At 32.1% G+C, this 72,089-nt stretch overlaps 6 protein-coding genes, 1 long non-coding RNA gene and 1 pseudogene across 7 annotated transcripts; 5 read left to right on the top strand and 3 right to left on the bottom strand.

The window, feature by feature from the left end:
- Positions 1–11,775: 11,775 nt before the first annotated feature.
- LOC124830343 (dof zinc finger protein DOF3.6-like) lies at positions 11,776–13,561 on the bottom strand. Its single transcript, XM_047304020.2, has 2 exons — positions 13,418–13,561; positions 11,776–12,988 (listed from the first exon to the last, which is right to left on the bottom strand). Exons 1-2 carry the CDS (start codon positions 13,472–13,474, stop codon positions 12,038–12,040), a joined length of 1,008 nt encoding a protein of 335 aa, XP_047159976.2. The 5' UTR covers positions 13,475–13,561; the 3' UTR covers positions 11,776–12,037.
- A 7,943-nt stretch (positions 13,562–21,504) lies between these two features.
- LOC148190738 (NADPH-dependent aldo-keto reductase, chloroplastic-like) lies at positions 21,505–24,672 on the top strand. The gene is made up of 7 exons (XM_088101427.1): positions 21,505–21,691; positions 22,090–22,140; positions 22,289–22,365; positions 22,467–22,554; positions 23,157–23,432; positions 23,650–23,892; positions 24,293–24,672. The coding sequence occupies exons 1-7, from the start codon at positions 21,572–21,574 to the stop codon at positions 24,374–24,376; spliced, it is 939 nt and encodes a 312-aa protein (XP_087957553.1). The 5' UTR covers positions 21,505–21,571; the 3' UTR covers positions 24,377–24,672.
- A 1,750-nt stretch (positions 24,673–26,422) lies between these two features.
- Positions 26,423–27,333, top strand: LOC148190737 (uncharacterized). Its single transcript, XR_015782800.1, has 2 exons — positions 26,423–26,895; positions 27,189–27,333. It is a non-coding gene; the product is annotated as an uncharacterized LOC148190737 (long non-coding RNA).
- A 3,173-nt stretch (positions 27,334–30,506) lies between these two features.
- On the top strand, positions 30,507–34,049 carry LOC148190736 (NADPH-dependent aldo-keto reductase, chloroplastic-like). The gene is made up of 7 exons (XM_088101426.1): positions 30,507–30,708; positions 31,090–31,140; positions 31,401–31,477; positions 31,580–31,667; positions 32,425–32,700; positions 32,918–33,160; positions 33,696–34,049. The coding sequence occupies exons 1-7, from the start codon at positions 30,589–30,591 to the stop codon at positions 33,780–33,782; spliced, it is 942 nt and encodes a 313-aa protein (XP_087957552.1). The 5' UTR covers positions 30,507–30,588; the 3' UTR covers positions 33,783–34,049.
- A 709-nt stretch (positions 34,050–34,758) lies between these two features.
- Positions 34,759–44,290, bottom strand: LOC148190735 (jasmonate-induced oxygenase 2-like). Its single transcript, XM_088102142.1, has 3 exons — positions 43,791–44,290; positions 36,343–36,667; positions 34,759–35,236 (listed from the first exon to the last, which is right to left on the bottom strand). The coding sequence occupies exons 1-3, from the start codon at positions 44,258–44,260 to the stop codon at positions 34,979–34,981; spliced, it is 1,053 nt and encodes a 350-aa protein (XP_087958268.1). The 5' UTR covers positions 44,261–44,290; the 3' UTR covers positions 34,759–34,978.
- LOC124833437 (putative aspartic proteinase GIP2 pseudogene) lies at positions 38,403–39,731 on the top strand (annotated as a pseudogene).
- Positions 44,291–45,782: 1,492 nt separating the features above from the next.
- Positions 45,783–51,391, bottom strand: LOC148190734 (ribulose bisphosphate carboxylase/oxygenase activase 2, chloroplastic-like). The gene is made up of 6 exons (XM_088102580.1): positions 51,295–51,391; positions 50,594–50,910; positions 50,295–50,486; positions 49,264–49,736; positions 46,236–46,517; positions 45,783–46,106 (listed from the first exon to the last, which is right to left on the bottom strand). Exons 1-6 carry the CDS (start codon positions 51,337–51,339, stop codon positions 45,991–45,993), a joined length of 1,425 nt encoding a protein of 474 aa, XP_087958706.1. The 5' UTR covers positions 51,340–51,391; the 3' UTR covers positions 45,783–45,990.
- A 17,263-nt stretch (positions 51,392–68,654) lies between these two features.
- On the top strand, positions 68,655–70,833 carry LOC148190733 (protein PSK SIMULATOR 1-like). The gene has a single exon (XM_088102527.1). It carries the CDS (start codon positions 68,744–68,746, stop codon positions 70,118–70,120), a length of 1,377 nt encoding a protein of 458 aa, XP_087958653.1. The 5' UTR covers positions 68,655–68,743; the 3' UTR covers positions 70,121–70,833.
- The last annotated feature ends 1,256 nt before the right edge of the window (positions 70,834–72,089 follow it).

Below are 72,089 nucleotides of genomic sequence, written 5' to 3'. Positions count from 1 at the left end.
AGACATGTTTATTGTGTCACATATCCAACATTTCGTAGTAATGACAAACGTGGTTGGTCTATTGCAATACAAACGAAGCCTAGAGGTCGCATTGATTCAAATGAGGCTGAATATGATGTCGCCTACCAACTTGACGAAATGTCACAAGCCCAAGAAATTATTGAAGTTGAATGTGTATCTGCATTGCACGACCTTGATGGTGATGAAGATGAATTAGAAGGAGAAATACAAGGACAAGAAGAAGAAGATGATGATGATGAAGAAGAAGAAGAAGAAGAAGAAGAAGGTGCGGAAAAACACTAAAAGGAGGGGTTGAATAGTGTTTTCAAGCTTTTTCGCAGCTTATGATTTGATTATGATGTATGTTATGCTTGTAGAATACTTTCATTCAAATAATAAACACTCTCTTGGTTGGACCGTTTACTTAACCAACTTAATGCATCCAGGCTGAAGAGTAGCCAATAATGAATTGTAAAGCAAGTTAAGAGAGATTGAGCTTTAAAGAACATAACAACTACATCGTTTATCAATAGATGAAAACACACAAGATGTTTTATATTGGTTCACCTGTTAGGACTACATCTAATTCTCCTTTAAATAAACTTAAAGGGTTCCATTAGATATTCAATGAAGTACAGTCGAGTTTAACTCACTCCTGATTACATAGTATTATTCACCACCCTTAGTATCACTAAACACTCTCAATCCCTTTGAGACTCGTTTAGTTAAATTTCCCCTACTTCTGGTTGTGTAGTATTCTTCACCACTCTTGGTATCCTTGATCACGGAATAACCTCCAGTTACTCTAGACCAGTTGAGTATTCGCCACACTCTTGGTACTCAGCAACCCGCTGAGATTTCTTTGAGTATTTGCACGACTCCTAGTACTCAACAAGCTGCCAAGATTTCCTTGAGTATTTGTACCACTCTTGGTACTCAACAAGCTACCAAGATTTTCTTGAGTATTCGCAGCACTCCTGTGCACAGTAACCCACTGAGATTTCCTTGAGTATTCGCACCACTCCTAGTACTTAAAAACCCGTTGAGATTTCCTTCAGTTTCACCTATTCCTGGTTGTGCAGTATTATTCACCACTCTTGGTATCCTTGATCAGCGAATAACCTTTAGTTACCCTATATCAGTTAAGTATTCGCACCATCCCTAGTACTAGACAGTCTCACATATATTTCCTTAACTTTAAAGAGTTATGTTATAAGTGTTTGAATTATCTTCAGAATTGCAATCATAGTTTGCTTACAAGTAGTTTAAACTATATCTCTCTACGAGAGGATTTGATTACAATACAAAGCAGTCTAAACACTCGTAGGTGTTTCTTTCATCTCTCTTTTTCTCTCCTTACAAAAGTAAGAATATAATACAATAAAGTATAAGGGAGATGCTTTATTTTTCTTTTTCTCTCATTCTCTCTTTTTCTCTTATATATGTCATGCACAAGTAGATATTACAATGAAACCTAAGAGACTCTCATGTTTTTCACTCTATTAACTCTTTCTTCAAGTGGATATTCTGATGAAGCTAGAGAGTGATCTTTTTTTCTTGAGCTCTTCTCTTTCTCCTTTTCCTTGATAGGAGTAATTTAGCATTAAAAGCTTAAAGAGATTTCCTCGCTCAATGGATGAGGAGACATCTTCATATCTTCATATTTACTCTATTCTTCATCATCATCTCTTCTTTCTTCTATCCTTCTATTTATACACCTTATGATTATAGTTGTTGTGACGATGTTGTCTTTTGAGTTTGGGCTTTATACACCTTAGGATCAAATATCACTTTTGTTGTTTTTGAACGTTGAGCATTTAAGATCATTCAATGCTTGTTCAGAACAAGGTGTCTTTTGATTTCTTACCATTAGGAAGCATTTTACAATTGAGCTCTTTTAATTTAAAGATACCAAACGTATAAATACTTCATCATAAGATAACGTGTCTATTTTTCTCATGGTATCGCCTTTGTGTGTGTATCTTGTAGGCAAATAGCATTTAACTTTCTTAGGTTTTGTTATGTCTTTTAGTTAGATCTTTTAGTCGTTTTAGACGAAGGCATTATCTCGACTTATTTTTGTTTTTTAGTGTACGTCAGTAAACTAGTTTTTTTTTCTTAGAGAAGAGAAATTGACTTCTATAGTTACTTAGTGAAATATGATCTTTGGCGGATATGTAAAATATTAGAAATTAACCCTAAGTAGGAAAGCTTTAGTTTCTTGAAAATTAAAACTTATACTTTAACAGTCACGTAAAACATTTTAGAAAACGGTGGCATTTTGAAAGTGTGAGTACTTGTGAAATAATTAAAACCTATACTCTTACTTACTGCTTGAATATATAAATGTCACTACATTTTCTTTAAGGTTTTATTTTTCTTAAAACTTAGGGTGTGTTTAGTTGGAGGTAATTGGGGGAGAGTGATTGGGAGAGAGTGATTGAGTGGATTTGAGGGGATTTGAGGGTGATTTTTTTGTGTGTTTATTTGAGGAGATTTGAAGGTAATTGAGAGTGAATTTTGGGTTGAAGTTTGTGAGAATTAGTGTAGAATTTGATTGATGTGACGATTTTAAAAAATTAATTTAATTAGTAAAAATTGAAGATTACCAAAATGTCCCTAGGTATTAAAGTAATATAAAATTATATTTATTAATGTTATATTTAATTGTAAAAATGTTTATTAAAAGTTAAAAATTTGGAATAATTATTAAAAATAATTTAAAAAATATAATTAAAACACTTCTGCTACCACCTTCCTTTCACAAACCTTCTCACTCAGATCTCTCCTTCACACACCAAATAGCTACCTGCTTTCGCTTTTTCAATTTTTCTTGTTTCTATATGCTTGGAAGGTTGAGTAAAAAAATGGTGAGTATATGGAATGTTGATGAAGATTGAGATTGGTGTGAGAGTTGTGAGAGAGAGAAGGGTGGTGGGGCCAGAGAGAGAGAGTGAAGGATTTTGGGGAGTTAGGAAATGTTTGAGGGGTACACGAGATATTTTGTCTAAATCCCCTCCAAATCGTCGCTTTCCCCCGGGTGACGAAAAAGGTGCCCGTCTCGCAATTGCCTCCTATTCCTTCCGCGCAGTTCTTATCAAACGAACACGACATTCATTTCGTTTCTTCGCTCCCCAATCATCGTTAACAGTAAATTAACCCCATGTGAACACAGCCTTAATCATATTAGAGGACGTTATCAAAGTTTGGGAAAAAAATAAATTATAATTTTACATAAAAGACATATTTAACTCTTATAAATATCATATCTTCTATTAAATTAATTAAATTACACAAGTTTTTTGAATTAATTTTAATATTTCTCACAAATTTCTATTATTTTTTCCAATTACTTTTTTCTCTCTATTTAAACAGAATCTTAATTCTCTTACTAACCCACCCTAAATTCCAATCCTCGTAATCTTCATTCAAGCACCACACATGACTCGGAGAAAAAGAAAAGGAAAACAGTAATGTCTGTAGACGAATGAAGTGCATTGAGATCCGTTAATCCAATGTTGGACGCAAACCATTGAAAAAGAAACAGTACCACAGACCATGCGAGTTAAAGACATGGAAATCAATCAGAAATTCAGAATTTAGAATGTTCAAAGCTTCAAATTCCCATGCAGCATGGAAGAACGTGAAGAAGGATCAAATCACTGCGACCGAGGTTCGGTTTCTGTGGTCCAACATACTGACAAAGCAATGGCTTGTCCTCTTTGTGACTACTGAAAGACACGCGCTCACTCGCGTGAACATATGCGAAATGGTCAGAAAATAGACATTCCATGTGTTTGTGCTACTAACACTGTTATCTTAGTGATTGCTAAAATCTCTCTGCTTTTGACTATGCTTCCGATGACAGACATTCCTTGACAACTTTACAAAACCAATCACTATTCGTTTGTTCTCGTACCACACATCTGAATTCTCAATTTTGATGCAAACAGGTGGATTATTATTGATGAAACTTTTTTAATAATTGTATTTCAAATATTTAAATTTGAGATTTCTGACTCTCAAACAACCTTAGTTTATTCATGTAATCATTGTATATGGTTCTAATGCAAATTCGGAACATTGCATCTATCAGTTTTGTATTTGTTTCGTTAATTATATTTCATTTTACAAGAGGAGATTATAAATCCGACCTTTGTATTATAATTTTAGGATAATCTTCCTTTCATGAAAGAGTGAGACCGTTTTATACAAAATATTTTGTTTTTAAATGTATAATATTTTTTACTTACATTGTTATTATTGTAGTTATAATTGTGTTTTGTTATTGTTATAACAAATATCTTAGCTGATTATAAAAGAACTATTAACTCTAATATCTTTACTATATTTTTTTCCAAAAAAATTATTATCAAAATATTATATATATATATATATATATATATATATATATATATAATTTGAGTTCAACCCAATATTAACAACATTTTTAATCTAAAAATTGAAATATTAGATTTTTAAATTCCTTTTTATATGATTTGTAACACTTTTCATTTTTACACAATAATGTGAGACGTAGATTCACATTTAGATTATTTCTAACACTCTTTTCTATTCAATTATTTATTTGTTTCGTTTTATTCTTCTGTTCTTTATATCTTGTTTTAAAAAGGAATGAATATTTAATATTTTCTCATTTGCATCTATCAATTTTGTATTTTTTATAATATTTCATTTTACACGAGGAGATTGTGTAAATGTGACTTGTGTATTATAATTTTGGAATACTCTTTCCATTAGTTTTGATATCACTTCTAATGTTTTTTCTTTCAAAAACATTCATTAGGAAGAGATTATATATATATATATATATATATATATATATATATATATATATATATATATATATAACTGTTTATTGTGTTTTTTCGAAATTAATCAACTTTTTTTGTTTTTTTAATTAAATTTTATCTATTTTTATAACTCTACGAGACCTGAAAAGCAGAAGAAAAACAACAAATGTAATCCATTTTTTGGTATTTTATACACACATGAACTATGAACTAAGCACAAAAGCACAAAAGATATGACAATAGTAGTATCACTAGTGCAAAAATTGCTTTTTAACTCGCATAATAGGCTTCGGTTTAGAAGAAACCGAAGCTTTTTAAAACGCGGTGACATTTTTGTAATTTCGACCAACTTATACGTCTCAGTTCAAAGGAAACCGAGGCAGAAAACCCATATTACCTCAGTTAAATTAGCAACCGAGGCCTAAAACCCTGCAAAATTTTATCTGTCCCTCTACAAAACAAATTTTTGCCAGACACCTTTTTGAAAAGGACCTACTGCCTCAATTCTACACATAACTGAGGTAGTATGTCCTGTCCAGTATTGAGAGTTTTGATGTGAAAATGATTTTAGTCATTAGTTGCATTAATAACCGAGGCGGTAAGTGGTCTATTGTCTCGGTTACAAAAAGAACCGAGGCAGTATCTCTTTCGATATTTAACTTCTCAAAAACATAAAATATTTTAACCTAATGTTCATTCTTCTTCCTCGTCGTTTCCCCTTTCTTCCTTGCGATTTTTTTCTTCTTCCTTGTTGTTTCCTCTTCTTCTCTCAAGCGAAGCTCTTGGTTCATGGCCTTCATTTCTTTCACGCGAAGTGTCCGGTGTGGTCTCCATCTTTGTTGCCTCAAATTCTCTCGCGCGAATTGCGTTATTTGTTGCCGCCACCGATCGTTCATCGCCGACATTAACCGTTCAATGCCGCCACCAACCGCTCAATGCTGCCACCCACTATTCGTCGCCACCTTTGGCCATTCGTCGCCACCTTCGGTCTTTCGTCGCCGCCTTCGGTCGCTCGTTGCCGCCACCAGCCGTTTCTCCTTATTGTTTAATATAAAATATGAAAACATTAGACTAACATTCTAATTTCATTACATTATATTAACCTAATGTTCATTGGTGAAGTAGGTTCTATGGCGTTGAAGTGGGAAACAATGCATCATAAACTTAAATTTTGTCCATTGCAGATAAAAAAAGTGATTTTGAATAGGGAAAATACCTCATTTTCTGAAAAAAAAAACAAAAAGAGGACATATACCGCCTCGGTTCAAAACCAACTGAGGCAAAAGACCCCCACATAGTGCCTCGGTTCTGAACCGAGGCAAAAAGCTTACCCCTTTTTACCTCGCCTGTATATACCTTGGTTCATGAACTGCTGCGTAAAGGCAAAAATAACCGATGTTGTTTCCCTTTACTGCACTAGTGTATTAACTTGTGATTTTTGGTTTTGATAACTATGGTTATTGGTTTTGTGACAATAGTAGTGAACAACGATAGATCTTTATACCCAATGAGAGAGAAAGTCGAACGTACCTATGAAGGAGAAGAACACGAAAACAATCAGTCAAAACAAACGAAAATCATACTTAAAGTAGTTAATAAACATGAATTTGTATAAAACGAAAGAAAGATTACATGTGCTGGTGGCCAAGCTTCGTTCGAGAAAAGTTTGAGCACAGAAAAGTGTCTCGCGCTAAGATAGAGTTAATGAATTTTCAACCTCTCGCCAAGTTTTTATAACCTTTTGATGTCTAATTCTAGAGCATTCAACATCATACCTAAGTGCATTTTCACCTTCGTGCCAAGTATTTTGGTAAAATTTACCTAATAGGACGTCTGACTTCAAAATATCTGATGTCTTATAACCAATTTATGTCGGACATGTCTAAGTCCGACTTCTTAATGAAACTTTTATTTACAAAAATATCACCGGTCATTTTTAACAGTAATTATTCAGTAGTTGAACGTTGAATGTGTGACGTTATACGCTACTTTTATATTAATGTCAATTCTCTCTTCCCGTGCCTCAACACCTTTAACTTTGTGTTATGATTAATTCAACTATGCATTTTAATTAGGACAAATCAACTCTTAATTGATCAAACTCAACCCCATTGACAAGGAAAAAATCTACAAATTGGGAGAAATTAAAGAAGGCTTAAAGAACAATTAAGAAAAAGGAGGGCCTATTCTCCCAAAAAGAGATTTTTATTTTTTTCTAAATGAAAAAAAAAACGCAATTCTTTGAAAATCCAATTTTATTTACCTAAAAAAAGGAAATTAATCATAGTTTTATTTTTATCCTTTTACATTAATCTAGACTCTTTCTAAAAATATTACAAGCTTAAAGCAACTAAGTGTTAATAAAGAAAAAGAAGAAAATATAAGGAGTTATCAATATATGTAATATAATTTTGTCATAGATTGATATGATGTTTTATGTTTTTTTTTTAATAAAATATTCATGATACTGATATCTAGCGTAATGATACTGATATTTAGCATAATGATACAAATGTCTAGCATAAGCCTATCTAAATAGATAAATATTTATTTTTAATTATATTATTATTATTATTTTATTTTTATTTTTATTTTACAATTATTTGACATTTGTTACTGTATACGCAAAAAGTTGAGAAACTAAGGGTGTGTTTTTGTTAAGACGGAATTACGAGATAAAATGCGTTTGTTTCTATTGATTTAAAATGCGTTTGTTTCTATTGATTTAGAAGAGATGCTCTGTGCGGATTTGCGGGATTAATGAAAATTTCAATTTTCACACTTTGCGCGGATTTAAAACAACTTTTGGTGAAATGTCTAGTTTGTTCAATTATCATTTTTAATTGAAGTAATCGAGTACAAGAAAAGAAAGAACCGATTACATAATCTACATAGAAGCGTAATTGAATCCAAGTAGCTTGGGAATCCAGCACCAGTAAATCATTCATCACATATTCTTCACTACTTCACACATATTCCATTACCGGTAAATCACATATTTATACAACTCTTCTACTACCCATAAAATTGTTCCATCATCCAATTAATCTTTTTTTTTGATTAATTTAGGAGTGAAGAAAACAAATCCCAAATAATACTTCAACTTATTTTTTGTTTACTATTATAAATTATAAATTTTTATAATACAGAAATTTATATTTGAGTCTAATAAAATTATTATAATAGTGGTCTATGTAAGTGAAGTTTATTTGTAATTATTTTTTTTCGGCGAAGTTTAAAAAAAATAATTTCACTTTACTTAAGCTTTTTGTTTTTTCATATATTTAAAATTTGTTATATAATAAATATAATATTATATTATTTTTACTACTAAAATATTTTAATATTCTTTAATTTCTATCAATTAATATTTTTTTATATATTATATTGGTCAAACTTTTACAAATTTTCCTTCCAAATTCACTCTCAATTACTTCCAAATCTGTTAAAAAAAAAATAACATGCAATTTATTCTCAAATCCACTCAAGTTCATTCAATTCATCTCTCTCAAACCATAAGTGAATACATCCTAAAGACAAATGAAAGGTTATTTTAGGATTATTTGCTTGATTCTCTTCGAATATATAGAATTCTATCTTTTATGTATTCTTTTATTTAGTGAGAAAACTAATCCTTCCATTACTTATACATTCTTTCCTCTGGAAACTAAATGATCCAACCAATATTTAGTACCTTTTTTTTTGCCTAGTATAAAAATATTCTCTAGTCAGATTAAATAGATGACCTCTACGTTGGGTTTAGAATAAATGTTAGAAAATTTTGGAATGCACATCGCTAATCTCGAAGAAAGTCTAGATCTTTCGGCTTTTTGTCTATGGATTAGAGTGGACATTGTGTCATTTTTTGTTGCTTTATCTACGCCAAAAAATTAGGCAATGTAATTTATAGTCTCTAGCACTCTTACATAATGATAATGAAATCATTATCTCTTCTCTCTAACACACATCTATCTGCATCTGATTCATTAAAACTGCATGAATAATTACTTTTATATTTTTAGGTCATAATTCATGAGATAAAAATATTACAGTAAGCCATATTGCTCAATCAGAAAGCCTAATTATTATTTATTTAATAAAAATTAATTCAATTCATTTTTAGTTTGTATAAATGGATACAAGATCGATCTACGATAGTATCTTATTTTAAAGGATTAAAATAAATAAAAAATAATACTTCTAAATAGACCAAATGGATGATAAATAAATGAATTATTTTATTAGCGAAAGACTTTCTTTTTTTTTTCTTTTTTTCTAAACGAATAAATGAATTACACAATTTTTACATGTTTTGCTTCACATTCAAGAAAAGAAAATGTTTGAGAAGGTATGGCAATTAGAAACACTAACTGGAAAAGGGACCACTGAACATTGTTTTTCTTAGCCTTTAAAAGAAATGTTTTCTTGTAAAAGAAATGACACAAAAACTTCCAAAGATTCCAAAAGGTTTTTAAAATATCAAAGGAGGAGAGAAAAGGATTCCAAGAAATAATATCAATTTACATATGCAAAACTTCATATTTATAAGTCATTTTTTATAACAACGAGTCAGACTTACTCTCCCATTTTTACCTTTCTTGAAATGTAGTATGAAAACAAAAAGGGTGACAAACATCTATCACCATCTGAAAGGCACATATTTCTCTACTGGACTAGCTAGAGTAAGATGTAGCCTCTGTTGAAAGACAACCTATATTACACCATATTCAAAGGATAACAAAGGGGGTCAAACAACATGATCTACATAAAAGCATTACTTCCATACACTTCAGATAACTCACTTTATTGAAACAAACAATAATACAAATTGAATGATAAACCTTTAATATATTCTCCATGGATTGTTGGAAGTTTCTAAATCCAAGGCAGATACGTTGTAGGTTGTACTAGTAAAACAAACCCTATATCATCGTTTATTGGTGCATATGTGAATAATATAAGAGCAAAACTTTCTCGAAACACGACAATCTGCGCAGCGAAACTACCTCTAATATGTTTGGCTGCGCATGATGTAACGTCACAATATTTTTTTTTACGGGAACAATGTACGGTCTTGGATGTATAGGAATTGCAGTCCAATACCTTATTCAATCCATAGATAACTAAAATGTTCCGGTCTTCATCACATTCGTAACAGTATGACAATCAGTCTTTTCAAGTGATTGTTAGACTCTGTCTTTTCCGGGGCTTGCTGTGTTGTCACTCCTTGTTAAAAAAATCAATAGTAACCTAAGTACTTTTTTATTATTGTTGGATTAGTGATGAAAACAAAGAAAATAAAAAACAGTTATATAAAAGAATATAAATTGAAAATAAAAAATGAATAATTGACATGTTACTTTAACTATTAATATTTATTATCAATATTACAAAAAAATAATAACATTTTTCAAATTTACACAAACATATATACATAACCATATACATACGTGTACATACACAAATATATACACAAACATATATGAATACACAAACACACATATACAAAAATACACATAGAGAAACAAACATAACAACAAACATACACATAGATTGGCACAAACAAATGCAACCTACAGAGATAGATAGACATACATATACATACTCAGATAAACACACATATAAAAAAACACAAATAAATGCACAAACTCTATCAAAGGTAGATAGACAAACACATTTACACACAAACATACATACACATATGTCAGACACACACATAAGGAGACACGAATACACACCGACACACCAACACACACCGACACACCAACACACACGCACACCACAAAAGTATCTAATATATTTCTTAGAGGAACGGACTACCTCTAATGCCATCAACTATTGACATCATATATCATCACAAATACTTGCCTCTACTTTGAATTAGACTCACAGATTTTGTCTCTTCATACTACCTTCACTCATACATAGCTAAATGCTAAGAACTAAGTCCTCCTTATTTGACAGGATAAAATTATTATGGCCTAGCAAATAGGTCTATTTTGCATCATGATGGGGTCATAGAACCTTCATAAATTCTTACCACCTAATATCTTCTTCTATGTGAATTTGATATCAATAGAGCTAAGATAATCTCTTTTCAAATTTCATTCAATACACAACCACTACCAAAAAAGCTGGTATTACCGACGACCATAATTCGTCGATAACAGCCAAAATCCGTCCATAATACATGAAGCGGAATATGTCTTATATGTCTCGGTTTCACAGACAACCGAGGCAGTAGCACCCTGACAAATAATGTTTGATATAAAAGGTGAGAATTAAGTCAAATCTGGAGAGTTATACGCTTCGGGTGGTTATTTAACTGAGGTAATAAAGTTGTTATGCCTCAGTACCCCTTGAACCGAGGTTTATAAGTTCGCTAAAATTGCAAAAGCGCCACCAAATTTTTATATGCTTCTGTTTTCTACAAACCGAGACGTATTAGCCGCATCAGTATCCCAATTCTGCACTAGTGACATTTCATTGTAGCTTTTTTTATTGGTTGCATACTTTTTTATGTTAGACCTTGTCGGATGTAAAACTATTAGGTCTAAAATAAATTTATGTCGAATGTTTTTCATACTACATAGATTTATGTGGTACAATTTTTATACGACGTAAATTTACATGTCATGTAATGATGTGGGACATATATCTAACATAAAATTCCTAAAATTACTAACGTAAAAGAAACATGTTTCTCTTGCAATGAATTTTTTTAACATTCATATATTTACCTATCTTTCTTTCAGCTCTTTCATTTAAACATGTTTTAAAAATATAAATCTCTAACAACTATAATTTTCCTCACAGTTTAACGAGTACCCAAAATGTGAGATATCTTCTTAATTTGAGTTTATATTGATAATATTCATATATTTCGAAAACATAATCAAGTAGTTGGCTAAGCCTATGTTAACATGAGGTCCTAGATTCAAACTTCATACCGCAATTCAACTTCAAGAAAAGAAAACGACGTTCAACGTTGTAATACAATGAAACATAACAGTATATGGAAAACAAAGAAAATACAAGGAAAAATATATTACGATTCAAAGAAAAGCAGCCAACATCCCTAGTTTTTAACTATGCTCCAAGGCCCAAATCTCTTCGTATTGGGATTTGGAAAATTATGGAGTTTCGATTAAAACTTGTCTCCAATAAGATAAGTGAAACTGAAGCCATGAACATAAACCAAAACCAGAAGCTTCTCACAGCCTTTATAGATGGTTGCTCGCAGTGAAAGAGGAGCTAATCCCAGAAATATGTGTCCAAGATGCAGAACTAGCACTGGTCCAATAATGTTCATTCACTGGATTATCGTTTCCCAAGAAAAGTGTTGACAAGTCAGGTTCCTTACGTTCTTCCATTTTCACCGAAGCTATCTGAGCCATGATCCCAGAAGTTGAAACCTTTGGCCTTATATATCCACTCACCTCAGCACTACCTTCAAAAGGGTATAAATTAGAAGCTGGTGAAGAACCTTCCAAGGAGGCCAAGAGGGGAAACTGCTGTGGCATTCTCCATTGGTCCAAACCAGGTGCAGAGAAGATTGAGGTGGCACCACCACCTAAAGCACTTGTTCCAATTTGATAACCCATGTCTCCTACTCCTCCCACTGGGCCATAACTGAGGCCATAGTTTAGGCTTATGTCTCCATCTCCAAAGTCACCAAGTTGATGCAATGGAGGCATGAATCTGAAGGCTGGAATTTGGGGTGCAAGCCCTATTCTCTCACTCTTCGAAGATCCCGAGTTGGTAGAATTGACACTTCCTGTCTGGCGCTCAGAGGTTGCCGGAGAGTTGGAGCCGCCGCCACTGCCGCCGGTACCTTTGCTCCGCTTGTTCCTCCTGCAGCCTCCTCCCACGGGGACACTCCTTAAGGCGCCGCCTCTGGTCCAGTACCTCCTGCAGGTCTTGCAGAAATGGCGGGGCTGGGAGAGACTGTAGTTGTTGAAGTAGCAAAATTTGGTGTTGGTGGATTCGCAGCGTGGACACTTGAGTGCAACCTCTGGCATTGGCATGTTGGCCATCCTTGCCCTATCCGCCATGGATCCTGGCCTGATTGAACCCTCTCCATGAGACTGCATTGCAACCGGAAGTGGTGGCGGTGGTGGTTGAAGCAGCTGCTGAGAGTTGGAGTCACTGCCTCCGGGTTGGTTATTTGGTTGCTACAACGTATAAGCACAATACAAATGAATAGAGGTTAAAAATAAGAGAAATATTATTAACATTCTCTAGAGTACTTTTTAAACATCCTTTTTCTCATTTACTGAATTTCTTTTTTTTATTTCATATACTCACATAAAGTTTTATACAAAAAGTTTAACTTATTAAAATTTGTAATACATAATATTTAATGAATTACGTAATTAAAAAAATTATAAGTAGAGTGTTGAAAGAAATAATACGTAGCATTTTCTTTTTTCAAAATTAATTATGATGAAGAAGAGGAAAGGAAGGACATGAAATGCCAGGTATATTCAATACATAAGTAAAAAGTAAGAAGAATATTTTGTTTAATGTTTTGAAATCTTTTGCCTTTGAACAAAGAAGCCATAGGAGGGGACAAACTGAAGAAACTCGTGTCTTTTATTTACCTGTTGCTGCCAATTGGATGCATCAAAGTAAGAAGCTGGAATGGAAGTAAAAACCATGATTCACTCTCGGAGCTTAGTTTTTCTACTGTAAAGCTTTATGAGAGAAAATCACATGAATGTGTGTATTGAGAAGGAAAGAGAGAAGAGAAGACTGTGTAATGACGAGCTAAAGATAAGGAAGGGCCTTTAAGTATTTATATATAATGCTGATGTTCATTCTGTTTAGTAACCCTTGTAACACCTTTTATTTTTAACTTTCTAGGGTTTTGAGGTGGTGGTTTCTTAAACAGATAAGCTCCTCTTTCTATGCTTTGCAAGACTGTGACTACTGTGCTAAGACAGTGAGATCAGTGCTAGCGGCTGATCGACCAGCCTATATGTGTCAGGAATTAATTTGGTTTAGAATAGGTCAAAAACCTTAACTATGATGCGGTTGTGTTGTAAAAACTATAGATTAAGGTGAGGAATGTAATGAATGAAGGTGTTAATGTTTTTTATATCAAAGAAAAAGGTGGCTGTTGGTGCTTTAGTGCTGGACATTTGTCGAAACCTTTTCTTGCTCCGGTCTGTTCCCTTCCATACTAAACTTGATTTCTGAAATTTATCCTCACCACTCTCACGCGTCACCACATGGCGAGTGGGCACACTAATCAAAATAATAGGAGAACCAACATCATAATTGAGTCAACAACACCTGTAAATCGAACTTTTATGGAACCTATTAAATGGTCAAATTTTTTCTACATGTGAATGAGGTATATCATCTATATAATTTTCACTCATCATCCTTATGTTTAGACTTAAAAATAGATTTGAAAGAATGAGACTGAGTGTAAGAGAAAAAGAAAACACAAAAATTAAGTTGTTTAAATTAAAAGGTGTTTCGGTTGAAAGAGTCGTGAGACGATCGTCCTTTCTTTCTCTAATCAACTCTGATTGTCTAATTTTTTAGCCTGTTTTATTTTGATTATCAAACTCTCTTTGCGAACGTAATCCACTTCAACGGATTGTTAACTTGTAAAAGACACTATGACGTTCAAGTCAGATATGTTTCTCAATAAGGTCTCAACTTAATTAGCTTAGAAAAGAGTATCATTAGTTGAACATTAATAACCTATTTATAGGGCTTGTGGCAGACAAGCTCATTCATTAACCATTAATACAGTATATTTTTAGACAATCAAATCCAATAATAAACAATTAATATCGTATATTTGTAGAGCATAAGGCAATCTAATCCATTAATTGGCCATTAATACATGTTTGCATACCTAATAACTTCCATAAATAACCATTGCCTTGATCGGCTGGTCTAACCAATCGGCTACTCAATTTGGTAAGTTGATTCTTGTTATGCATTGCCTCGACGAACTGGTCTGACTGATTGGCTACTCAATTAGGTAAGTTGATTCTTGCTATGGTGTCGACCGGTGTATTCCATATAGTACACAGGTCCCCCAAGCCCTAAGCAATTGTCAACAATAGTGAAGGGGTTTATTTCATGCTGATCGGTTGAAAAGTGGCACGAAAATGTTTACTTGTGCAGTTATCTAACCGTTGATCATAGGACACGTGGAAACATGAGATCCATGACCGTTGAATTTGAAAGATTGAACTCCCTTAGCCATCCGATTCAAGTGTGATGGACGATTGATATTGAATTCTGGGAACCGCTTTTTTCAGCTATAAATAGGAGGTGGGGTCACTGTCACTATCACGCTACCTTTCTTCTTCGACTGATCTTTCTTCTCTAACCAATCTTTGCATCCTTTTCTTCCAAGTAACCATGTCTTCTACCTCAGGGTCGTCCGATGAGCTCGCTGGTGAAGGTCGGCGGTATGCTGACGTTGCAAGGGAGTCGTCTTCATCAATAAGGTCTTTTATCTCGGGTTCCAGCGATGGAAGGGATCAATCATTGACACACGATGCTGCTGGAGATGCTTCTCCATCCCGAAACCCTTATTTCGTCCGAGGATGCTGCGGACGAAGGAGTAGAAATACAAATTGACACCACCAGAGAGTGGGATGGGGTTACTAGGACTCCTCCGCCAGCCATTGCTGGGTACGAGTAGGCCCGCCATGAGGTAGGACTATATACACCCTTTTTTTGCTACTTGTGCCTTATTGATAGATTTTGCCAGTCGAGTTAGCATACTAGCCAATGCGAAAGATTTTGATAGTATCAAGCTGGCCATATGTAAAAGGAATGAGTGGGCCTGTCACGGTCGGGAAGTTATGACATCGACTTCTTCTATGTAATTCCACCTTATTCCGCGACCTGGCATTCGTCTACCCTTTACAGAATTCCAAACAAGCGTTCTCTATTACTTGAATGTGGCCCCAACTCATCTTCACCCGAACGGGTGGGCGTACATGCAAGCATTTTCAGTGGTTTGCATTGCCCTTGCCCTTATGCCTACACCTACTTCGTTTCTTTATTATTTTTGTGCCTTGCCCCATCCTAGCAAGTCCTGGTTGTCTTTTTCACCTAAAGGATAGACACTTGTTTAAATTATTTAATACTTCCTACAAAGAATTTAAGACAAATTTCTTCAAGGTGCTATAAAGGAGGTTGGTCGGTCTAACTTTTATTTGGACAATAACCGACCCAAAATTCATTTCTACTAGACCAAACATCCTAAGAGGGTGATCTCATGGGCAAAGTCTGTAACACCCCGACAACTTACAGGGAATATTGATTGTCCCCACACATCAACACGAGGCTTTCCAATGTGCTTTGTCCTCACTCGCACACTTTATGGGAAAACTTCCCAAAAAGTCACCATCCCTAAATTACTCCAGGCTAAGCACACTTAACCATGGAGTTCTTATGGGTTAGGCTACCGAAAAGCAAATGCATTTTGGTGATATGAGTAGCCAAATCAATCCCTTTAAGCTATCCTTCAATTGTATAGTCTTATACCTATACAGTCTCTAGATCCCTCTCATTCCGATGTATGTTCGATTCATCCATGTGTCCCTTCCACTGGAAGCCTGCTAGGAGCCGCTCTTTGTTTGTGCCCCTTGCACTTCATGCCTCTTGCACCGGCGATCACTCCCCGCCCTCGTCAGTGCCCGGGTGTCACAAAGTCCGCATTGACTCCGGATGAACTTGACGCGGTAAGTTAGCTTGATCATCTACCTCAAAAGACCTCTTCCCGGACGCTCATCGGCTTCTTGGGTTCCCACACTCTATGTACTAAAGTGTTTGGTAAGCTTCCTTAAGTTTGTTTATCTAAATTTGCTTTTGTGCCGCATATCTTTTTCATGCTTTGGAAAAAGGTAAAGCTTTTATGTTAATGATGGCTCATTGTAAAGAAGAGCTCTAGAAGACCGGAGAAGCTACTTCTGTTGTCGCTCGTCCTCCAATCTCTAAGTCCACCATTCCTTCCCGTACGGTCAACACTGCTTCTAAGGTTTCTCCTCGTAAGAGTGGAGGTAAGCGGAAATCCTCTTGCGAGAAGTCTGTATCATCCTGTACAAAAAGAGCAAGAGGAAATTCCCGAGGGACCTCTGATTGCCGATCTGTATTGGCATGGGTTGCCTTTAGTGGAAATGTTGTGTAGAACTAATAGGTTGATCATTGTTCCTTATACAAGGATGTATGGTTTGTCAATGTATTGATTGTCATAGCCTTACTATGTGGTTATACTATTTGATGTGATAGGATTGTGAAAAGGTTTAATATCTGACATATAAGTGTTTTGTTGGTGTTTAAAGATTGATTATGAGAGCTCACTGATGAATGCATATTTATGTTCACATTTATGTTTTAAAATTCAAATTTTTTATAAGATTCTTGTGCTTAAATGATTGATTTAAAGATAATTTGTGACGATTGGATTTATTGGGTTTGAGAATTAAAGATGCTTAAAATGTGATTCTTATTTGCATAAATTATTTTGGATGTTCTAAAGTTTATTTGTGCAACCAAAATTAGAATTTTATTCATTTAAAAGCATGAAATTGAATGGTCAAAGCTTGTCCAATCTGGTCAACTGAGGGCTCCTATGCAATTTTAAAAAGAAAGAGATGACTAAAGTGCAATTAGAGGAAGATTTCTGAACTTCTGTGCAATTTTTGAATAAAATAAAAAGGGTTGAAATGTAATTTTGGGCAAGTTTAAATCTGTTAGATATTTTAAAAGATAATTTGGAGAAAATATATCTTAAGATATTTTATTTGATATTGTTAAATAATTACCTTATTTAACTATATCAATGAATATCAAAAGATAATATTTGTCGAATCTTTTTGAATCTAGGAAAGATATTATCAAAAGGTATTAATTTCAACTATAATTAATTGAGAATTTACTTTGATTAATTAACTTTTAATTTGGTTAGGAGATTTAAGAATAGACATGATTAAATACAATAGAATTTGACTGAGGATATACTTTGATTGAATTAATTGTGAATAATCTAGAAAGGTCTTGCATTTGATTGAGAATCTACTTTGGTTAACTGCATGATCGCCATCAAATTAATTAAGAATGTACTTTAATTAATTTTAAACTTGAACAATAATCAATTGAACAATGATCTATAGATAATCGATGATGAATCTATCTTGAAAAAATAGTGGAATTAGCCTATTTCATCATAATTGTTTCTAAGTTTCCTCTTTGTTCTTCAAACATTTCTCAAACATTAACTTCATTAGCATAGTTTCTCACTTTTATTCTTGAGCATTGCATAATGTTCATAAAACACTAGTGCAAAATTGGGATACTAACACGGCTAATACGTCTTAGTTTATAGAAAACCAAAGCATATAAAAATGCGGTGGCAGTTTTGCAATTTTAGCGAACTTATAGGCTGCGGTTTCAAGAGAACCGAGGCATAATAGCTTTATTACCTCGGTTAAATAACCACCCGAGACATATAACCCTTCAGATTTGACTTTATTCTGACTTTTCATATCACACCTTTTTGGAAATAGAGCTACTAACTCAGTTATGAGAAAAAAGCAAAACACATAACGCTAAAAAAAAGCATAAAGTAAAACGTAGCCTCTGACACCTTTTTGGTCAAGGTGCTACTGCCTAGGTGGCCTAGGGAACCGAGACATATAATCTTAATTATTTTGGGTGCTGAAACCTTTAGGGTGCTACTGCCCGCGTAAACTCGAAGAGTTTTCTTCTTTCTCTGCACTTTGCTCTCCACCACTACTACTCAATCTCCACCACTGCTCGCGTCTCCACCGCCACGTTCGTCACGCCTCCCTCGCCGTGGTCGCCCCTCCTCCGTTGCACCCCGTCACCACTGCTCACGTTCTCCACCACTGCTCGCCTCCCTTGCTGCTCGCATTCCCCCTCTTCACTGCAGATTCGTTTATTTAAATGAAAGTTTCTGAATTTAGCAGTTGCGTGGTGGTAAGGCGCTGCCAGACGACATTTGTCATGGAGATCTCGTCCACCCACCAACCGTCGTTGTCAAAGACGTCGACTTACTGGCAAGGTGTGAAGGAGGAAGCGACAATGAAACACGGCGCGGCGGCTCCAAGTAGAGGAGATCGAGGAGCTGTGATTCTCTTCGGCGAGATTGGGCGGCGAGTCAGAAGCTATGACGCTGATGGCAATACTCGCTGACGACGTAGGTGGTAGGGCGTGAAGGTGGAAGCGGCGATGAAACGCAGCGCGACGGCTCTGAGTAGAGGAGATTGATGAGCTGTGATTCTCTCCAGCGAGATTGGGCGGCGAGTCAGGAGATGTGACGCTGATGGAAATACTTGCCGGGGACGTAGGTAAGGTAATAGGTTTGGGGGTTTTTTGGGTTTCTCTGTTCTATAGGTTTCGATTCACGCACAATCATCCTCTTCTTCTATTCTACAGGTTTCTCTGTTCTACAGGAATATCAATCCTCCTCTAGTAGTGGTGCAGGTCTTGGGCTTGCAATTTGTAAAAGGTAGGGGGAAACATCATCGAATAGTATTTTGAATTTGTTGCAGTCTCTCAATTCTCAATATGCTAAATGGATTTTATTACAATAAGCGTAAATAATGATTGTCTTTCATCTATTAAGTCTGACTCCTCCACAAAATTGATTCAAATTTGTAAACCTCATGGGAGGTCACATATGGATTGAGAGCGAGGGCCTTGGAAAAGGAAGCACAATTACATTTATTGTCAAAGTTGGGAGTGGAAGTGGTGGCCTCGCCAGATTTAAAACCTTCATCAAAGATGAAGATGACAGTGATTTTTCTACTCGGCGCAATCAAAGAAGTTTCTAATATCCAATATAGCAAAATTGCATATCGTCCATTTGCGGTCTGGACAAATGGATGTGCCATTTGGAACTAAAAATAAAAAATAAAATAAAAACACTCAGCCTCGGTTGTCTGTGAACCGAGCTAGAATCTGAACCCTTATGCTTCGGTCCCGAACCTAGGGAAAAAACCTACTCTTTTTACTTCGCCTATATATGCCTCGGTTGCAGAACCGGTGCCTATAAGCTAAAATAGCCGATGTCATTTCCCTTGATTGCACTAGTGAAAGTCAAATATTGAAAAGAAATTCCATATTCATTGGGAGACGACTCAATTTTACTTTAACCCTATCTACTTTCTTGAATACTACTTAACAATATTGGAGTTGCCTTAAAAAGTAGTATTAATTTGATAGCTTCAACGACAGCGTATCACTCACCCATATATTTGTTTGTGTTGTTTGTGCCTATGGCGATGATCGTATAATGTGTGTTATATGGGAGCTCAAATAGGTATGCAGATGATATTGAAGCAATGTAATTTACGAGAGAGAGAGAGAGGGGTTTGCAGTACGAGTTTGATTAAAGTCTTTATGTATATGTGAAAGGGATTAAAGATTTGTATTAAGCTATTTATTTTCATGTTGGATTTGGATAGTTAATATTGAAAATTGTAATATCTATATTGAAAGGAAAATTTTAATTACGTTATGGTTTTAGCGAAATTCTTTAATATTTGTTACAAAAGAACAATAATTTTCAAATAAAAATTCAAAATCTCAAAACTACTTTATTTTTTAGACCTTTATTTATCCGAGATTTTATATGAAACATTAAATAAACTTAACAAAATTTGATTAAAAAAACTAAATTCATACGTATTTTTAAAAATGAAAACTTAAATTAGTCTAAAATATTAATGAGTAACTAATTCCAATTTTTAAAACTAAAATGACCAACAACATATTTATTCATTTTATTTATAATAACTAGTAGAAAGATATGTGCTAATTGTATGCACACATGTATTCACATTTTTTTTAACATAAAACATAATAATAATATTATTATTAGTATAATCAACAAAATAAAATTAAATAATTTTTATAATTTTATTGTAGGTAATTTTTAGTTTCTTTTAGATAACTTTTTATCATAAATAATTATTTTATTTTAAAAGAATAATTAAAATTTAGAAAATAAAAAATCAAATAAAAATTATTAAATTTAAAAGAAATCATTTGAAGAGTGAAATTGATAAAATAATTATTCTAATTTACAAATAAAATAAAAAACAAAATCTGTACGAAAAAAAGAAATCCTCTTTTTATAATAATATAAGTAATATCTATTCATATTGAGAAACTTTTAGTTTTAATTTTTAATAAATTAACTATTTATTCTTTAATTTTATATAAAATATATTTATTTTATTCACAGATTTATCCATCGACGTCTTAAAAATACAAGTCATTTTGAACTTGAATAACAAGTACGAAACTGGTGACCGTTTTGTGCATATTAAAGGCGTGCCTTTTTCACTATTAACACTGATTTTTCTCACTTCCTATATGACGTGTGTGCATATATCAGCTTTACGCTATCCAGAGTCTTCACTCCCTACAGTTACGTCTTTCTCCTATTCCCACACTCACTTCATTCAAACCATTAATAACCATCCCACGGTTCACATACACTACACAACACAAAACCTGAACCGTAGATTCTCATCCAACGACTCTTCTTGTCTGATTGCACGGGATAATAATAAAACTTACGACAGCAAATCTAATTCACCCAACTGCAGACTGTCTGCCCTTCACTGCTTCATGTTCATGTTTTTGCCTATAAATACATAAATTGCATCAAACTCAGAACATAGTGAAACTACCCATAACTAGTGTTAGGATATTTTTCAGCGTGATCATCATTATTGAGAAAAAAAATGGCCAAGTTAATTCAATTCTTTGAGTTGAACACAGGGGCCAAGATTCCTTCTGTTGGGTTAGGCACATGGCAAGCCGAACCAGGAATTGTAGCAAAAACTCTCACCACAGCCATTGAGGTAAGTAAAACTTTATTCCAATTAATTTTTTTCCCCTTGTTCAATAGTACAATCTACCCAATTTGTGTTACTCAATGGATAGATTTGTGTATACTTATTTAACTGGTCTAGTGTTAACAACATATCCACGTCTCTTGTTAATGGAATAACTTGTCAACATTTTGTGTCTTCATTTTGTCCTATGGTGTTAGTTGTTTTTACCACGGATTACATTTGAAGTGAAAGAAATGAGGCTCTGTGAAATGATAATTTTTATAGTGGTGTTATTTTATATTACTAGAGAAATAAAATTTAGCATGGGGTTTTTAGATTTATCTGATTTGGGAACCTTTTTGTTCTTTCAATTTTTCCTATGTGAGAGTGATAACTGATTTTAGTGTCGGGTCACCGTTGTTCAGGTTGGATACAGGCACATTGACTGTGCTCAAGTTTATGACAATCAAGCAGAGGTAATAATAATTCAAATCGATAACTTCTATAATTCAGGGTTCATTTATTTTATCTTTTGAATTATTGATTTTGTAACATTTCCTTTGCTCTCTCTCGGTCAATTTGGGAAGCTAATTGACCTTTTATTCTGAATATCGGTTTTTACAGATAGGTTCTGCACTTAAGAAGATTTTTGATGATGGTGTGGTGAAGCGTGAGGACTTATGGATAACTTCCAAACTCTGGTCTGCTGTCTTTTGATTGCGTTCTATTTTGAGAATGTTGGAAAAGATTGTGTGTTTGGTTGCTGAGAGGAGATCGTTTGCTTTGTTGGCTATATTTTCAGGTGTAACGATCATGCTCCAGAAGATGTACCAAAAGCTTTGGATAGAACATTACACGATTTGCAACTTGACTACGTTGATCTCTATCTGGTAAGCTTGCATTATGTTTACTGATATTTGAATTTGGGTTGGCGATTTGGGTGAAAATTAACTGCTACATTCAAATTAAAGAAGTGTAGCAAACTAGCAATACACCTATTGATATCTTTTATTAGAAAGTGAGTTTGGACTTAAATCATTCTCTCAAATCTGCTCACTTAGAGATTGTAAGTTTGGTTTTATTTTTAATTGATGTAGAATTTTCAACACATCCTTTTATTCAGAGGTATATACATCTTATATATGAGGCTAGATACTATAAGTGATCTGACAGTGAATGATACAATAAGTTTAACTAATTTTATTGTTATAAACTCTAATACCGTATTAAAAAGTGAGTTTACTTATAGAGCTTACTTAATAATACCATAACAAAATTGATTTCAACCGTTAGGATATTGTCTCTTGGAAAGAGAGGGTCCAAAAGCACAATGTGAGCATTATTTTATAAATAAGGCTTTCTCAATTGAACAAAGTTCCATGGTTTCATTAATGCAATGCTGCTGACTCTGGTTATCTGGGGTTCATTCCTGTTCATTCAGTATTCTCTTGAGTCTATTCCTTCATACAAACTAAATTGATTTATGCTGTAGATCCACTGGCCAGTCCGCACGAAAAGTGGAGCAGTTGGATTCAAGAGAGAATATCTAGAACAAACAGACATTCCTGGCACATGGAGAGCAATGGAGGCATTCTATGACTCTGGCAAGGCTAAAGCCATAGGAGTGAGCAATTTCTCTTCAAAGAAGCTTCAAGATTTGTTGGATGTAGCAAGAGTGCCTCCTTCTGTTAACCAAGTGGAATTGCACCCAGGATGGCAGCAGCCACAGTTGCATGCATTTTGTGAATCCAAAGGAATACATATATCAGTAAGTATGGAATGTGTGATACATATTTCTTGGTATTTTCACCTAAATAAAAGCATGTTATTCCTATAAACTATCACTTGAAAAGAAAATGATCACTTTTGGCGAAATTGTCTACAGGGCTAGTTGAAAATGAATCTGGTTTATACTCAACAACCATTCTTTATTCTTCTGATATTTGCATTCTAACTGTTTGTATATATGACAAATTTATTTTCAGGGATACTCTCCACTAGGCTCACCAGGGAATCTGAAAAGTGAGATTCTTAAGAATCCTGTTGTCGTAGAGACTGCAGAGAAACTGGGGAAGACACCAGCTCAAGTGGCCCTTCGGTGGGGATTGCAATCAGGTCATAGTGTGCTGCCAAAGAGTAATACTGAGTCCAGGATCAAGGAAAACTTTGATGTCTTTGACTGGTCTATTCCCGAAGAATTAATGGCCAAGTTCTCTCAAATTAAGCAGGCAAGTTTTCAAATACTTTTTCTAGCTTTAAAGACGAATGGCTAATTTGTCTAGGGGCCAAATGAATTTGTCTAGTGGCCAAATGAAAAGTTTTCAAAAACTTTTCAAATTTAGCAGGTAGATTTTTTATTAACCTTACCAAAGGTGTGTTTAATTTCTGTTTTCAAAAACTATTTATAGACGAGTGGCTTCTAGTTTTACATAATAATCCTCAATTGTCTCATGATCCTCATTCATTTGATTCCCACCCTCCCAAAACCCTTGATTTTGCTGATACTTTTAACTATTCCTTACCATCTTCAACTACCTTGTATTATGCTTGTGTGCCATAGCATTGTAATGCCAGAAGTGGCTTTAAAGCTTGATTTTTTGAGTTAACACAAGGAATTTGGTCATGCAGGATAGGCTAATTAAGGGCACATCTTTTACTGACGATACCTATGGTCCCTATAAGAACATTGAAGAACTCTGGGATGGTGAGTGAAGTATGAGAAATGTTTATCATTGAGATGTTGACAATTACACTGTTCCTCAAGCAGATTGGTTCTTCCTTATTATTGTTAAGAACACAAAATATGTAACCAAGACTTATTTTTCATGTATTGTTATTGTATCTTCTATTTGATATAGGAAAACTTAGTGCAGTGAATATGTCTAGGGGCCAAATGAATTTATATCTACAATGTCAATACGTTTTGCTTATTATCGAATGTGTACTTTCTTGGGATGTGAAACCTTAAATTTGATCACTGAATGGAAACGAACTATGTTTTCTTCAAATACTATATTAGACAGAATAATGTAGTTTTACACACTATTTGACTTTGTAATTTTGTAGTGTGTACAGTGAGCATTTTCTGACAAAAGAATGAAGAATACATATCCCTTAATGCGGAAACTGCTATATAGTTCAGTTACCGTTAACAACTAACTACTTTTATGCCTCCCTATTCTAAAACTAATATGTGATCCTGCATCAATCCTCCCTCCTTAAGGTAATCCTTGTCCTTAAGGATTAAAAGGTAAACTAAGAAGAAATGACATTAAAAAGGACTAAACATGATTCTAGACAACAAAGATGGATTTGAAAATCAAAATGACCCAAAATATGTGATATGACCAAACCAAAACGAACAAAGGACCCAGAAAAAATTTAAAAGCACATAATCAAACAAGAAACCTAAGCCAAAAGGTCAAATGGTTCTAAAGGAAAACAAGAAACTAGAACCATGAAAAGATAAATACAAGTAAAGAAAAAACATAACAAGAAATTTAAGGAAATAACATTAACCTCACGAAAATTAAAGGATAAGTAAGGAGCAAGAAACTTAGCTCTTATAAAACCAAAGTTCTTGATACCAAATGATAACAACCTCCTTAGCTAGGTTAGGCCAAAGCTAAAAGAGAAGCTATAGTTATGGTGAAAAGGTTCAAAGGATGTCGGATTTGGAGGGATATAGAGAAGGTGGCTTAGGACCTTGAGGATTTAATGGTGATGGAGTGGTATTTTATGGTGCTCTTAGAAAGGTTAGACCAACTCTAGAAGAAGGTGGCTAGAGGAGACCAGATGCATGCTCTAGCTTTTGATGACCTAAGATGAGTATTATGACAAATGGTAACATAACTTTACTTAAATTCAAAAGTAAATACAAGATGGAGGACACCTCTATATATAAGCTAAATATGTCTCTAAAATGCAGAAGCAAAACCTTGAAAACACTAGCTTGACCTAACTTGGAGACGAAAACAAAAATCTTCTCCAATAGGAGAAGAACATGTGGTCACTACCTATGGAAAATCCTCTTCATTCCTAGAGTGACATGTGACCACTAATTATGGGAAATGTTCTTCAATGAGAACATGACACATGGCCATACTCAAATTGGTGGGACGTCCCACACTCTTGTCCACCAAGCTAGGTTAAAAACTTTGACCACTTGGTCAAAACTCACTATGGATGTCCATATTGGGTCAACATTGGGCCTTGATTTTTGTTGACCTAAGTGGTTCAAAAATCCTACACTACTTGACCCAAAATACAAGGCCCAAAATAAATCCTACACTACTTGACTCATAATACAAAGCCTAAACAAATCCTAGACTACTTGGTCCAAAATACAAGGCCCAAAATTATTCCTACTTTAGCAGCTCCTTATAGTCCCAAGATGGTCCAAGAGAGAGAGTTTAGGCTTAACTTCCACAAATAACTTCAATTCTACTTGAAAGTGTTTAGTCATGATTAGGGGGTATGCCATCATAAACACTTCTAAAAATCCTGAAGTGTTCAACATTATCTGAAGAACGTTTAATCCTTGCAAATAGTGTCTAGCACTAAATTGCAAAGATAATTTTAAAATCTATTCAAAATAAGTTTTACCTTCCAACTTTATAGGTTATGGTGTTTTTGTTCTTTTTCTTTCATAAAAACTACTTTTTTATTTATTTGTTTATAAATCTTTAGAATCAGGTTAGAATTTAGTTAAGATGTAAAAATAGTAATTTTGTAAAAATGTGATTAATTTTGTGTTTTTAATACCTAAGAGTCTCTTTTGAATAAATTGTCTTTATCTTTTAGAAAAGTCAGAATAAAAATAAAATTTAATGTGAATTTTGCTGAGATAGGTTTCTTGTTTTGCAATTTTTTACATTAACCCTTGTCTAATTTTAAGTTTTGTAGAAAAATCGCTGATTAAAAGGGGTCGACCTTGGTCAACTAAGCCTTTGGACCATCAATGCTTAGAGTGGACCAGGCCCCATCAAAATACACAGCTTTAGTAAGGGTTAACAGTGAACCTAACTAGACGTCAACTTTTGTGCATTTCAAAGATAGGAGTCGTGGGAACCGTATTGAGGCGAGCTAAGTTTGAGTGAGAGAAGAAGAGCTTGAAACCTGGACCAAAGGTGCTAGAAATTACTGAACCAATAAGCACACGTGACTAGGATTGAGTCAAGAAGGTTTGACGTGCTACTTTTTGAAGTCTGTAAATCAAAATCGAGAGCAAGGTTAGGTCTGAAGTTTTGTTCTTCCTCTGAAATACAAATTAGGGTTAGATTTAGTTTTGTTTTTCCCCTTTTCTATAAAACAGGGTCTTCGGTGATGAGAAAATGTAGACATGAAAAATTGAGAGTAGACACAAAAATAGTGAATTTTTTTTTTCCTTTCTTTCCATTTCTTCTTCTTCATAGAATAATTCTTCCTTTTAGACTCGTGTGCGAGAGAAGTTTCGATTATACTGAGTTCAACATTGGTAAGTAGCAAGAGTCCAATAACAATAAGTGCAAAATAACCTTTGTAGGAGTTCTTGACCTACGGTATAGAGGGCAACCATTGAAGATACTCAAGAGTACAAAGCAACCTTGAGAACTCAGTGTAACGTTTTTACACATTTATTTCAAAATTTAATACAATGCAAAGTTTAATACAATGCACAGTTCATTCTCTATATTGTCTTTTTTTTCTCATTCAATTTTACACTGTTATTTACCAATAGTTTTATTATTAACGGATTTCTAATAGTCGATAATTTGTCGAAAAACATTTATTATCGACGAAATTTGGTTGTTTTCAACATATTGGGTAATGCATTAATCTTAATGTCTTTCTTGCTTTAATTTGGTTTTGTCGTGGTTGTTCAATTCTTGCACAATTCTTTGTTTTCTTTTAGCAAATTAGTGTTTGATTCACTTTTACTTTCTTAGAGCCCTCTGTTTTAGTTTCGTTACTCTGGAATGGTGAAATCAGAAGTGAATTACTTTGATTTGTTTGAATGATTGGATGGGAACGTGCACAATTCCAGTTTCCGAAATGGGAACTACAGGACCCAAAGTGGGTTTGTTTTATTCAAAAGGTTCACATTGAGATTCAATTAGGTAGACAGATGTAATAATCAACTCTGATTTTTGCTATGATGATTGATTTCTACAATCTTTGAGGACACTGGTTTTGTATTTTTCTTTCTTGTATCTTTCAATTTCTGCATATTCAATTTGATCATCTTGTGATTAGCATATTTTTTGTTGTCAACCTTAGCCTTATTTTGTGTCTTTTAGTTAACTTCTCTGGTTTAGTATGTGCACTGCATTTTAGGCATTATATCATGGTCCATTCTAGGATTAGCACACCTGCATCTGCATTAGCATTCCACTAAAAAATAGGTTTTACACGGAGTTATAGTTTCTGTAGAAAGTTCTAACATTTAATCTCTATACATGCATTGCATCATATAATACATTATTGTTATGGGCATTTAAGCTTCTTCTGCATCTTATATTTGTCATAGATTTAGATTATTCAAGATAGTTTCATTCATTCATTCATATTTTTAATTTCCCCATTGCATTTTTTTTGTGGTTTTTAACAATATTAAATATACAAATATAAACATAATATGAACCAATTCCTTAAATTCAATACTCGGTTTTCCTATTCTATACTAAGAAAATTTTCTGATTTTGTTAGCCTTATTGTGAAAAAAAGGATGTTTAACAGTTACTTGCAACCCCTGGTTCAATTTAACCCAAAATTCACCTTTCCTACTTTTATTTGTTGAATGGTTTAAATAAAGGTTTAATGTCTCTCAATAGGTCCCTATTTTTGTTCAGAATTTGAAATAGGTCCCTTTATTTTTTGGCGTCTCAATTGGGTCCTTATTTTTGTTAATTTGATGCAAATAAATCATTTCCGTCAAACGGCGTTAATGAATGTGTGACGTGGCCTTACACGTGTCAATACTGTCCTCAGGCCACGTCACACATTCATTAACGTCGTTTGATGAAATTGACGGAAAGGATTTATTTACATCAAATTAACAAAAATAAGGACCCAATTGAGACGCCAAAAAATAAAGGGACCTATTTCAAATTCTGAACAAAAATAGGGACCTATTGAGAGACATTAAACCTTTAAATAAATTTTGAAATATTTCAATTTATTTTTTTAAAGTTGGTTGATTCATTTAATCCACATCCACATATTATACATAGCAAATGCAATATTACAAAATTGAAAATTAATTTAAAATGGTAGTTATATATGATTGATTACATGCTTATACGAGTATGAGCTTAAACTTATATGTACTACGAGCTTATATGCATAAAGAGGTTGACTAATCCGCGTATTGAGATCTAACTACAACAATCATTAAACAGTGACTATATAACCACGTAAATAATTTCATCATAGATGTTTCTCAAGCTAAACGACAAAGACACATTGAACTCAAAATCATTGTCACTTTTTACGTTTTCCTTCTATTCAACATATTTTAAAATGACCACGTAACAAATTAATTCATTAAATTAAAAAAAATGTCTCTCTATAAATATCAAGTTTTTTTTTATTAATTAATCAAATATCAAGTTTATGACTGAGTGACAAAATCAATTGTACAAATATCAAGTTAACCCAGAAACGTGTCTAAATCTTTTTTATTATTTTACATAATTCTATTAATTTATATATTTTTATTTTATTTATAATAATAATTATCATTTATGTTGAGGAATTTTTAGTACTAATTTTATATAAAATATCTTTATTTGAATTTTACATATTCATCCATCAACGTCTTTAGAATACAAATTGTATGGTACAGTGGAGGATCGGTCGATAGGTTATATGATAAAGCAGCACTAACGGTAACATATTGAATTAATCAAACGGTGTTGAAAGGATAATCAAACCGTTCGATCTATTTGTTTTAAATTATAAATGAAACAGGTAAAATGGATCTATGAGGTGTTGGGTTATTGGGTTAACATAGACATTAATATTAGTGGACAATATCATCTTAAGATCCATGATAAAATATGTAAATAAATGTAGAGATAAGTTACAAATATAAATATTAGCTTAATTGAATTTTGACCAATTAAGTTTATGGGTTAAATATGTTTTTAAGTCTTTAAACTATTTGGTTTTAGTCTTCGAAAACTAACACCGTTAAAAATGTGTTAGGTTTTTAGAACTAAAATTAAAGTTTCAAAGACTAAAAATAAAATTTTAAAAAAAATAAAAACTAAATTGTACTTTATTTTTAAAAAGAAACAAAAAAATCAAAAACTATAATAATTTAGAAACTAAAAACATATTTAATTCAAATTTATTAATTAAAATGTTTGTTCAAGAATGTAGACAAGTAGATAAAGGTAAACCAAATGATCTCGATAAAAGAAAAAAGATGAAACACATATTATTATGAACTTTGGAATGACAAATACAAAATGGGTAACCGTTAATGCATATTGGAAGGCGTGCCGTCTTCACTATTAACATTGAATTTTTTCACTTCGAATATGACGTATGTGCACACATCAGCTTTTCGTTAATCAAGTGAAGACCTGGCACCGTGGATCAGAATTCCCTACAGTTACTCTTTTCTCTTGTTCCCACACTCACTTCACTCAAACCATTCATAAGCATCCCACGGTTCACATTCGGTATACAATACAAAATCTGAACCGTAGATTTTCATCCAACGACTCTACTTGTCGGACTGCACGAAACAATAAAAGAACTGACCATGCAAATCTAATTCTCAAAACGCACACTTTCAAACGATCACTGCTTCATGTTCATGTTTTTGCCTATAAATACATAATTTGCATCGAACTCAGACAATAGTCAAACCACCCAAAACCAGTGTTTTGATCCTTTTCTACCTAATTGTGCTTCCTATCACCATTGAAAAAAAAATGGCTAAGTTAATCCAATTCTTTGAGTTGAACACAGGGGCCAAGATTCCTTCCGTTGGGTTAGGCACATGGCAAGCTGACCCAGGAGTTGTAGCAAAAGCTGTCACCACAGCCATTCAGGTAATTAAAACCTCACTTCAATTAACATTTTCCCCTTTTTCTATAATAAAAATACCCAAAGAAAATTTCTGTGTTACCAAAAGTTATTGCATGTTGGGTTTTACTTCTTTAAGAAGTCCAGGATTAATAACAGATTCACATCTTCTTGATGGAATAGCTTGTCACCATTTTGTTTTTCCGATGGGGTTAATCATTTTTAGTACTTTTTTTCAAACTACGAATAAAAATATCATTTTTCTAGTGGATTTATTTTTTATTATTAGAGAAATAAAATTTAGCATAGGTTTTTGGATTTATCTGTTTTGGGAACAATGTTTGTTGTTTCGATTTTTCCTATGTGGGAGTTATGACTGATTTTGGTGTCGGGTCACCGTTTTTCAGGTTGGATACAGGCACATTGACTGTGCTAAAGCTTATAACAATGAAGCAGAGGTAATAAAAATAATTCAAGTTGATAACATTTATAACTCAGGGTTCATTGCTGTTTTATCTTTTCAGTTATTAACTTTGTATTATTGCCTTTTTGCTTTGTAATAATATGTGAAGTGTGAAAAAATTGTTAATTGTGGGATGTCTTAGGTTATGCTTTTGGTGCTATATAGTTTGGTTTTGAAAACAAATAGAAAAGTAGTGAGAACTCAGTCAATTTTGGTAGCTAATTGACTTTTTATTTTGAATCTTGGTTTTCACAGATTGGTTCTGCGCTTAAGAAGATTTTTGATGATGGTGTACTGAAGCGTGAGGACATTTGGATAACTTCCAAACTCTGGTTTGCCATCTTTTGATAATTGTGTTCTATTTTTTTGAAGTTGGAAAAGGTTGTGTTTCGTTGCTGAGTGGAGATCCTTTGCTTTGTTGGCTATATTTTCAGGTGTAATGATCATGCTCCAGAAGATGTGCCAAAAGCATTGGATAAAACATTACATGATTTGCAACTTGACTACGTTGATCTTTATCTGGTAAGCATTATTAATATGTGGACTCTGACGATTTGGGTGAAGATAAAGAAGTGTAGCAAACTAGCAATACACCGTTTTGACATTATTTTTATTAGAAATTGAATTTAAACTTAATTTAATCTTATAAAATTGGCTTGTATGACTGGTATGGTAAGGATTTCCCCTACTTATTTCCTCGAATTTGATTTTATCTCTACTTGATATAAAATTTCCAATACATCTTGTAGATGGTCCTATAGCTATGTTCAGAAAACCTCACTATGATAGATTCTAATACCATATTGAAAGATGAGTTTAAACTTAACTTATCCTTACACAGTCAACTTGTAAAATAAGGATTCCCTACTTCTATATTGTACATTGGCGTTATTTCTAATTGATGTAATATTTTTAACACACCTTTTCTTATTAGTTGAAATTAGTGTGGTTTCTACTAGTTTGGTTGGAATTTTTGGCTTAAAATCAACTTTCTTTAGTTGCTGTCGGTGCATATTATGGGATTTCCTGCTAGTTTGAGAAAGGAGACCCGTATATTGGGACTAATGATTTCAATCAATAGGATATTATTGTCTCCTTGGAAAAGAGGGTCTAAGTATATTGTTAGCATTATTTTACAAGTAAGGCTTTCTCTATTGAACAAAGTTCAATGGTTTCATCAATATATGCTGCTAACTTTGATTATCTGGGTTCATTCCTTTTCATTCAGTATCCTCTTGAGTCTCTTCCTTCATACAAACTATACTGATTTATGCTGCAGATTCACTGGCCAGTCCGCATGAAAAGTGGATCAGTTGGATTCAAGAAAGAATATATGGATCAACCAGACATTCCCAGCACATGGAGAGCAATGGAGGCACTCTATGAATCTGGCAAGGCTAGAGCCATAGGAGTGAGCAATTTCTCTTCAAAGAAGCTTCAAGATTTGTTGGATATAGCAAGAGTGCCTCCTGCTGTTAACCAAGTGGAATTGCACCCAGGATGGCAGCAGCCAAAGTTGCATGCATTTTGTGAATCCAAAGGAATACATATATCTGTAAGTATGGAACGTATGATACATATTTCTTGGTATTTTCACCTAAATAAAAGCATATTATTCCTATAAACTATCACTTGAAAAGAAAATTATCACTTTTGGTGAAATTGTCTACAGGGCTAGTTGAAAATGAATCTGGTTTATACTCAACAACCATTCTTTATTCTTCTGATATTTGCATTCTAACTGTTTGTATATATGACAAATTTCTTTTCAGGGATACTCTCCACTAGGCTCACCAGGGAATCTGAAAAGTGACATTCTTAAGAATCCTGTTGTCGTAGAGACTGCAGAGAAACTGGGGAAGACACCAGCTCAAGTGGCCCTTCGGTGGGGATTGCAATCAGGTCAAAGTGTGCTGCCAAAGAGTACTACTGAATCCAGGATCAAGGAAAACATCGATGTCTTTGACTGGTCTATTCCAGAAGAGCTAATGGCCAAGTTCTCTGAAATTAAGCAGGCAAGTAGTTAGTTAGTTACTTTGGGTGGGTTTAATTATTTTGTCAAAAACTTTTTCTAGTTTTAAAGATTCAATTAACCTTACCTAAGTTGTGTTTAATTTCCTTTTTTCAAAACTATTTATAGTTTCAAAATGCAATCAACCAGGTTGCAAGACACAGTGTATAATTGGGGAAGAGTTGAAAAAGACAAAAAAAAGAGGAACTTTCTGTTCTTTTAGATTTCTAACTACTTACTTTGAAATAACTTTCAAAACTTTTTAGATTTTGGATGATAATTTTTCAAAACATGGAAGATTCTGGATGACTAATGGATTGTTGAGTGAGTACTTGTTATGTAAAACAAAATAGAAAGTGGTACAAGGGAATTAAACACGCCCTTGGTATAATCTAGTTTTTCTGGTATTTCTCTTCTTGGTACGTAGTTCCTTACCATCTTTAACTACCTTGTCTTATGCTTGTGTACCATAGCATTATAATGCCGGAAGTGGCCTTAAAGTTTGATTTTTTGAGGTAACACAGAATTTGGTCATGCAGGATAGGCTAATTAAGGGCACATTTTTTGTTGATGATAACTACGGTGCCTATAAGACCGTTGAAGAGCTCTGGGATGGTGAAGTCTGAGAAATGTCCACCACTGAGATGTTGACAATTAAACTGTTCCTCAAGCAGATTGGTTCTTCCTTTTCACTTGTTAACATCCTAAAGCCACCATTTATAGTGATTTAAGGGTGTTTGTGATATTTAGAAGTGTTATTGTTCTTAAGAACACATAATAAGTACCCAAGTCTTAGTTTTCATTTATGATTATTGTATCTTTTATTTGATATAAGAAAGCTTAGTGCTGGGAATTTGACTAGTGGCTAAATAAATTTCTATGTTCAATGTCAATACGTTGTGCTTATAATCGTATGGTTTACTTGATTAATCGGTACGCGAAACCTTATGTGAAACCTTAGATTAAGTGACTGAATAGAATTTTCTTAATAGCATGATTAGATAAGGTATTTTAAGAGGGTGGTTTATTTTTTTAGAGAATTTGAAATGTTGTATTACAATGTGTTGTTTTGGTAAGAAATTTTGTTTCGGCTAGAAATTTTGAAAGAAATTGAAATTTTAAAATTTTGTTACAAATTAAATTACTTAAAATTAAAGAATTTCAAATTCTATCTAAACATTATATTTAAGACATTTAAATTTTGAAGTAATGTTAAATTAACTTTGTTAACTTAAAAAATCTAATCTAAACATTATATTTAAGACAAAATATTTTTTAACTATAGATTTGTTACTTTTTCATATGCTTTCTTCATTAGTTTTTAATTTATGATTTGTAAAAATATGAAAAAGAAAGTAAAATTTTGAAAACTTAATGAAATAAAAAAATGGATTCCTACAAAAGAAAATTTCAAAACCTTCTTTACTTTAATTTTAATTTTCTTATTCAAATTTCAAACCCTTTGAATGAATTAATTAAAAAAAAAAGGTGAAAAGGATATCTTAGGTAAGATGCATTACCAGTTAATTGGACTTAAGTATTTGGAACAAAAACATTACCATTGATAATGATTTTATTTCAATAGAACTTACTCCAAGAAAATTCATTAAATGACTATCAATAGAATTTCAGCTTTATACATAAACATGGCACTTGGTGTTTGTTATTTGATAATATTGCATACATAAAACCCACTAGAAATTTAACAGCAAATTTTGACCGTCATTCACTTCAGAAATGATGTTTTGCATTAACAGTGCTACATATAATTCCCAATTCAGAATTTTACACACACAAGACAAATGACGTTAATTATATACTATTATTTTATCTTGTAATGTAATATTTGAATGTTATCCACCTCTCCTTTCTTGAAATTGGTGCTAAATCTGTGAACAAGAAACTTGCCCCATTTGTATGGCCTATATTTGGAAGGGTTTTGGTCATTTATCAACTCTTCCAAAGGCTTGACCTCAGTTTCCTGTGCAGGGAAGAGGAAGAATGGATAGGAATATCTTTCTTTCTCAGAGTTTACCACCACTCTATGCTCTGGACTCTCGTATGCATCATTACTCCAAACCTGCAACCACAAACAACCGCAATCATCAAGTCAAAATTTCACTTTATAGCCTGAAATAAGAATTTAATTCAACGAGCTTTTCAATTACAAACTCTCGTCATAAAGGCTATATAGTTCACTAATTTTTATACTAAAAATTTAAAAGTCACATTTGAAATTATCTTTTTCATTTATAAATAGTATATGAAAATTAAATTCAAAATTTTTAGTACAAATTCAATAAAATTGCATAATCTTAGTTTTCAATATTTTTCATAAAATCATTGCATAATCTTAGTTTTCAATAATGTTCATAAAATCGTTACAACAGTTAAATTGATGAAAGTATTGATTTTCTTATCACATTATTATTAGCAATCGGATATATATATATATATATATATATATATATATATATATATATATATATATATATATATATATATATATATATATATATATATATATATATATATATATATATATATATATATTCTTAAATTGCATGAGTCTCAAACGCAATCTTATATATATAATAAATAATTAAATATACTAGTATCATTATATTATTAGGAAAAATTTAAAGTGATCTAATTAATTGTTGTTTGTATAATTACGAAAATATATGTTATGAAATATTAACTAAGTAAATATCATATATAATATTCTAATTTGAGAAGGAAACAAATTAAGAATATTGACTTATTAAAAAAAGAAACCGATAAATATTATATAAAGGAGTTATGGTACTTATATCTCAATGCATATATTATATTTCTATTTCTTTCTCTTTGTTTCTACAAGAAGAAAAATTCAAGAGACAGTTTAAGTTGTTATACAGTTGAAAGATCAAATACCTTTGATATATGTTATTTCCAAAAGTCAATTTAGGTATGCTTTCGCTTAATGTTTTATGAAGTATTAAGGATTGCTAAATTAATTGTAGGATTACTGCTCATTTGTTATTAATCTGTTTGGGTGCTTAATCTAATAATTATCATTTTCCAGAAATATTAAGGATTAAAAATGACTTTTTAAAGAAAAATAAAGCACTTGGCTAAAATGGGTAAACTAATCTTTGTAGTTTTTGAAAGAATGTTGTTTGGAGTGGTAAAGAAATACAGTACCTGAACAATATCACCAAGGTTGATAATGAAGGAATTTGGGATGAGTTTAATTCTTATCCACTCTCCATTGTGTTTCACTTCTAGTCCTTCAACCTCATCTTGTGCAAGAACGGTTAAGGCTCCGACATCCTTGTGTGGACCAACACCAAGGGCTAGGTGTGGACTAGGGCATGTAGGATAATAATTAAGACGAAAAAGGCTAGTTTGATCTTTCACAAAAAAATCCTCAAACCTTTTAGCTTCAAGGCCTAAGCTCAAAGCTATAAGCTCCATTAATTTTAAGGACAATTTCTCTGTCTCTTCAACATACTTTTTGATTGTAGTCCTACACATATTCATGTTCACATACTCAATTACAAAAACAAAAGGAAAGAAAAGCTTTCTTTTAACCAAAATGAAAGAATTAATAAAAAATACATATAACTTGCAAATTAATTGATGATTTTATTCAATTAGGAAAGCTAAAGGGTAGGCTTTGAAAGGTGTAACAACATATACCTCTTCTTATAATTCTCTTCATTCTTTATAATAATATTAATAACAAGTTAACTTTTACCTTTTAACATCATCAACCTTTCCTTATTTTAAGTTATAGTAATAATAATAATAATAATTTATTTTCTAACAAACATCTTCGTTCCCTTCTCTAAACCAATTGCAATATTAAGTTAATTTTGTCGCAATCAAACATCCCCGTAATATTCTAGAGCTTTTTAGAGAGCTCAAGTTATGTTATTGTTTTTTTTAAAAGGTTTAGTGATTAAATTATTATCACATTATTACAATGTTATCTTATTGAACATGATTTAAGTTTCTGCTTGCACAAGCGACATCACCAATAAATTATGCTTCAACAACTATTAGTTACATTTTAGACATATCCATGAGATTGCTCCAAAGCTCAGTTAGAAACCATATTCAAATGTACTTTTAGAATATTTTTCGTCTCATATGTATAATAAGAATTTGCAAAAGCAAGTAAGTCTTTTTCTCTTCCTTTTGTAAAAATCCCAAAGCCACACTAAAATTCATTTTACAACTTGTAAATACAACTGAGTTGGTTTTAAATTATACCTATTAATTAAGCTTATACTAAACACTATAAGCCTTTGTAATTGTAAAACACACCAAACTTGCAACAATTTGCTTAAAACAAATGTAATCTAAAGTTATACTATCAACACCTTTGTTAATCTTAGAACTTAAAACAATTGGATTTTTTAGATGTTTGCTCTGAAGCATTCCAAACTTTCTTCAATATATCATTAACATATCTTTTTTAATTGAAAACAACTCCTTTTGATTTTTTTAAAAGTTCAATGCTAAGAATTTCACCTTTCCTAGGATAGTCATGTCAAAACTGCATAATAGAGTTCTTAACACTAGTGCAGTATGAGAAAACGACAATGGTTATTTTCACCCATAGGTAGCGATTCCTGAACCGAGACATATACAAACATGGCAAAAAGGCTCGGTTAAAAGTAATCGAAGCAGTATGATTTTTTCTTTTTTTATTTTTTTAGAATGACTTCACTAGTGCAGGAACAGTATACGGCACCGGTTCATTTTAGTCATAGGCTTCGGTTTTTGAACCGAGGCATATTCAGACGAGACAAAAAGTGGTAGTCCTTTTGCCTCGGTTCTTAACCGTGACATTTTGTAATTCTCTACGGCCTCGGTTAGAACCTAAACCGAGGTAGTAGGATACTTTTTTTTCTTTACCCTCTTTCGTATCTGATTTCAATTTCATATTTCAATTTCAAATTTTAACTTCAAATCCCAGTATCTGATTTCAATTTCAGATTTCAATTTCAGATTTCAATTTCAGATTTCAATTTCAAATTTTAATTTCAAATCCCAGACTGAAAAACGAACTGAAAAATGAACTGAGAAACGAACTGAAAATCAGCACACTGTTTCACAAAATCAGCAAACGTTTCACAAAATGAGCAAATTCAGATAACACAAGAACCCCAAAATTAGATGAATAACTGAAACCCTAAATTGCAAAAACAAGAACAAAATCCCAAATCTGAAAATGAAATTTCAGAAACCCTAAAATGCAAAATCAATTCACTCCGCTGCCGCCTTCCTCGCAACGCGCCACCGCCTTCCTCGCCGCGCCTCGCATCGCCGTGCCTCGCCTCGCCTCACCTCGCATCGCCGCGCCTCGCATCATCGCGCCTCACCTGGCCGCGCCTCGTAGTGCCTCGCCTCGCATCGCCGCGCCTCGCCGCGCATCACCGCGCCTCGCAGTGCCTCGCCTCGCATCGTCGCGCCTCGCTGCACCTCACCTGGCCGCGCCTCGCGGCGCCTCGCAGTGCCGCACCTCACCTCGCATCGCCGCGCCTCAAGGGAAGAAGAGAAAGGGAAGAAGCGTGGCTGCTGGGGCGCGTTGAAGATGAGGATCTGAGGGATCTAGTGCGAGGGAAAGAAAGAGATCTGCTGCTGTGCGGTGTGCGGTGTGCGGTGTGCGGTGTGCGAGGGAAAGAAAGAGGGAAAGAAGTTTCACCCTTAATTAGGTCGTGGGCCACGAGGATCTGGGCCTATACGGCCTCGGTTCTTTAATTTAACCGGTGCCTATTCTTCACTGATTTGACGTGTTGCAGATCTTTATGTTTCGGTTCTGCGTGCAACCGAAGCAGTATTATTTTTCTGACCATGTTTAGGCACCGGTTGCCTTTAAAACCGAAATAGTATAGCTGTTTTGCACCGGTTTTTTTTTAACCGAGGCCTATAAGGTTTCTTTATTTACCAAACTGCCACCGCGACTGAATAGGCAGCGGTTTGATGTAAACAGAGGTATAATGTGCGAGTTTAAAAGCACATTTTGTACTAGTGCTTTAAGCCTCGGTTCAAGGAACCGAGGCAATATGTAGCCTTTCCGCCCCCAGACCCGGCTGCAACAACAATACGTGCGGCCTCACGCCGGACAACACCGTCACCTACACCGCTACCTCTAGCGAGCTTGCTGAAGATACCGTCTCTGTCCAATCCACCAACGACTTCAACCCGGGACGAAACGTCACCATTTCCCGCTTCCTCTTCTCCCGCGGCCCCACCTTCTTACTACAAGGTCTCGCCACTAGAGTCTCGGCAGGACGAAACTCGTTCTTCGCTCACAGTTCACTTCTGCATTCAGCTTCCACAGGAAATTTGTCGTCTGCCTCTCCTCCTCAAAAGGCGTTGCTTTCTTCGGCGACGACCCTTACGTTCTACTCCGCAACATCGACCTCGCTCAATTACTCACCTTCACCCCTCTGTTAGTCAACCCCGTCAGAACTGTTTCAGCTTTCTCCTAGGGAGAACCCTCCGTCGAGTATTTCATCAGCGTGAAATCCATCAGAATCGACGAAAAAGTTGTGCCCCTCAACACGACTTTGTGTTAGGCCCATTACTGATGAAGAACATCAAGGCCCAACACAGGATCAAGAAAACGTGGACAGAGGAGAATTACCCAAAAGAATCAGAAGGAAACCCACACACCTCAACGACTACATGACTAATTGATTATTTGGCAGTGTTATGGTTCTAGAAGGATTTAGGATCATAACTAACTTTATTCCTTTTGTCATTTTACTTTTTCGCGTATCATGTATGTTGTTATATAGAGGTATACAAATGTTTGGAAAGGCAGCGAATATACAGGAAATTCTGTTTCCCTCTAGAATTCTATTATTCTCTCTGTCTGAGCATTATTTTTCTTTCTTTTCTGTTGAGATATCTTTCACTTTGCTATCCATAAACAGCAATGACGTTGGCGGAACCAAGATTAATTCCATTAACCTGTACATCGTGTTGGAGGCTTCGATCTTCAAAGCAGTGACAAAGGCTTTTGTAAAAGCATCTGTTGCGAGGAATATAACGAGGGTGGTTGGTGTGGCACCGTTTGAAGTGTGTTTCAACAGTGAGAACGTGGTGGGCACTCGGTTAGGGGTTCTGCACAACCAGAAGACGATTTGGAGGATTTTCAGAGCGAACTCGATGGTGAGTGTGAGCAATGAGGTCCTTTGTCTCGGGTTTGTGAATGATGGTGAGAAGCCGAGGACTTCGATTGTGATTGATGGGTATCAACTTGAGAATAATCTCTTGTAGTTCGATTTGGCTGCTTCAAGGATGGGTTTCAGTTCTTTGCTCTTCGGAAGCCGAACTACATGCACAAACTTCAACTTTACCTCCATTGTCTAAAAGAAACCTTTCTATAATTACTCATGACCTTTCTATAACTTTGCGCAGGTATAGGCATCTGTTACCTTAAAATCGAGGCAATAGCCTTTTTCTGAAAAAGGTGGCAGACCAAAAGTCTGACTTGTAGAAGAGAGAGGTTTCTTAGGCATGGGTATAGGCATCGGTTGCTTTTACAACCGAGGCAATATTACCATTTTACTTCGGGTTTTTCTAAATCGAGGTATATAACTTTGCTATTATTAGAAATGTTACCACATTTTTTTATACTTCGGTTTTTATAAAATCGAAGCGTATAGGACGTGTTAGAAAACAGTTTTTTTACTAGTGTGAACTCATTTATCATGTTTTTATCATCACTACTAAGTAAAATCATTAACATAAATGCTATTGTTGAATAAGTTATCTTCAATATTTCTTTTAATGAAATTTTTTTGCTCATTTAGACATTTTTGAAATCCTTCCTACATAAAGTGAGAATCTATATGATTGAACTATTTTATTAGTGTTTACTTTAGATTGTACAAAGTTGTGTTACTTGCATATCCTTGCATATCCTATGATTAAACTATTCCTTTTACTTTAGGTTGTTCAATGTACATATTTTAAATTGTTCTCCACAAAGGAATGCATATTTAACATCCAACTAAAATATGTCCCTTACTTTGCATGTTGCAAGTGTCACCTCATCTTTATTGTATTTGTGCATGCAACAAAGGCAAAGGCAAAATCTTCATAATAATTAGTTTCATCTTGTTGGAAGTACCCATTTGTCACTAATCGTACTTTATATTTATCTAGTTTGCTAAAATAGTTTAATTTTGTCTTGAAAATCTGTCACTTCAATTTGTCTTGAAAAAAGTTGGATCGTTACTCATACTATGTTGCACCTCTAGTTCTTCTTCATTCAACTCATTATCACTCACAAACCCTTCCATCCAAGTCGAAGAGATTTGTAGCTCATCAATGGAGATTGTTTATTTCCTTTGAATCATTAATCAAAACCACAACATGGGTAAATTACTTTGTGAATGTTTGAAGAATTCTTCACTATTTTTTGTCGTAACTGAATTTGCGATGCGATGATAAACCCAAAATGTAAATTTTAAAAAACAACATAAGTTTTAGAGTTGTCATCGTATTTTATTATGAAAAACTACAAAAAGATCATGAAGATAAAGTAGGGTCTTCGAAATCTGAATTGAGTCTGGGAGTCAATTATGTTTAGAGAAGGTGTTAGCTAGTACCTTACAATAGTTGTTTGAAGATAGTACCTTTAATTAAATATGCAAAATAGATGTAATTTTTTAAATGTTTATTTTTATATGAAATAATAAGAAAAGATTGTATATAAGAAACAAAAATATTTTTGAAATTTTGGGTCTATCATGGACTAACATTGACTTTTACATATTTATGTTCATAAAATCAAGACTTAAGTAGTTTTAAAAAACTATTTGGAAAATATTTTTTTTAACCCAACAAGAACTAACCTTACTCTATATACTTCTATTTAGAATAGAAAATCGAAAATTAAGTAAATTAGTCATATCCTCTTCATCACTTCTCATTTAGTTCGACATTATCATTACTTAGGCAAAATGTGTAATAATGGTTTCAAATTCTTTCATTTAAAACTTCAAACTTTCTTCAAAAACTTAAAAAATGATAAATTCATCCAAATATTAGTTTTAGGAAATTCCAAACAATTGTTCATATGCCTACTTATTAAAAAATTACCTCTTAATGGCCTGAAAAAGATAATACTTGACTTAGTGATATTTTATTCTTATATTGTCTAACTATTGCAACTTTGCATCAGTTAACACAATGTTCCTTAAAACTAACTTCTACCAAGTTTTATAGACCCTTAACATGAAAAAGATTTTCTATCAAGTCAATTCAATGATCATAAGTAGATAGTCAAAGTGAGGTGATCTTTTCATCACCCATCTTTATATTGCTCTCTCTTTTTACTTAACTAAGTCAACTTAGTTATATATATATATATATATATATATATATATATATATATATATATATATATATATATATATATATATATATATATGGAACCAAGTGAAAACTTTGATAAGAATATATAACTTACAAATTGATCTTGAGTTGACTTGTTGACTTGAGTTGAATTGACTTATTGATATTTGACTTGGGTTGTTTGTTTTATGGGTCAAGTTTGGGCCAACTTAAAGGAGGATAACACTATTTGAAGTGAAGAAGTACTTGAAGCCAAACACCATAAGACACACATGGAAAGCATGAGTAGTTTACCTTTTCTAGAAGGTCAATAGATGAATATGAAGGCTTTATGGTCAAGCTATGGTTCTCTCGTTTTCAAGACACCTTCTTTTTGACATAAATTCTAGAACTTTAGTTTTTCTTTTTACTTGTGCACCCTATAGCCTTTTTTTTTCTAAGAGACCCCTCACCATCACTTTTAAAAGGAGCTCTTCTAGACTTATGTAAAGGTTGAACATTTAGAGTAAGATTACCTTATACTTGACCACCTATGTGTGTGTTCTCTTGAGAGTGTCATGTTTTCTTGTCTTATATTGAGCCTAGAGCTCAAGTGATTGCTTTTACTACTTGGTAAACCCTAGTGCCCCTCAAGTGGGTGCCATCACCTTATTCCCTTTCATTCTCTTTCCTCTTTCACGTCATTTTTTTCTCCATATTTTCTTCTCTTTGGCTACTTACGTGTTCATTTATATTCAACACTTGTGTTCTAGTGTTTATTCCTGTTTTAATTTCCATTACTTGATCCTCTCCTTCTCTAGATCTTTGGAAATGAACATTCACATCTAGATAACCTTAGTTATCTTAATGTCTAGTAAGGATCTTCTTTGAGCTTACTTAATCACCATAAACACCATGTAAACTTAAAATGAAGATGGGTGTTTATCAAATAGCATAAAAACAAGAGTTGTTGCATCAAATTAACTTTGAGTGCTACCAAATCTTTTCTCACATCAATATTCTAATTATTTATAGATTTTTTATCCCAATATTTAAAGAGTTTATTTAATACGATTGTTAAAAAACAAAATCTTTGATTTTCTTTTTATTTAAGAGGACTTAATTTAGTTTTTTCCATTAAATTGAAATTAACATTGTTTGAAAGGTGACCACATATATGAATACATATACCTTTCCCATGACACATACATATGTACATATGATATGATACTGGATATTATTGTGAGATAACAGTCTGATAACTGTGAGACAAAGGAAAGATGAATTACCTGAGGTGTGGAGGGTACTGAGGTGAGGAATTAGTCCAGTAAGTGAGTCGATCATCGTGTTCATGAGGAGTGAGAGGAACCAGAGTGGGGTCTTTGGCTACAGAATCAAACACTTCTTTCCAGTCCCTAACGTTCTTGGTGTGCTCAGTGTCATAATAACCCATCGCATTCCTCTCATCTCTGCTAACCTTCCTCTTCTCCTCCACACTCTGACTAAAGAACATCCTTGAAGCTTTCTCAATGTTTTCTCTCAGATTGAGGGGCACCCCATGGTTGATTACTTGGAAGAAACCCCATTCCTTGCACGCACTCCCTATCTCCTTCACCAACCTTTCAATGGAAGATGCTTCTGAAACTGCCTCGTTCGTTACTGGAGAGAGATCTATCACAGGAATTTCTTCAGCTTCGATCACACACAACTTTGGTCTGTGTTGCAGCTCTTGGATGAAAGCAGGCTCTACCTCTCCCATGGCTCTTCTTAGCTATGCTTCACTTTCCCAACTGCATAGTTTACTCTTCTATATATATAACTAACGTAATAATAATATTGTTCTAACCTAGAAGGTCCCATCAATCAAATTATTGCATAAAAAATATTTGTCCATCAATTATATTATCTTTAACATGTGAATTATTAGTGTATCTGATCAATTATCAAATTAAAATCTTATAAATAAAATTTCATTAAATATTTAAAATTAAAAAAATTTCATAAATATGGTTTACATCTAATAGGATTAACACGACTTGCTGTTACAAATAGTATATAAAATAAATCAGATCAAACTAAATAAATAGCATGTTTGGTTGGATTGGGTTATAAGGTAACAGATCACTAGATCAAGAGTTTTTTAGTCCTTATAATCAGATTAGATAGAAAAAAGTTTCAACTGGTTTATCGGATGAATCATATATTTTTTCAGCTTTTAAGTAAACAACAATAAATGAAATATTTAAGAAAATATATGTTGTATGGATATTGTGAGTAAAATATTTATGTGATTGTGATTCCTTCGTACAGATACATTGAATCAGGACACACTCCATATGGTTGTTTTCTCTGAAGGGATATCAAAAGAAAATAATCCTTACGTGTTTTTTCTTTTATGAAAAAGAAATGTGAAAATTGTTTGAATCAACTTTTGCTAAAGGTTAACTAAGTCTCTAAGTGGATGATATGCAACTTTTACTATATAGTTTTAGTAGATTGATTACTCTCATAATGTCTACTGAGGCTTAAACTATCTATAAAAAACCTTCAAAGTAACTTTTTAACTTAGTAACGGGAAACATTATTTATGTCATATTTTAAATAATGTCTTCGACGATATATAGTTAAATTTAATGTTTTAAATTTTGACAGCATAAAAGAGAAGAAAATGTTCTATTAAGATTAAAAGATAAATTCATACATTTATAAAAATTACAGACAACAATTTCAAGTTTTAAAGAATGAAAAATAAAGAAAATATTTTGTAGATACTAGATCAAAGATTACATAGGATTAAAATTATATTTATTTATTTATTTTTAAAGTAGAAATGGTGGGTACATTATTCAACAGTATTATTAAGATAGTTTAACTCTTGCATATTACCTTGTAAATACATGGTATAATCTTAAAATAAATGAATAATTGAATATTACCTTATAAAGTAAGAATGTAAATTGACCCTGTGCTACCTTTCTAACTTTTCCTCAAGGAAGTTACTCTTTAAGACCCTTCTTCAATAACTTTTAACATTGTTATTATACATAATTAATTATTCAGTTATTCAAAGGTTGCTTCTTTATTATATCCTTTGTCAAGAATAAATCTATAAGGTCAACCATCTACTATAAGAAATCTTACTGTGAATATAGTAAATAGTTAAAATCTTATTAGTATTTTCTGATTGTGATAACTTTAATGTTACACATAATTTTCTTTTAGTATTCTATCATACACATTATTAGTACAACTAAAGTTTTGATTTACAAACTTGGCAATATAACAGTGAAACCCAAAGAAAAGGACGTTTTCAACTATGATAGCTATAAGATGTCTCATTGCCACCCATAAAACCAAACACAAAAGGTTTCAAATATCTACAACATACACAAAAGAAGTGAATGCAAATGTGAAAAACATGATAACATTCTTTATTCTTCTGTATCATATATCTCCGTATCTGCTCCAAATTTACCTAAGAATCATCACCTAAAGTGTATATGTGCAGCTTCCATCATCACTTCTGGCTGTTGGATCATAGTTTTCTGCAGCAGGGTCAGTGCAGCCTTCAGGAACAGGAACGTGAACTTGCTGAGCTGCTTGTCCTGCACCAAACATTTATGGTAACCTTAATTTAGTCTTGTTCATTCATCATCAATGGTTACTCCAACATAATCCTGAAGCCAGAAACAGTTTTCCCATCATGAACTTTAGGATCAAATCAAGGGTCTAACCATAGAAGTTTCCTGTCTTCATGGCATCTTCATTTGCATCTCCAAGTGCAGCCTCTTTGAGGTATTTGTCAGCCAGTTGAACTCTCTTCACATTCTCTTGCTCTTGGACAAGCATGTTTCCATACTCAAGGAGCTTGCTAAGAGACATCTGTGGTTGCTTAAAAGTTGGTGGTCCCTCCTTTGAATTCACTAACTTTTTCCCAACATTCTCCACTCCCACCCCAGAAATCCACTTTCTCACTTCATCATCATACACTCTGGCCCTCAAGGCACCAAAGAAGTCTGCATACAATTCCATCAAACAGATGATTATTCACATGTCATCATGCAATTTGACACCAATGCCTGAAACTTCTACGGTGTCTTCTTGTTAATTAAAATGATGTGCAAAACCATTACTATACAAAACTGAGATGCTAATCAGACAAAGAACAAAATAGTGAATGACCAGACAAGGAACCAAAGAGTAAGACTGGGCATAATTAACTTAGGTACAGTAAACTATAGATAATCTATACTATTTTGTACTATAAAAACTGAACTGTTTTTATAAAAACTGAATTATACTGTTTTTTGGTGTAGTTTAAAAAAATTAAACTTTTTCTATTAAAAGTATAGTTAACTGTTTTAAACTCTGAACTATGTTGTTTCGTTTTTTTTCTTCAAAATAAATAAACATTGAACTATCTTTTAGATTATATATATATATATATATATATATATATATATAATATGGACAAATAAATAAATAACTGACTTTATAAAATTAACTATAATAATTGTTATAATAAAATAATATTATTAAATTTATACCAAAATTCATTAAATATTTTAAAAGAACTAAATTCTATTAAATTGAAATTATAAATCAATAATTATTTTGTAAATTAATAAAATTAAATATATATATATATATATATATATATATATATATATAATATAGATAAATAAATAAATAACTGTTTTTAAATTATTTAAAAAGTTAATATAATAATTATTAAAATAAAATAATATTATTAAATTCATACTAAAATTCATTATATATTTTAAAAGAACTAAATTTTATTAAATTATAATTATGAATCGATAATTATTTTGTAAATTAATAAAACTAAATATATATATATATATATATATATATATATATATAATATGAATAAATAAATAAATAATTGTTTCTAAAGTTCTTTAAAAAGTAAATATAATAATTATTAAAATAAAATAATATTATTAAATTCGTACTAAAATTTATTATATATTTTAAAAGAACTAAATTTTATTAAATTGTAATTATGAATCGATAATTATTTTGTAAATTAATAAAACTATATATATATTATGGATAAATAAATAAATAACTGTTTTTAAAGTTCTTTAAAAAGTTAATATAATAATTATTAAAATAAAATAATATTATTAAATTCATACTAAAATTCATTATATATTTTAAAAGAACTAAATTTTATTAAATTGTGATTATGAATTGGTAATTATTTTTTAAATTAATAAAACTAAATATATTTGTAAAATGAAAAGATAAAAGTGTGTATGAGAAAATAATTATAAAATATAATACAATTATATATATATTTTTCTATTTTGTGTGTGGTGTAAGCAATGATTAGTATTTTTTCTATATTATAAATATTCAATATTATTAATATATAAGCAAGATCGGTATATGTACGTAAAAATTTATTAGATTTCAAAATTTATTAATATAGATAAATAAATAAATGTTGTTTTTCAAGTCTCTTAAAAAGTTAACTATTATTATAATAATTATTAAAATAAAATGATATTATTAAATTTATACTAAAATAATTATATATTTTAAAAAAAACTAAATTTTATTATATTGTAATTATATTTCAAAAACTGGTAATTATTTTTATAACTTAATAAAATTAACTATAATTGTAAAAATAAAAAGATAAAAGTACTTATGTAAATAATTATAAAATATAATATTATATATATATGAGAATTCAGAAAAAGGTGAGAAGAGAAGAAAGATGAGAGTTTTTATATTAAACTAGATAATTGTCAAAATTAAAAATATTTCGAATAACGCAAAACAGAGATAAACAGAAATATTTTTTAGAGATTAAGTTTTTAATCTATATAAAATAATATATAAACAAATTTATATTATTAAATTAAACTATATTTAATATGAGAATCAAATTTTAGACATTTTATATTTTTAAATTAATAATAAATAGTAATGATAAATAATTATAGTTATTAATTTAATTTTAATAATATGATAAAATAGTACCAATAATATTTCATTAATTTTTTTAAATTTTTTATTATAATTATTTACTAATTCTAATTATATAGATTTATAATTTAATTTTTTTAAATGATGTGATGTTATTGAATATTAATTTATTTGTTTGTAATTATTAAAAAAAATCAAATTGAATTAATTCTTTTAACTTTATCGATAATTAGCCATTGACAGTTGTACAAGTGCAAAACTACATTTATTTATTAGAAAAATATGCATTGTAGTTAACTGAATTGTTTTGTAGTTAACTGAATTAAAAAATAGTTTAGTTCAGTTTTTTTGAACTATTTTCTAGTGCAGTTCAGTTTTTTTAAACTATTTTATAGTTAATTGTAATAGATTTATAGTACAGTACAAATAGTGTAGTTTGTCCACCCCTATCAAAGAGGTGTCAATAAAAGCTTATATTACTAGCATGGAATCACATTCCATCCACTATGGCAAATGAAGATAAGGAATTAACAAATAAAAGTTTGGTTTAAATATGTTTCTGGTATTGGCACATAACATTCTTGTGACAAGTCCCTGTTTAAATTTTATTCTTTTCAGGTCTTAACTATTAGAAAAGTCGTCAAATTTCAGTTCAGGGTAAAGGATACAAAGCACATTTGTTCTAAATATAGGGATTAAAGTTGACTAAGAACTAACACCAAAAAAGCGTTTGATTTACAAGGATAAAACATATTTAAGTAGATAGTTTTAGCTTGAAACTTGAATTGAGTTATGACTTACCAATAGATTGGCCAGGGAAAGTGTCAACAAGCTTGATGATGTCCTCTTTTGGGATACCATCTGTTCTGAAAATGCCTTGGCAGACACCAATCCTGTCATCTCGAGTAGGTGCCCAATAGAACTTCTCCATACGACCATCACGAATGAGAGGAGCATACAATGTTGAGAAGTCATTGCCAGTGACTATGATTGGAACACGGGGATTCTCCTCCTTGTTGTACATGCCAGGAAGTTGGACATTGGTTGGGTTGTCAGCAATGTTCATGAGGGTTGCATTCACCATCTGGTTGTTCACAGTGTACTGAGTTGTTCCACCAAGCCTACCAGCTCCAGCATCAAGATCATTGATAAAGAGACAGCACATCTTTCCTTTTCTGATAATGTCTGCTGCCTCACGGTACCTTTGCCTGATCAACTTAGCAGGCTCTCCAGCATTTCCACTCTCCAATTCTCCAGCACTCATCATTATGGGGCTGAAGACAAAGCCAATAAGACAAAGAGTTAATGAAGTTTTGGATTGTGGTTTGTAATTTTGTATGTCCCAAACCATGGTTTGTAGACTGAATATTGAGTTCCATGCACAGATAACATGTTTACATTGCAAAAGTCTCAGTTGAGCTGTATTTGAAAATAATTTTGGTTGTTCTGAAGATCCTTAACCCTAATGAAGCAAAATAGACTTAGGGATACATTTTCTGACAAAATAAGAATCCTTAACCCAACATTTGTAAAAAAGTGAACTTGTCTAATTCAATTCTATAAAACCTACTTATAAGAACTTACACTCACTTATATATTATATAATTTGGTCTTATCGATGTAGGATCTATAACAATTTGGGAACAACTATTTTGGACAAGCCACAGATTGTGTAGAAGTGAAAAGAAATTGTTTTTTCAGTGGTCCAAACCATGGTTTGTAAACCATAAGCTGAATACAGTCTTAGTTCATCTTGGATGCATCTTAGTCTAAACCAACACAGCATCACCAAATCGGGTAATACATATTGGAATGGAAATAAATAAACTTACTTGATTCCCATCTTGGCAAAGACAAGCTCACATTGGAATGATTTCCCCTGACCTTTGCCTCCCCAAATACCCAAAATAAGAGGAACCTTAATATTTGGCAAGGACAAAAAGTTCTTGGTGATGTGAACAACAATCTTATCCATAAATGCAGGAGCAATATAGAAGCCATCCATGGTGTTGTCCAAATTGTACCTGAAAAATAAGTCCATTAACATTCATCATGTTTACAGAATGCAAACAATCCAAACTTAATGTTCCAACTATTTATTGGCCATGTTAAGTTCAAAGCAACAACTTACTGGCGAAGACCAGCACTGATGTAATCATAGGAACTCATGACAGCATAGTGAGTGCCACTCTCCATGGGAGCTTGGAAGAGAGTGTCCACCATTCCCTTCCCTCTGGTGATATCCTGCTGGTCATCGGAAGTGTCATAAGCAAGTCCTCCCCATCTATCCTTTGAAGTCTGCTTCTCCTCATCATATTCAATCTCTGCAGAAACTTTGAAATTCCCACACACACTCTTCTGGCTAGATCTCACAGAACTGGTTTTCTTCAAACAGATTCCAAAGAATGCAGAGCCTGTCACTCCACTGCTAGAGCCATTCAGTTTCAACTGCACAAAATTTTAACCCCAATGAGCCATAAACCCCAAATTCAACAGCAAGATTCATCCTTCACAAGAAATTGAAACTCACCCAGATAGAAAAAACAAATCAAATACATATTTCATCACCCAAATTCTAAAGAGCCCCCATTTTTATGTATACAGAACTAAGTTCACAATCTACTCCTTTGAACAAACTTACACGAATAAAGCACATATACTATGATTGGCAACTGCATCATGCATATTTATGTCGGCATGTCTATACTCTATAGTAAGCTAAAAGTATTAAAAACATGGACCAGACCAACATCATGATTTATAAGTGAAACAAAACACGTTGTGACGATGACACAAAGGTTTGAAGAGTTTAATCTGACATAAACATAGTACCGGTGGCATGTTAACAGCTCCAAAGGTTGGCATTGAGGCAGCCATTTTGACTAGTAGGAGTGTTAAAGGGGAACAAGACAACAGAAAGCTAAGTGTTTCAAGGTGTTTGGTTGGATTGAATAGGTGAGAGGGTGTTTTATAGTGTGGAAAAAGTGAAAGGAAAATCTGTGGATTGACCAAAGAATTTATCAACAGCCACAGAAGTGGGGTTGGAAGTACTGCGGTATTATTAATACGTGGCTTTTGGTGACATGGACATTGGGTTTGGAACGTCGTTTTTGAGTGCAGTGGACATTGTTTAAGAACATAATGGAGGCTTCTAGGAAATGTAGTTATTTGAGGTTAGAGTTGCAGCATCACCCTCCACCACTCATATTTTGGAAATTTTATTGCTGCATTCGGAAGAAAATAGAAAAACCAATATCAGAATGGTTCGGCGAAGAGAAAAAGATTTCTTCTGTCACTTCAAAAGTTTTTTTCTCAAAAAATTAAAATGTTGAAATAAAAGAACTTAAAACACATTCAGGTACTTTCGACAAATTAAAATAACAAGCTTTTAAAAAATATTTAAAAAGTGTTGTAAATTATTTTTTTAATCTGAATAAAACGGACCCTAGAATTGTCTAGAGACAAATAAATTCAATATAAGGCACTTTTGTTTTAAGAAAATAGAATGAAAAAAAAATTAAAATTAGATTTTTTATAAATTAAAATTAGTTTATACGTATATACAAGTTCTCTCGTATACTTTTTTTCTAATTTCTCATGTATATATAAAACTTATTTAATTTTTCTGCATATTTTTATTTCTAAGAAGTTTTCATGGAAAAGATAATTCGAACGATACCAAACTAAATCAAATTAGCTCAATTCTTTTTTCAAACTATTTAGATAATTTCTTATTCACAAATAAATAACGAAAGTTTTGTTTGGTAAATTTTAATGATTTATTATGTTTATAATTTAAAGCATACTCGTATTCAAGATATCTTAATTGTATTTTATTGTTTGAATAAATTATTATTAATATAACAAGTTAAATAACAATGAGATAAAATCAATCATATTATTTATCTCCTACATTATGTATTATAATGCGCATAAGATAACTCTTATTAATAACTCTTCTTAATTAGAAGCATATCATTAAGAATATGAATATAATAAGTGAAAACAAATATGTAATGATTATGGTCCATAGAGGTAATACGTCCAGTGAGTTCTAGTTCGTGAACTAATTCACGTGTCGAGACAAAGAAGGATTATATCTAAGAATTATGGTGTTTTTTAGATTGAAATTCCTAGAGAAGAAGATAAACTCACTAAGTTATAGATTTGAGTCCAATATCTCGAGTCGACTCATTCTAAGAAAATTTTTGACTTCATGAATTGGCAAGTGAAGTATTAAAAAAAAACTAGCTGCAATTAAAAAATATTTATTTGGTTTTTACTTCCAAGTAATCCATGTCTTGCAATTATATAACATTTTGACATATATGAAAAGCGAAGCAATGTTCCAAATCAAATAAGAGAGTCAACCAATATATAAGGCATAATGCTTCTTATTTTCACTAGTGGGAAGTAATGCAAAATAAATTTTGTATCATGACTCTTATAACCTAATATTTATTATTACTTACATGCACACTTTGAAATATTTTTTTATCTCCTGTGTAGTAATTTGTCAACCTTAAAAACACCATAAAAGTTAGACTTGTCAATTGCATTCATGGAAAAATAGGATGGTGAAAACTCTATCTAGCCTTTACCAATCTTCCCTGGATGAAGATCCTTTCTTATTTCAATATTTTGCAAATCATAATGATTGTTAACATGATCTTTTGTCTTTTATTAAATATCTAAAAAAGTTTTGACAATACTATCACGTATGTTTTTCTTGAAGTACATCACACCAAAATTATGATGTAATTTATTTATCATTTAGTACGACAAATAAAAAAAAGATTTATCTCTTTTTCCATGGATCATCACTTTTATTATTATTTTTTCATTCTTTCCAAATTCATTAGTGAAATATTTTAACAACTCTTGGACTTTTGTCTCTTCTAACATGTGTGGTGAAGACCTAATTCCTTTTTTCATTGAATCTCCACACATGACTGGTTGTAAAACGATATGATGATCTAAATAGCACATGATATGGCTATGTTGCAAGTGGATGAATAAGTTTTATAATTACAACATGCACAAGCCAATATTGTTTTAGTGCTCTAACTTCACGATATTGGATATCTAAGATATTTATTTACTAATAATCCATAGAAGAATTGCATGCATTTGAAATGTTCCATTTTATAAGCAATGTATGTCTTTACCCCAAAGTCCCACAAATTTTGTAGCTCATCAATCAACCATTCAAGGTAAACATATCATTTCCTAATGATTGGTGGTTCAGGAATCAATAATGATAATATTGAATATTGAAATTTCATGCACAACAAAGATGGAATGTTGTACACCACCATCTTAGCAAGCAATATTATGTAATATATAATGTTAAAGGAACTAAGTTATCACTTGTCATTGCATAAGTTTAGAGAAAAATCAAAAATTAAGTTTATCAAAACCTTTCTAAGTTTTATTGTTAGTAAGATGTATCACTTTCTCATCCTTTGGTAATTCTTCTTACACACCTCATTGATAGTTTTTTCAAATCATAAAGAACCTTTGAAGTCTATAAATCATGGAAAGTGGTGAAAAACTTTGGCAAGAACTTTATGCTCATATTTTGGTTGCTCAATCTTATAATTGAGTTCAAGAAACCATTGTGTAAATATTTAAAAATATTTTATATATCTAAACTTTCATTCTCTTTCCAAAATAACATGAATTGCTTGGACATGTAATTCACGTTAAGCATGACCTTTCTCTCTAATTATAAGAGTTTAGTAAATGAAAAATTTCTCAAACCATAACGATACTTGTGAACACTTATTTTTTACATGTTTAGACAATGTAAATTAAATAATCTTTTTCCCTCTTTTTCTTTTATTTCTTTACACCCATGTTAATTTAAAGATATATCTTTTTTTGCATTTTTTTTTCACTACAAAAGACATTGTATTACTAATGGATATATGCCATTAGTAACGTCGAAAATCCATCATTATTTCACATTTTCTGGCAGATTACTGACTTTGTTAGAAACAATTACCGACGGATTATGTTGGAACAAAATCAGAATGTCCAGCAATCCATGTTTTGAAATTTATCAAACAATACTCAACGAAATATTATTATGAAAGGAAGCATCCAAAAACTTGGGTTTTCCCAAAAGACTAGTGCTTTTAATCCATTGATAGCCACTTTAAGCATTTAACTTCTTTTTGTTAAAGCCCATTGCAAAACCTTGAAAAGAAAAGACCATATTATCCCTTATCTTAGGATGAAAGAAGGAGCTAATGAATTGTGTTAGGAATGAGTGATGAATAAAGTGTGTGGATGAGTCCCTCACCAAACAAATAATAAAAATGGAAAAAGGAAGAAAAGAGTTTTACGAAAAAAAAGGGTGAAAGGAAAAAACAAGATAAGGAAAAGTAAAATGGGAAATAAAATGTAAAAAAAAGAAGGATAATTTTTTTCTCAAAAAGTGAACAAAGAAAATAATATATTTGTTTTTCAAAATCTTTTCTCCTTAATTCTTTCTATCCAAACTTTTTAAGCCTTTATATCCTAAATTTTTCTTACCTTTACTTTGGCCTCATTACAGCCTTTGAAAAGTCCTCATGATCTTTGGATGCATTTTTTTCCAAAAGTATGTGAATATTAAAATCTTGCTAAGTTATGATAGTGTTTACATACATGAGTAGTTTGAGTGAAAACACAAGCCTAAATACTTAAGAGAGCATTGGTGAGTGAATATACATTTTAACTTCAGTGATCTCTTTCATACTTTATTTCCTGGTAAGTTCAAAAGATTAACTCATTTGTTTAAAATAGTTTTCCCATTCGCATGATTCATGACAACTTGATTTAGAACGTTGATTAGTTTCCAGTGAAGTTCTTTTCTTGTAGTTTAATGTTGATATGAATATTTACCCGGAATAAAGTTATGAAATTACTCAGTTTTGCCTAAGAGTACAAAAGGATAAGTGTGGGGATGTGATGAGTGCATATTTATGCCTCATTTAGCCTTTAATATTGGATTCTTAATTGGTTTTTGTACTTTAATAGAATATTTTAATTAGCATTTGTTATAATTGAGTTTATTTAGCATGAGATACAAAAACATGTTGAAAATAGACTTTTATTTGCATAAATGTTCTTTGGATATTTTGAGGTGTGTTAATGCAGTTGCAGCTAAGTTGAGCTCATTAAGGTGTAGAAATAAATTGGTTAAAGTTTCATGACACCTTAAAGATAAATCCAAGAATAGTAAATAACCAATGTCAGGAGTGGTAGATAATATTCAACTAAGAGTGGGTAAAGTTAGACAAGATGTGTCTTCTATAGGTGCCAAGAGTGACAAAGAATACTCAACCAAGAGTGGGTTATACTCGAAACCAGGATTGTTGTAAGAATATCAACCAATAGTGGGTTAAAGTCATGTAATCTTTGATAACATTAAGGGAACTCTTTTAGAGTTCTTAAGGGAGAACTGGATGTAACTCAAGATTGAGTGAACCAATATGAAAATTGTGCCTTATTGTTTTCATCTTTTAAAAACTATGGTTAAAATTTCCTATGTCATCGTCTGAAAGAATTCTTATCTGTTTATCTTATAAACCCAATGTCCAAAACATAATTCACTTTTGTATACTCTCATAACAAGCCATTAGACACTAGTTTGTGAAAATATTTTGAAAATACTATTAACACTTTTCGCTCTAGTGTTTTCCTATGTACTTCAAAAGGTATCAGAACTTACCTCAAAAATTAGCTTGGAAGTTCTTGTATTTTTAAATATAAATCTCAACTGCAGGTTTTTCAAGAGGATCGTTGAGTTAAAAGAAGAGAAAATAACACAAGAGATTTTATACTAGTTGACTTCAATTGAGCTATGTCCAGTCTTCTCCGTAGAGGGTTCCATTGTAATCTTCAAATGATTACAAACAAGTATTAGCACCACTCCTGGTACTCAGTTACCTCGCCGAGATTTCCTCTGAGTATTAGCAACACTCTTGGTACTTAACACCCTTATCGAGATTTTCTTTTAGAATTGATGAATCCTTATTTTTTACTATTCACTTAGCTTTTTGTACTAGATTTATTTAGTGAATTGTGCTTAACTTTCCATTATTTTATCAATTTTTCCATTTGGGCTTAATTTGACTAGTAATTCACATTTTAATTAATTTGAATTATTTGAGCTTAATTATTCCCATTATTTTTTTCAGGGAAATTTTGGGATTATATTTTGGGACTCAAAGATAGCTGCCACATCAACATCGCTTTCTAGTGTAATTTTCGTTTGTATTATATTCCAGTGTAATTTTATGTTGGGTCAAAATTAGGATTTGGATCCTATTGGAAGTTTCACATCGACTAGAAATAAGGTTAATTTATAATATATAAGTGGGTGCAAACCTCACCTTATAAGCCGATTTTATGAGGTTGAGTTAGGCTTAAAGCTCACTTCTTAACATGGTATCAGAGTTATGGTTAGAGCCTATTCTAGCGATCTTTGTTGTTTATGGGACATGTTGTTCCACCTGCTATTGGGCAGTTATCGGACCATCCATTAATGTCTAGTCTCACGCTCGAGATAATGTTTATAATCGGCGTGAGGGGGGTGTGTTGGAAGTTCCATATCAACTATTGATAAGGCCAATTTATAATATATAAGTGGGTGCAAACATCACCTTATAAGCAATTTTGTCGAGTTGAGTTAGACTTAAAGTCTACTTCTTAACATAAATAATAAAATCACTCTAAGAACTTCTTCAAATTTCAATTTGTTCTCCAATTATTTATAAAAAGCATAGTTTTGTTATGAAGTATTTCAAATTATTCATATAAATGAATTACCATCCAAACATTTTCATCCACGTACAAATTAAATGTATGATGCATCTAAATTTTGTTCTTGAAAAAAATGTTTATTTTAGTTCATGAATATGTAAAGGTGTTTATTTAATAAGTTTTTTTTAACTCTTCTATCATTATAATACAGTTTTAAGAACAAATTTGACGATAAACTATTTTTATATTAAACTACAATACTATAAGTCGGTTTGATTATTTCACACATTTTCAGAAATTGAATAATTTTTATAATTTTTCAAATACTGAATTCATAGTCACTTTTAGAAAATCAAATTGATTTTTTATCTATAAAGTAATATATTAGAAAAAGGAGAGTATAGCAAATTCCATTTTCCAATTTTCCTTGTTTCCACCTAACGCTGGAGTGTTATTCCCTCCACCATCACACGCTTCTCCATACACTTCTCCATTCCTCTTTTGCTTCTGTAAAATATTTAATTTGTGGTGGTTAAAACATATTTGCTTTCACCAACATCCACCTACTGTATCAATGCACCCCGACACCCAAGCACTCCCGTAGAAATCAAATTTCTTTGTTTCTTCTCCCCTCTAACTGTGCTATTGTGGTGGTCAAAGGTGGTCCAGTAGTGGTGCCAAACAGAAGGTTCCCATGTGAATACAGAGTTCACTACCCTTAAATGGATATGGGGTATCTGTAGAACACTTAAACGGATCTCGGAATCCGTCGACGAATATCGACATCCGTTGAAGGGTAAACGGATGTTAATATTCATGGACGGATTTTGAGATCCATTTAAGTGTTCTACGGATACCCATATCCGTTGCCGCCTTTCGCGTTTCTCTTCTTCTTCATTTAACATAGAACAAAGGCACATAGCAGCACCCAACACACGCACAACACCCAACACACAGACAACACAAGTTCAAGAGAACCTGGACGAAAATGGAAAATTGGAGAAAGAGGAAGAGGAGAATAAGAGATGAAGAGAGAAAGTAAGAGTGTGGAGGTGTGGTGTGCAGCTGAGTGAATAAGAGAGTAAAAAATTTGGATTTTAAGAAAAAGTTAAAAAAAGTAAAGGATGTGGGGTGGGGGTGTGATGTGTGACTGAGTAAATAAGAGAATAAAATATTAGAATTTTAAGGAAAAAGTTAAAAAAGGTAAAGGATAAAAGTAAAGATGGTAATTTTAGAATTAAAAAAAAATGAGAGCTGTAAAAAACAATGTATGGTGGTGGTGGGAGTAACTCGCCATAATGAAATCGATCAAAAACATATTGGGCTAGTTTTCTGCTTGCTGCACGCCCACAATTTCTTTGTGGACTCCAAATTTTTAAAACATTGGGTGCAACGTGGGAGTATATTTAAGTCTTGTTATATTAGTTTCGTGGTGCAGTTCGAAGTTGTGAACAATAGCCTCTGGGCCAACAGTTCCAGACCCAACTCACGGAAAAGGAAAAGAACAGAAAAACAAAATCTTGCACTCTATACACATACACACACACAAATATATATATATATATATATATATATATATATATATATATATATATATATATATATATATATATATATATATATATATATATATATTCAAGTGGACGCCTTCTAATATTTTATTTTTGCTATACATGCGATGAAGATGTTATAACTGAATTGTTTTGTCATTCAATTTACCATCTATTACTTATGATTAGGTAAATATAATTTTCAAGGACCATTCGTAATTCATTATAACCATATGGTTGTTATTATTAATATGACATATTTTAGTATTTTTTGTTAAGTATTGAATAAAAATGAATTTGAAAATTACCTAAATCTTACACACACAAGGTTTAGTTACATGTTTAATTCTAGTATTTATTTTGTTCAATTTGGTTTCTTTATTAACAGAAATCACTCCAAGAAAATAATTAAATAGCAACTAAATTTAGACACCAAAATAATTATTCTTTATATTGATTAAATTAGATACAATTTTATAATTAATTTATAAATTAAAATTTAAATTGGTCTCTAGCATATTAAATATAAAATATTATTAATTTTAAATTAGTCTCTAGTTTTAAGGCAGAGATTAATTTAAATAAATGATAGTTTGTAACTAAAATTAGAGACTAACTTAGCATTTAGTTTACAAATCAATTATACATTTTTGTTAACAATAGAGAATATCTTAAATATCAAAATTTATAAAATGGTGTCTAATATATTCAGTATAATAATTAATTATTTTTTGTCTTTAAAACTTTTTAGTGAATAAAAATCAAGTCTCTCAATTTTTAGAAATACAATCATCCCTTTGCACTCGATTAATATTAAAAATATTTTAAAAAAAAGTACTGATTAATTTAATTTACATTTACATTTAATACAATTTATGTAAGAACTTACAAAAATAGAGTATTAGAGTTAGTAAGTGTATTAATATATTGATACTGAGTATTTTATTTTAAAATAATTTCATAATATAAATAGAATTTTTTAACTCGTCTCATTACTTAAAACACACTCTATCTCTCTAAAACTCTTTCTCTTTATTTCCTCTCACATCTCTAAGTGTTCTTACTCCTAAGTCATATGTTTGACGATCAGGAGGTGTCTAGACAATCATTGCGTCAAGGTCTACAAATCTAACCGATTAATTTCTGTCATAGAGCAAGTAAGTTTCCACTCCTTTTTACCTATGAGTTTCGGTCCTTGATCATGCAAAGAAACTGTTTTCATGTATCAATTGGTTTTCTTCCTTTGTTCTTGGTTGATCTAGAGTTCTAAGGACTCTCTTTGTTTCCAATTTGGTGTTTCGTAGGTTTGTCCATAAATTCCTTACGTTGCAAGCAATCGGAAGGACGTTCTTAGAGTTGGGCAGTTTCTTTGAGAGATAAGGGAAGCTAGAGTTTTCTTTAATTGATATTTGTGATGTAAGTTTAGTGTTTATATGTGTATTAAATTGATTTGGTGTGGTTTCTATTTTTGTGCTAGTGTAAACTCATTTAAATGGGTGTATTTGAGTATTTGATGATGAAATTCTGATGTGAGATATTTTGGATGATTCTTTGGTTATGAATTGTATGTGAATATGTTGTATTATTGATTGAAATATGTGTTGTAAAGTTTATGGAATAAGGAGTTGAAAAATTAGGAGTTTTGGTAGTTAAAATGGAGGTTTTGATATGTATTTTAGTGAGATATAATGTTTGGATGGAGAAATATGGTATTGCAAGTCTGTTTATATTGCATTTCAGGTTTGTTGGCATCATGAGTTGGTATGAATCTGATAGGGAAATTGGTATGGGTCAATGTGATGGATTTTAGAAGGTTTTAAGTTCAAATAAGGGGTTTTGACATGTGAATTTTGATACAAGAGTTAGGAAGGAAAAACAGAGGTTTAAGGGTTAGTTATTTGGTCATTTAGAACTAATTTTGATGTTGAAATGAGGAAAATATGATGTAAGAGTGTTTGGTGGTTGATAGGTGGAGTTTAGCTTGGTTTGGAACTAGCTTTAGGGGGTTTGGGCTAGTGAGAATTTGAATTCTAGGTTGTGTTTAAATGATCATTTTGGAGGGTGTTAGTAAGTCATTTGGAACTTTTTGGAGTCCCTAAGTTGTTTAAAAATAAGTTATAACTGGCAGAATTCAATTTGGGTCTCTAAAGTGAGGTTTTGGTTAATTTTTGATTGAAATCTTGTGGTTAATTAGTTTAAAATGAGTTTAGGTTGGTTTAGATACATTTTGTTAGGTCCATTTGACTTAAGAATACATTCTAGGAGTGTTAGAAGTTGCGAAAGATATATAAAATAGGTCATGAGTAGTTGAGGGGTGCAAATTCTGTAGTTTTAGTGTTGCAGAATTATGCAGTCTAACTGAGCGAGTGTATTCTAGCTGAATGAGAAAAACACTTCTTGTTGAGCGAGTGTAGTCGCTAAACGAGCAGAATCTACTATTTTTGTTTTTGCACAAGTCATGGTGGCTGAGCGAGTAGGATGGTAAACACTTTTAGCTGAGCGAGCATACTTGGTGACTGAGCAAAAATATCATATTTTCAACTAAGTTTTTATATATTTTCTTAAAGTGTGTTCAATGTATGTGAGTGTTTGAATTATTGGTTTATAATACTTATTGTGAAGTATGAATTTGAAACAAGAATATGTATATGAATTCAATGTAAAGATAAAGTGATATCAATGGTTTTAAAGTTATGAAAGTTAGTTCCAAGGTGGAACTTGTTAGTGTGGTTCAAGTATTGTTAGAATGAATGCAAATAGCTTAGTCTTGAGGGTTATCCTGAAACTCTAATGGTTTTTCATTCTCAAGTAGAGAAGATTGACACATGTGGTGAGAGTAGTAGGAGGTTTTAGTCTTGGATGCTTCAAGTATGATCAAAGGCGTGAAACAGACTAACCTTGTGAGTGTGCTAGGATGAAACCCATTGGCAATGATTTTGCAAAGCAGTAGAGGCCATCACAGGTGCACAACCTGCCATAGATCGACAATTATTCTAAGTCCGGATAGTCGGTTTAGGTCTTTGCATGTTAAGATGTTTGGATTGGTGAATGTTACCTATTTGATTTAAGTGTGATATGTTATAAATGATATATTAATTGTTTTGTAATCTAGCTTACCCTTCTGCTTTTGTTTGTATTTGTATGTTATGTGTTCTCTTCTTTGCTATAATCATCCAATGGGTGTGAGCTGAAGGAGATGAAGTTTCCTTGGAGTAGGCATTAAATGGAAGAGTAGTTGAATGACTATAAACCTTACTTTATTTTCCTATCTTTGTTAATATTAGACTTGTGATGACTCTTTTATATAGTATACTACTATAATTATATTTTTGGATGTTACAATTTATAACTAATTAGCAACATTTAAAAAATTGACAATTACTTGGGTTTCCATTTTAACATTAAAAAAAATCATATATTACTACATATTAAACAATTTAAAGAAGTTAATTAAGAAATATTATTTTAATTTAGATTAGATTAGATCTTAAAAAAAAAGTTAAACCATACATTATTGATGCATTCAATTTGAATAATTTTATTTTCTAAACATGCAACTAAATGTGCATCCTAATTGATCTAATTTAGAGCCCATATTTTTTCTTGTATTTTTGTTATGTTTATATATTTAAAAAGTTTTAATATATTTTAAAATATCAATATCACTATAAATCAATATATTTTAAAGATATGAGCAGCATAATAATTTAGATCAGATTAAGGCCAGAAAGCAAGAGCTTTGTTGGATTAATTAGTAAAAATAGTGAAGAAACTAGTGTAAACAAGACTTAGGTATTGCAAATAATTGGTTTAGGCGTTGATTTGGACATTGTAATTAGGAAAGAAACGAAGAAACTTGTCTAAACAAGATTCAGGCATTGTAAATAATTGGTTTGGTTTGGTTTCTTCTTCTTCATAATGAGATTATAATGAAATAAAAAAAATAATATTATTTAAAAAGAAAAGATAGAGAAAAAGGAAAAGACAAACACGCAATTGCAAAGAAAAATTATAAATAGAATCGCACTTAACAACCGCGTACGTGCGTAAGTGTTTTATTTGAACAAGCAACAAGGACCATAGAAACGAAATAATGGTCCATTATATACTTAAAAACCAATGCATGAATCCATAGGTCAATTCACTTTCTATTATGTGTTTACACTCCTAGAAAATAATTCTGTTTAATTACTGTATTTTAAATTTAGAGTTTAAAATTCTTTTATAGTGTTACACCTAAAAAAATAATAAAAAAATGTATATATTAAATTATCGTTGAATTCTATTTGTAAGTTATGTAAAACTGTTTAAACTACCGAAACAAATACTCATTACAAAGTTATTATGATTATTATGGGATTTGACGATTTTTAAACATATTAAAAATAACTTTAAATAATCAAGTTCATTACAACATTTTTTAGATGTTATGTCAAGTATTTTTACTTCACCCAATTAAACGAACTACTTTTTAATCACATGGTTTATATAACAAATAATTTTAAAGAAAATTACCCAATAACTAATCTAAAAAGTTGGTCAATAACGGGAACTGATAATGATTCAAAAAATACGATTTTATTTAGATTATTCTCAATAGTAAAAAAAAATATGTGCAAGGAATATAATTATAATAGTTTAGTTCAAGTTTGACGTTTAAGTATATTTTCCAATTTAAAAATGCAATATTTTTTGTTTAATCTCTATCCAAAAAAAAATCTTTCATATTTCTAATTGTGAAAAACAAATTATCGTTGATTGTAAAACGTATTATTTTTAAAAAAAATTAAAGATAAATGATAAAAAATCTACTTTCACGGAACATAAAATCAAATTATAATATATCAAAATGATACAAATATTATTTTATAGCTTAATTTTGTAAAGTTAAATTAGAATTAAAAATTTATATTAAAAACATATTTATGTTCGAAACTTTTACTTCAATTTATATCATAGCATAATGAAATATAAAGATTTTATTGCATTATATTCAAATTATTTCCTTCTATATGTCATCTCTATTCATAATCAAGATAATTAAATAATCAAAACTTTTTATTTAAAACTTATTATTATTTCAGTGGTCCTCAATAAATATAATATGGTATTGAAACAAAAAAAGACAAGGAATCACACTCATCTTTATCCAAAATCAGTGACAATGAAATGTTCCAATCTTTTACGTGTGAAACGAGTTATGTAGGAAATCAGCTATTTACTTATACTCTATTTGAACACTTTCAATCAGGAGAATTCTTTAATCTTTAAATTAAAAGTCCGTTGAATCAACGGAAATATTACACTGTGTGATATTAGTTTTTCTCTAAAGGTTTAATTAAATTTTAAATCTTTCATAAATTTTTATATTTTTAATTATTTTATATTAATCTTTTTTTTTGTAAATTGAGTCCTCAAAATTATTATAACTTTATTTATTTATAATTATTATAAAATAATTAAAATAATTTTTAACATAAAAAATATTTGAGTAATTTTAACCTTAAAAATACTAATAAATATGTGTGTGAGTATTATAGAAACTTATTCTAACATTGACAAAATATATCCAAATTGATCAGACATGAATAGCAATACTTATAATTTTATTCAATATTAAAAAATATGTGTCCTTCGACATTCAATATTTATGAGTATAGAAGCAATCGTGTGACTTTGATTTCGTCCCAATTTGAGACGCTACACTGAGTGGTAGTTTGTGAGAGTCCACACGAACATTGACCAGAAACCAGAAATCGAAGACCAGACAAAACACAATACGATAAAAGAATAAACCAAAACACATGAACGTTGTTGCTTTCTCTGCGAATATCACACATAAAAACGACATTGATAAGTCACCATTTTGCTAGAATTCTCGTGTTCACATGCTGTTTCGCAAGTACAAGTCAAAAGCTTATTATTCATGTCAATTATTGAGCATTCTTTGGAACACTCATATAGGAGAAAGGAGATGGAGAGTTACGGTCTGTTTGGAAGAAAATTACTAAAACATGTCAAAAAATAATACTTTGACAATATTTTTTTGACAATATTTTAACACGTATCATTAATGTGATTAGTTCATGTTGTTGTTTATGATTATTATTATTGATTGTTGAATAATTTTAGACCAATAATAGAATAACACGTAGATAATATTAAAATATTATCAAAAAAATATTGTAAAAATATTTCTATCCTATCATAAATTACTGTCCACAGATTCAATTACACGGTGATATTTGGTAGAATGTAAAAACAAGTCAAAAATAGAATAAATATTTTAATCATGTTACCAAAAGATGGATTGACATCTTAGACAGACTAGTTCATATATTTTTTAAATTTTAAATTTTTTAAATATATAATTACATAAATATTTTATAAGTCAAGTCACAAAGTCACATATCGTGTTCTCACTCTGTTCAAGACGGTGAGAGTTCAGTGTTGCTCTTTCAACCTTTCCTACCACATTCCTTGCAAAGCCACAAAAGCAAGTTACTTACGAAAAATCCAAAAACATTAAATCTAGTACTTTAATGATCAAATTATTATAGTGTTGGATTCGCTGATTTAGCCACAATTACATTTAAAGGTTCCCAAACCTAGTGTTCACACACGACACTAACCTTATATTATATATTAGGTATTTGATCTAATACGTCACACGCTTCTGATTAACATTTTTAAAGGACCAATGGAAATATTAATTTGATATATGAATGTATAAAAACTATGAATTAACTTATCAGTGGCTTCAGGTTTAGTTTTTAGATATTTTAGATCGACTAAAAGTAAAATAAAATATCCTATCCTAATTATGTTTATTGGATCGATCGTATTATTCATTAGTCATATAATTAATTACACACACGAAATATATAATGAAATATATATGTTTCAATATGAATGAGCTGATCCTACCAATTTTATGAGAATAAATTTTGATTTCAATGTGTTAAAAGTATGTTTTGGTAGATTAATAAGGAAGAAAAAATGTTATAAATTAGACTAAATCTCAATTCTTAGATAATGTGATTTTAGAGACTAAATAATTTTTTTTATTCCTTTAATATTAAATTGATAACTCTTCATATACAGCGATCTAATTACTCATTTATCTAGTAATTAAATTAAAAAATAATAATGGGAACAAATCTCTTCATAAAATAACCTTTTGAAGATAATAAATTTATATTTATAATTAAAATTATTATGATATCACAAGTTATTCTAATAAGTATAGTTAGAATATGGGATCACTTATTAGTAAGCTGATACTATAGTCTTAAAAATTTATGTTTGAGATGTCTAATATTATTGTTTCTACGTGAATGATTCGTCACAAATCTAATGTATTCTTACACTATCATGTGAGAGTATCACTACCATATAGTAAGACCATGATCTGACACATAACAGTTTATGTGTTTTAAAGTTAAAAATAAAAAGAAATAAAAAATTTCATAAATTAATAAGTATGAATATGACACTAACATCAACTTAACGAAGATGATCAAATTGAAATTTTCTAAAAAATTAAAAAATTAAAAAATTAAATTGAACTAAAAAATAATTAGAAACCTAAAATGAATAAAACTAAGAAATTTAAATGAAAAATCACTAGTTAAGCCTCTTATAATTATAAATATTTGTTTGTAGAAAATAAATCACAACGTCTAATTATAATATTTATTTTTCTGAGGAACTCAACAACATATACAAGTGAGTGCAACCAATTTTATAAAATTAAATTAACTTTAAATTTAATTTTCTAAACTATTTGTAAAATTGTTATTATAAAATAATCATATTTTCTTCAAAAAAATAGCCTTTGTTATGCGTTTACCAAACTTTAAGAAAATCAATAGACCAAAATAACACAATGAGTCAAACATTTTTTTTTCCTAACAAGCTTTTCTAGAGTTTTTTAATTACGAAAATGTAAGGCCGTTTTTAGTATCTCGTTATGACTCCAACACTCAAAACACTACCACAAGGGAAGATTCTTCAAAAAGGTTCTCTAATACTCAAGTCAGTAATTTGGTAAGAGTTCTGAAATTAAATTTTAATTAATGCAAAAAGTGAAAATAAATTACTATTAAAGAAATATTTATAGTTTTTACCTTGTTAACATGGGTTGAACTAGATGGGTCACACTTTTGTGGGTCTATCAATTACGAAACCTACTGGTCTAATTACTTGTTTCAGGCCCAATTATTTATTTCAAGCCCAACCATGAGCTTTAACCATTTAAACAGTCCATTCATTTACTTTCATCGAGTAGAAGATTTTTCAAGTAGTTGTTAAACGTTCATCCTTGCAAATGATTTCAAAAAAAGAACATCCACTCTTTTTTAATGAACAATCGTTTAGTATGTGAAACTCTTGTATTTAAAACTAAAATGAAACTTCAAGTTTTATGAGAGAAGCGTTGAGACATAAGTAAACAATAAATGCCCATATATTTTTATATTGGTTTACTCCAACTAAAATAGTGGATGCATATAGTAGGTTATCTGCATAGAATAGTAGATTGTGCATGCAACATATTAACATTTAATGCTTATTTAGAACAACAAAGTGCTTTTTCAATTTTCTACCATTGAGGTAGCATTTATCAATAAGGTTTTTTCTAAGTGTTGAGATGAAACTTCATTGTTGGATGAAATAAAGATTTTAGCTTATGGTATCATCTATGTTGATGTAAATGTTTTTTGGAATATTGTCTTTTAGGGCTTGAGTGTTTAACATGTTTCGTTCTTTCTTAATCTCTTTTAGGATGTTTAGCATCTATGTTTCGTTTACAAATAGTTTCATCTATGGTATCATCTATGTTTCGTTTACAAATAGTTTACATGTTTAGCATAAATCTCTTTTGACGCTTTGAGTTGTGGGTCGTTTAGCGGTGCATTTGGAAGGTTTTATCTTACTTGTTTTGTACGTGTTTTCCTAAGGTTTTCCTATGTTGATGGATGATTTGAAATCTTCTTTCTAGCGTTGGTGTTTCTATCTATCTAATTCTTTAGACTTGGTATTTTCATATTCTTATCTCGTTTATTGTTATTTGATTAAACTTCAAAACATGAGAACATTTGGACATGTAGACGATTTTGTAGCAAAATCCTCTCATTTTTTGCTTCGATTCTGAACTGATGTCAAAAACCCACCTTTTTTTATGTCATCTGAATATATTTCGACTTGAAAACTAGTACGTCAATTGTTTACAATAACTATTGTTGTTTCTTTCGCTCCAGTGGGAACTCATTTGCTAATAAAAATCAACTTCAATTTCACCTATTGGTAAATTTTTTTCTAATTTTTTTCATTACATAATCAATATATTTTTTATATTATAACAACATTTCCTCATTCAACTCTCAATTCAAGTATTTCTACAACCAACTAGGTCTCTTATGTTACGTAACTATAGATTCATAAATCACTCAACGCGTATACACTTCACTATTTGCAATGTGTACATAAATAATCTTATGATTTAGCCACATTAATTAAAAAAAAATTATAACCCCTTTTCCATTTCCACCTCCCTTAACCCCACGAATTAAACACAGGAGAAAAAAAATAAATGAAATATATGTCTGCCGTACGACCGAAGAATTGACTTGGGAACAAATTAAAAACTGTAATATAATATTATATATGGCATCTGGCTGTAGAAACCGTAATCAAAGCATCAGTCACATCCAAAAACATCTTTAATTAGCTAGTTTTATTAATTAATTAACTAATTAATTATGTATTGCATCCTAAGTTCCCATTGTCGAAACGCGTCCTCCTATGGAATATTCAAAACATCAGATCCTTCGAACGTGCTTCCGCCACACCCTATATATAAATTTTGTTCCAAAGTTCTCGACTAGGAAAAAAATCCAAAGACGCACCGAATTAGTCAATAGTCATACACGTAAACACCAACACAGAAAACCTAAGCAAGTAAAGTGGTGGTGCTCATGGTCATTGTCACCATGACATGGCGTAACAAGGCGGTGCCGGAGGAAAAAGCCCTCGGAATCAACGCCTTCGACGCCGGAAAAACCATGTGCCGCCTCATCTCCCTCTACCATTCCCTCTCTGACCAAGAAATCGCCAAGCTCCACCACAAGGTGATCAAATCCAAAGGCATAACCTACTTGAATTCCCAGCATGAATGCTTCCTCCTCAACCTCGCCTCCGCGGAACGCCTGGAGGAACTCGACACGGCGGCCGACGCCGTCTCGCGGCTGGGCCGGAAATGCTCCGACAGCAGCCTTGGATGCTTCGACCTTGTTTACGCCGACCTTAAGCTCGGTCTTATCGATCTCCGGAAGTTAGGTTACGGTTGCCGCAACAGTCTTAAGATGATCTCCAAAATGGAGAAACTTGTCTCTTCGACCAGGAGTCTTTATACAGCCATGGAATCCATGGCGAAACTGGAGATTTCAGAGAAGAAGAGGCAAAGGTTGAAGACTAATGATTATAACAACTTTACGAAAAAAAACTTGGAATACTTGGACGAGGAGATAGAATGTTGTAGAAAACAAGTGCAGCATTACAAGGAAGTTTCGTTGTGGAACCAAACACTGGACAAAACCGTTGGAATGATGGCTAAGGTAGTTTGCATTGTATACGCTAGAATTTGTTCTGTTTTTGGAGGGTACATTGCCAATTGCAGCTGCTATAATATAAATGGTTATGGAGACAGTGAAATCGGTAGTTGCTGCTGCCTTTTGGAGCATCGTGAGTTGTACAAGAAGAACTATTGTCTATACGAGGAATCACTTCCCAAGGGAGTCACAAGGTCGGGTCCAATCCCAAAGGGTAGTAGCAACAAAACCGGTACGATTCGTTTCTTGAACCGTGGATTTGATAGCCCAGGGAATAACGGAGTTAACAATAGGGTTTTGAGGCTGGCGCCGCCGTCCACGGTGGGCGGGGCGGGGCTTGCGGCGAGGTACGCTGAGGTGGTTTTGCTTGCGGAGCAGTGCCTCCACGCGCCGGCAACGATGGGGGCGAGCGCGCGGGAGGCGTTTTACGGGATGTTGCCGGAGAGGCTGAGGCGGAAGGTGGCAGCGAAACTGAAGGGGCGGTGGCGGAAGGGGGAGGAGGGGGAAGCTCTGGCGGAGGGGTGGCGGTACGCGGTGGAGAAGCTGCTGGAGTGGCTGTCGCCGGTGGCGCACGACACGGTGCGGTGGCAGGAGGAGAGGAGCGTGGAGACGGCGAGGTTTGAGGCGGGGACGACGGCGCTGCTGCTGCAGACGCTGCATTACTCGGACTTGGAGAAGGCGGAAGCCGCCATTGTGGAGGTGTTGGTGGGTTTGAGTTGCATATGTAGGTGTGAGAGAACATGAAATAATAACACAAGAGAAACTATTACCACAAACCCTAAAACTTTTACATGATTCAATATCACTTAATATCCAACTAGTCTTGAATTAAGAAGAATGGTTTTAGATTATGGTTATAATATTAGTAGGAAATTGAGATATGGTCAAGGAAGAAGTTTGAAATTTTATAGTAAGGGGATGAACATATGTATTGGGTATGCTTTTTTGTAGTACATTTGATTAATTTGATTCTTTAATTTTTTTTCTTATGTATAATTGCTAGTTAGTGTTGATAAATATGTACTTCTACTGAGTTAGAAGATATTTTAGCATAACTCCAATTGGAGCAGAGTTGGTTGCTTCCCAGGTGCAATAATGATTGAGCAAATTTAGCAAAGTGGGTTTGGCAAAATAATCATAATTAATGATAAAGTTGAGATCTATAATGGTGAAGGTGTTGGATTGGATGATGGTGAAGGTGTTGGATTGGATGATGGTGAAGGTGTAGACAGGGAATTTGAGAGGAATGGAGTGGTTTGTTGGATAGTGTCAGAACAGAGATGAATGGGTGATGGAACTTGAAACCAAATTACGCAGGGGAAACTAGTTGCCATACCTGGGCCCATTCAAGTTTTTAATGATTTTGTACCCTTAAAAGATTTAAGAAAATTTTAAATAGGATTATCTATACAAGTAAATTTTTTATTATTTTATTAAGTGTTTTTTAGGTGTGGAAGAGAATGAAGTGTTTATCTAGAAGTTTTTAATTTAAAATAGAAATGGTCTTTTGTTGTATTAAATATATATAAAGTTAAAAATATTAACGTATCATCAATCAAGAATTAAATGTGTTAAATATTTAAATTTTAATATATATATATATATATATATATATATATATATATATATATATATATTACGTTGAGTTCAACTATGGGTCAAATAACTACTTAACCAAATTATTAGAACGTTCACAGATCGAGTTAAGGTGATAAGTCAAATGTTATTAAGCCTAGGTTTATGATTGTCTTAGTATTTGGCCAACAACTTTAAGTAATACTAAACTTTAAGATATTCACGTAATATTTTAACAATATATAAAGAGGTTTATATTTTTTTATCACTTTTACGTTTTAAAGATATATGATTTCTAACTTAAATGCTTCTAAATAGAAAGACAAGTACAAGACTAAGTTACCCAGGATTTTAGGCATAAAGTATTGTTAAATTTGAATTAGATAGCTACCTCTTTGTTTATTCTCGAGTTTAAAGCCCTAGCTCTTGACCAGAATAAATTGGTAGAATTCAGTAAAATTAGATCCTATAGCTCCACTCATCATTCAAGCAACAACAATACGAGGACTACTCGAAACACCACACAACTAGGCAAAGAGGGAAATGTAACATCCAATCCTGGACATTCACTAGTAAAAAAAAAAGAAAATATTATTGCGTTCATTACGCTTCAATTCATCAGAAACCGAAGCATAATATGATGTGATGGTACTTTTAAAATTTTTGCGATAGTATAGGCCTAAGTTGTTTTAGAACCGAAGCAATATAGGATACATGGTCTCAGTTTTCTGCAAAATCAAGGCCATAAACTCCTGCAAAATGTTGATAATCCAGTAACTGTCTGATGAAAATCTCTATACAGGGTTTTTGGCCTCAGTTCCTTGTAGAACCGAGGCCATAACCCCTTGATAGAATGTTGGCTGTTGAAATGGTGGCGAGATATTCTGTAGAGATATTAATTCTATGTATGGGATTTGACCTCGGTTTCCTTCAGAACCTATGCCATAGGTCTCTGCCAAACTCTGACATTCCCACATCTGCAGTTTGATCATAAAGCTAGTAGTCAGACGGTCAGAAATTTGGCCTCGGTACACTTCAGAACCGATGAAATCTTACCATAAAGTTGGCCTCGGTACACTTCAGAACCGATGCCAAACTCTCACATTCCCACATATGAAATCTTACAATAAAGTTGGCA

Source organism: Vigna umbellata, chromosome 11 (assembly GCF_029865625.1).
Source record: "Vigna umbellata cultivar VRB3 chromosome 11, Vumbellata_1.0, whole genome shotgun sequence".
Classification (NCBI taxonomy): domain Eukaryota; kingdom Viridiplantae; phylum Streptophyta; class Magnoliopsida; order Fabales; family Fabaceae; genus Vigna; species Vigna umbellata.
The sequence above is the reverse complement of the archived record's forward strand: the minus strand, read 5'-3'. Positions and strand labels throughout refer to the sequence as shown.

Excerpts from the sequence above, each read along its gene's own strand:
- LOC124830343 (XM_047304020.2), bottom strand. The coding sequence starts at position 13,474 with ATGGTTTTTACTTCCATTCCAGCTTCTTACTTTGATGCATCCAATTGG. Across the intron at positions 12,989-13,417 it reads CATCCAATTGGCAGCAACAG|CAACCAAATAACCAACCCGG; the intron begins GTAAATAAAAGA and ends TATACGTTGTAG.
- LOC148190738 (XM_088101427.1), top strand. The coding sequence starts at position 21,572 with ATGGCCAAGTTAATTCAATTCTTTGAGTTGAACACAGGGGCCAAGATT. Across the intron at positions 21,692-22,089 it reads CTCTCACCACAGCCATTGAG|GTTGGATACAGGCACATTGA; the intron begins GTAAGTAAAACT and ends ACCGTTGTTCAG. Across the intron at positions 23,893-24,292 it reads AGTTCTCTCAAATTAAGCAG|GATAGGCTAATTAAGGGCAC; the intron begins GCAAGTTTTCAA and ends TTGGTCATGCAG.
- LOC148190736 (XM_088101426.1), top strand. The coding sequence starts at position 30,589 with ATGGCTAAGTTAATCCAATTCTTTGAGTTGAACACAGGGGCCAAGATT. Across the intron at positions 31,478-31,579 it reads TGGATAACTTCCAAACTCTG|GTGTAATGATCATGCTCCAG; the intron begins GTTTGCCATCTT and ends CTATATTTTCAG. Across the intron at positions 31,668-32,424 it reads ACTACGTTGATCTTTATCTG|ATTCACTGGCCAGTCCGCAT; the intron begins GTAAGCATTATT and ends TTTATGCTGCAG.
- LOC148190735 (XM_088102142.1), bottom strand. The coding sequence starts at position 44,260 with ATGGGAGAGGTAGAGCCTGCTTTCATCCAAGAGCTGCAACACAGACCA. Across the intron at positions 36,668-43,790 it reads CAGTACCCTCCACACCTCAG|GACTACAATCAAAAAGTATG; the intron begins GTAATTCATCTT and ends GAATATGTGTAG. Across the intron at positions 35,237-36,342 it reads ACCTTGGTGATATTGTTCAG|GTTTGGAGTAATGATGCATA; the intron begins GTACTGTATTTC and ends TTGTGGTTGCAG.
- LOC148190734 (XM_088102580.1), bottom strand. The coding sequence starts at position 51,339 with ATGGCTGCCTCAATGCCAACCTTTGGAGCTGTTAACATGCCACCG. Across the intron at positions 49,737-50,294 it reads TTTGCCAAGATGGGAATCAA|CCCCATAATGATGAGTGCTG; the intron begins GTAAGTTTATTT and ends CTTTGTCTTCAG. Across the intron at positions 46,518-49,263 it reads TTTCCCTGGCCAATCTATTG|ACTTCTTTGGTGCCTTGAGG; the intron begins GTAAGTCATAAC and ends AATTGTATGCAG.
- LOC148190733 (XM_088102527.1), top strand. The coding sequence starts at position 68,744 with ATGGTCATTGTCACCATGACATGGCGTAACAAGGCGGTGCCGGAGGAA.